Source organism: Alnus glutinosa, chromosome 5, assembly GCF_958979055.1.
Source record: "Alnus glutinosa chromosome 5, dhAlnGlut1.1, whole genome shotgun sequence".
NCBI classification, from domain to species: Eukaryota; Viridiplantae; Streptophyta; class Magnoliopsida; order Fagales; family Betulaceae; genus Alnus; species Alnus glutinosa.
The window spans coordinates 5,954,584-6,015,531 of NC_084890.1; the positions used below are offsets into that span (position 1 = coordinate 5,954,584).

General features: G+C 35.5%; 4 protein-coding genes and 1 pseudogene across 8 annotated transcripts; 3 read left to right on the forward strand and 2 right to left on the reverse strand.

The window, feature by feature from the left end:
- The window catches only part of LOC133869548 (equilibrative nucleotide transporter 3-like), a 4,485-nt pseudogene extending 2,841 nt beyond the window's left edge, over nucleotides 1-1,644 (forward strand).
- Nucleotides 1,645-7,756: 6,112 nt separating this feature from the next.
- On the forward strand, nucleotides 7,757-11,369 carry LOC133868727 (equilibrative nucleotide transporter 3-like). Of its 2 annotated transcripts, none has more exons than XM_062305707.1 (10): nucleotides 7,757-7,852; nucleotides 7,968-8,057; nucleotides 8,213-8,317; nucleotides 8,412-8,570; nucleotides 9,189-9,332; nucleotides 9,415-9,520; nucleotides 9,981-10,156; nucleotides 10,238-10,398; nucleotides 10,512-10,770; nucleotides 11,082-11,369. In XM_062305707.1, exons 1-10 carry the CDS (start codon nucleotides 7,772-7,774, stop codon nucleotides 11,193-11,195), a joined length of 1,395 nt encoding a protein of 464 aa, XP_062161691.1. In that variant the 5' UTR covers nucleotides 7,757-7,771; the 3' UTR covers nucleotides 11,196-11,369. The 2 variants fall into 2 exon arrangements, with proteins under 2 accessions (XP_062161691.1, XP_062161692.1); XM_062305708.1 differs by having other exon boundaries at nucleotides 8,415-8,570.
- Nucleotides 11,370-21,970: 10,601 nt separating this feature from the next.
- LOC133869560 (lysine-specific demethylase JMJ28) lies at nucleotides 21,971-28,756 on the forward strand. Of its 2 annotated transcripts, none has more exons than XM_062306591.1 (12): nucleotides 21,971-22,929; nucleotides 23,013-23,158; nucleotides 24,167-24,260; nucleotides 24,353-24,485; nucleotides 24,584-24,647; nucleotides 24,746-25,487; nucleotides 25,716-26,045; nucleotides 26,796-27,335; nucleotides 27,411-27,483; nucleotides 27,561-27,646; nucleotides 28,131-28,250; nucleotides 28,364-28,756. In XM_062306591.1, the coding sequence occupies exons 1-12, from the start codon at nucleotides 22,240-22,242 to the stop codon at nucleotides 28,433-28,435; spliced, it is 3,090 nt and encodes a 1,029-aa protein (XP_062162575.1). In that variant the 5' UTR covers nucleotides 21,971-22,239; the 3' UTR covers nucleotides 28,436-28,756. The 2 variants fall into 2 exon arrangements, with proteins under 2 accessions (XP_062162575.1, XP_062162574.1); XM_062306590.1 differs by having other exon boundaries at nucleotides 21,972-22,929; nucleotides 24,353-24,491.
- A 2,512-nt stretch (nucleotides 28,757-31,268) lies between these two features.
- On the reverse strand, nucleotides 31,269-51,087 carry LOC133869561 (uncharacterized). Of its 3 annotated transcripts, none has more exons than XM_062306593.1 (5): nucleotides 50,938-51,087; nucleotides 33,720-35,037; nucleotides 32,595-32,864; nucleotides 31,978-32,133; nucleotides 31,269-31,720 (listed from the first exon to the last, which is right to left on the reverse strand). In XM_062306593.1, exons 1-5 carry the CDS (start codon nucleotides 50,943-50,945, stop codon nucleotides 31,601-31,603), a joined length of 1,872 nt encoding a protein of 623 aa, XP_062162577.1. In that variant the 5' UTR covers nucleotides 50,946-51,087; the 3' UTR covers nucleotides 31,269-31,600. The 3 variants fall into 3 exon arrangements, with proteins under 3 accessions (XP_062162577.1, XP_062162579.1, XP_062162576.1); XM_062306595.1 differs by lacking the exon at nucleotides 50,938-51,087 and adding an exon at nucleotides 35,683-35,961; XM_062306592.1 differs by lacking the exon at nucleotides 50,938-51,087 and having other exon boundaries at nucleotides 33,720-35,238.
- A 3,940-nt stretch (nucleotides 51,088-55,027) lies between these two features.
- LOC133867768 (protein MOTHER of FT and TFL1-like) lies at nucleotides 55,028-55,831 on the reverse strand. The gene is made up of 4 exons (XM_062304528.1): nucleotides 55,628-55,831; nucleotides 55,481-55,542; nucleotides 55,341-55,381; nucleotides 55,028-55,251 (listed from the first exon to the last, which is right to left on the reverse strand). The coding sequence occupies exons 1-4, from the start codon at nucleotides 55,829-55,831 to the stop codon at nucleotides 55,028-55,030; spliced, it is 531 nt and encodes a 176-aa protein (XP_062160512.1).
- Between the last annotated feature and the right edge of the window lie 5,117 nt (nucleotides 55,832-60,948).

The following is a 60,948-nucleotide window of genomic DNA, read 5'->3' on the forward strand; positions in this document are numbered from 1 at the left end:
TTTAAAAAAAAAAAAAATGTGGCAATCATGTGTCGCAATTTTAATGGTGTCAAGTGTCGCTGACGTGGAAATCCGTCAATTTTAGACGGAAAAAAGAACGGAGGTACCATCTCCATCTTTTTCCATGGCACATGTACCACTTATGAAAAAAAGTAAAACTGATGGGGTAAAAAATAAATATTTTTTGATTTAAGGTATTTAACCCTTTAGCTTTTTATATAAACTGGAGCAGTAAACAAGAAAAATTTAACATTACAATTATGTACAATTGATCAGAGATTTGAATGTAATTTAAGCACTTCCATCAACCATAATTTGTTTTGCGACTGTCATTTGCAGTGTTATTCCTAGCAATCTCAACGTTCCTAGAGTTTGTGTGTGTCATTCTCTATGCCTTTTTCTTCCCTAAACTGCCAATAGTGAAGTACTACCGCTCAAAGGCAGCCTCAGAAGGATAAAAAATGGTATCAGCTGATCTTGCTGCTGCTGGAATCCAAGTAGAAGCAAACAAAGAAGTATTGCAACATTCCTTTGATCTGATAATTCATGATGTTCAATGACATTTTAAGATTCCAAATTAACAACCAGCTTTAAAATTTTCCCAGGGAGAAGAGGATGCTGAACACCAAGAACGATTGAGCAATAAACAATTACTCTTTCAGAACATTGATTATGCAGTTGACTTGTTCCTGATATATGTACTGACATTATCAATTTTCCCTGGCTTCTTATATGAAAATACAGGAAGTCACCAGTTGGGTTCATGGTAAGTGTTTATTAATCAACATGTTGGACGATCATTCTTGATTTCCAAAGCATTCAAGTGAGGCTGCAAAGGAAAAGCTAAATTTCTTCATTTCTATGCTCCCATAACATCACATTTGCTTGCTATTTGAAAAAATGGAAAATCAACTGGCATACTTACATCTTCATGCACCATGACATGATCTTGACCATGCATTGAAAATCTTGTAACAGAGTTTTACCCAATCTTTCTTATCCTTTTGGTGGTGGTCTTTTTAGGTACCCACTTGTTCTGATAGCAATGTATAATGTGTGGGATTTGGTAGCAAGATACATTCCCCTTGTTCCATGCCTGAAGATGGAATCCAGAAAGGGCCCTATGATTGTAATTCTTTCTCGTTTCTTACTCATCCCGGCATTCTACTTCACAGCAAAGTATGGTGACCAAGGATGGATGATCATGCTCACATCCTTCTTGGGAGTATCCAATGGATATCTCACTGTCTGTGTCCTCACAGCAGCACCCAAACAAGGTTAGTTGATATCACATTGTTCAAAATATGTAGCGACAATATTAATTAACATTTGCCACTGGATAATCCTGACAAACATTTCTTGGGTTTCTGGTTTTGCAGGGACCTGAGCAAAATGCCTTGGGTAATTTGCTTGTGTTGTGTCTTCTAGGCGGCATATTTGCAGGAGTTGCTCTTGATTGGTTGTGGCTAATCGGCCATGGCAACTTTTAAAAGCGAGAAGTTCATAATATATTAATATTGTTACTGAATAAAGCCAGTTGCCTCACAAGCGTAGTGGCTTGCTGAAATTATTGACTTAGCAACCAGTCTTAACAGATTGGCTTTCTGTTCTTAATCACACATTATACACATTCTTCCTTTTTTCTTCTTTTTTTATTTTTTTCGTGAGTGTCATGTAAGGTTGGCTTAGGCACAAACAATCTTAATCCGATTATAATATGCTTTATTCATATTCCCAAGCTAAGAAACCTTCACTTTTCTTATTCCACTGGTTATGGCCTGCAAGAAGCTTCTTGAGGATTAAAAATGTAATTTGCGTATTTCTACAATCTCAAGAAGCACTACGGTTTACTTTAAAAAAGAAAAAACAAGGAAAAAATACAAAGAACAGGAAAAAAAACAAAACAAAATAAAATAAAATAAAAAAGGCGGAAAGCACTCCTCTTGTCCAAGTCCGAGTGCCTTCAAGATGAAAATCCATAACCCAAAAAGAAATTGTGATTTCGGATTGATATCTCGTAATTCCTTTTGGGAGGGTCTACTATTAACATTGATCCTAACTAACTAGGGTAGTTTATATATATAACTATATATATATATATATAACTATATATATATAGGTATTTTTTAGAGTAGCTACGCTTGCTGGATAAATGTAAGTAGTAAATAGAAACTATAACAAAACCAAATAATTTTGCCCAAGAAGTCTCGCGCCACCCTTGCATGTCGTTTACTCAAGCAAGTTTGCGATTGACAATTTTTGGTGGTTTGATGAGAGATATTCTTAATTGAGTGATAATTTGAAAGGATATATGTAAGGATGTACAAATGGACGGTTATTAACTACCTAATAACCATTAATTTTTTTCCTGGGTTTGTTTCATAGCAAACACTTGGAGCCTTTTATTTATTTAAAAAATGATCAAACTCATTTAAAATAAGCCCTAAAAAAAAGCTCAAAGAAAGTCCGAAATACCAAAATAGGCATAAATGCTCATACCTAAAAAGTAGTTATGGGATGCGATTATAAATTTCAATAACAACTGACAAGTGGTTATTTTAAAATGATAACCGCCTAAGGCGAAGTGATTGCAATTACGATTAGAGATAATAATTATTAACCGTAATATACTCTTATGTATTTGAATCTAAAGTATGTGAACTTTCCTTAAAAATTTAAATTTTTTTTAAAAAAAAGAAAAAAAAAAAAAAAAAAGAAAAAAAGAAGGGTTAATTATATTTTAGCCCCCCAAACCAGGGGCGGAGCCAGGGGGGGTCGAGAGGGGGCAAGTGCCCCCCCTCACCTCCCAAATTTTATTTTCACACCTGTGAATTTTTTTTTGAATACCCTTGTTGCCCCCCCTCAATCACTCATTAAGGGACAAATTATTTTTTAGAAGTACTGAGATTTATGACTCAAGCCATTGAAACCAACGATTTATCATGTTTTGTTAAATTAGTTCGCTCAGAGGTGTCGTTCAGAATTTTCAGAAGAAAGAACCAAGGTTGAAGATGAACAGTGCATTTAATTGTAAAACGCAGTGTTTAATTAAGCGTGTGGAAGAGTTGCAAAACAAAAGTTTGATTCAAAACACAACGTTTCATTTATTTGTTGAAGTTTCATATCGTCAAACACACTGTTTGTTTTAATGACTTGTTGACTTGTTTTTTTACCTTGGATCTTTGAGACTTGTGAGAGGTGAGGTGACGACTGTTTTGACTCTCTATCTTTTTAAGTTTTTTTTTTTTTTTTTATTAAAATTCTTATTCTTAAAGTGATTTGAGTAAAGAGTCAGACTGTCAGAGTAAAAAAAAATTAAATTGAAGGGTGTGTCTCTTTTTTCTTTTTTTCTTATTTTTTTTGGAAGGGTGAGTCTCTTTGTTTGTGAGAGGCCAATTTTTTTTTTAAAAAAAAATTCTGAACATCAAGGCTTAGTCCACGCAAGTACACTGACTTTTTAAAAATTAATTATTTATAATATATATATAATTTTGTTACATATTTTGATTGAATAAAATACATAATTGTAGTTGCCTGCGATTATAAAAAACAACAATGATTCCTTTGAACTCCAATCATATTCTATTCGAGCTCGTGTCAAGGTAGATCTAGCAAATTTGTCAGCAAATTCTTGCTTAAGAAAAAAATTTATAATTACCATCCTAGTAATAAAGATCAAATCTGAAGAACAAATATACAAAAAAGGCATTGTGGTTGAATTTTGATCATGATTTTTCAAAAATATAATATGAAAAAACATGACGTCATTTTAATTCAGCATGGTTCACCAAATATGCCGATTGGTTGGAATACATGTTAGAAGATGCTATTGTCTATATTATTATATTTTCAGACCAGACACCGAAAATCAAGTAGAAGGAAATTCGTTTGTTAGTGAAGGGTTTAAAAATTAGAAAAAAAAAAAAAGATAAGTTATAGAATCATGCGGGAGCTCACAATATTGTGTTAGCTATATTTTTTTAATAATTTTAATTAATTTTTTATTAACTTTAGATTTTTTTTTTCATTTAAAAAAAAAAAAATCAATCTTGCCCCCCCTTAAGCAAAATCCTGGCTCCGCCACTGCCCCAAACTACCACCATTTTTCCAGATGGCCCTCCAAACTACCAATGCTTAGATTCTGGCCCCCCAAACCACCACTTTCTGATTTTTTGGCCCCATCCGTCTATTTATGTCGTCAATTCTAACAGAAATTGGTCAAAAACTCGAAAATACCCTTCCCTTAACCGTGGGAATTTCAAAGTGTAGAAAGAGTATTTTCGGGTTTCTGTTTAGAATTGACGGCATAAATGGACGAATGTGGCCAAAAAATCAGAAAGTGATAGTTTAGGAGGCCATTCGAAAAAATGGTTGTAGTTTGAGGGGTTAAAATGTATTTAACCCAAAAAAGGAAGAAGGTCAAATTGTTATGATATGCTTCAGCCTTGAGCCCCGGCTCTAAGTTTGTCTTATATGTCAAACGTCACTGTTATTTCTCACAAAGTACAACTTTCCATTTTCAGTGTTTTTAACCTTTTTTGTACTCATCAGGGGTGATTGGGCCTTATTTTGCCCCACATTATTGGCAACATAGTTCTTGTGGGCTTCTTTCTCGTGGGCCATTCCATGTTTGTATGAACAAAAATGTACCTTTGGCAGCTATCAATATCTCTAACTGAATAAGTAAATAATTTATAATAGTCAAAATTTTATTATTATGAGTCATTTTTTTTGTTTCTAGCATAATAGGTAAAATATAAATTTTCATTCTAGTGTGAATAGTTAAATAGGCAGAAAAGCCTACTCAGAGCATCTCTAGCAGGATAGTCAAAAAATTCATAATAGTCATATTTGATTATTATAAATTTATAAGCTATTTGTCGTCTCCAACAAAATAGGCAAAATAGAACTTTTTATTCTAATATGAATAGTAACTACTAAATAGGCAGAACAACAAATTCACTATTCACACTGCAAACAGTTTTTTATTATTTTTTTTCTTTTCATTTCCTTCTTACACACACTCTCTCTCTTTTTTTCACTCTTCCGCACAAAATAACACTTAAAGAAAATAAATAGTAGAATATACAATCTATTAAAAAGAGTATAGAAAAATAGTAGCTAAAGTAAAGAGTTGTACTTTTTCAATAACAACTTTGACTATTATTGCTGGAGATACTCTAATACAGCAACGACAACATCTAAAGATGGCGGATTGGCGATTATAACATTGTACACCTTCTTTGAGGTCTTGCACGAGCCCATAGGCTTTTCACGTATATCTTTATTGCCCGCTAAAAGAAAGAACAAAAAAGCTTAATTGACCGAACAAAGTTCTGTTACTTCTGTTACATTAAGAGTTGGACTCTCACATGAAACTTTTTAAATTTGAATTTGAGAGAGCATTTGCGATTTTTACCGTCTATATTTTATTTTTATTGTGTGGTTTTTAAAATATAGATATTACTATGGTCCCGTTTAAGTAGAGTAGCTACTCTAATACCTCCTCCTACCTTTTTGAATTAAAAAAAAAAAAAAAGAAATGGTGAGGATTTACTAAAACATTTATTTAAGCATTTGTATCAAACCATTTAACGAAAAAGACATCAAAATAGGAGGTCCTAGTACTCTTCTTTATTCATTGGGTTAAATATATTTTAACCCCCTAAACTACCACCCTTTCTCTGGATGGCCTCCCAAACTACCAATGCTTAGATTCTGGCCATCCAAACTACCACTTTCTGATTTTTTGGCCTCATCTGTCTATTTATTCCGTCAATTCTAACAGAAATTGGCCAAAAACCTGAAAATACCCATCTCTTAACCGTGGGAATTTCAAAGTGTAGGAGGGGTATTTTCAGATTTCTGTTTAAAATTGACGGCATAAATGGACGGATTGGGCCAAAAAATCAGAAAGTGGTAGTTTAGGGGGCCAGAATCTAAGCATTAGTAGTTTGGGGGGCCATCCGGAGAAAAGGTGGTAGTTTGGAGGGCTAAAATATATTTATCCCTTATTCATTTACTTTGATGTCCGACTATATCGTGGGTTTCTTTATTTGCTTTTTCTCTTAAATTTTCAACTTTCTTTCTTTTTCTTTTTCCTTTTTCCTAATTCTCTTAATTTTTCTTGGTATATGATTTAAAGGTCTACAAGTGATTTGCCAAATTTGCAATCAAACTAGTGGCCTTTGTCCAATATGAAGATTTTTAAGATGGAATCTAATTGTATAAAGCAACTGGGGAGCTGTCAAAAAACAAAGCAACTCCTACTTTAACAGATTCCTTTGTTTTCTTTCATTTGGCGTTCACAATTGGTTAAGTAAATTTATTTTCTATTTTAGTTAAAAAAAAATAATAATAAATAAATAACCGTTCTCAATTAACTACCAACTTTTTTAAAGTACCTACATGCAGGCTCTCTATTTTAGTTATACACTTTAAATAATGTTATACATCACCTCCCCCACAACCCTCATTCTCCCAAAACTTATGTGGAGTATTACTCATTAGCATTTGATGCACGAAGATTGATTTTTTGATCGGAGTAAACATTTTTAGCATACAAAACATTTATTATACTAAAATATGCAGCAGAAAGGATTCAGAATTAGTTTCAGTCATGTTTACTGAAACCAATCAAAGAACCTCAACAACATAAACTTGAAAACAACATAAAACAAATTTAGGAGAAAGATTGATCTTCTGACATATGCTTACTACACCCAATTGTTGGACACTTGAGAATGTTGAATAGCAGTTCACTTAATTTATAGGTAGGACAGGCACCTTCAATCAGTATTTTGTCTCATTTATTCATCCCATCAAGGAATAAGAATTTTTTTTTTTAAAAAAAAAAAAAAAAAAAAATTAATTAATTAATTAATTAATTTTGGTTTCGATTCCACAAGTAATTCCTTATTTTGGAATAAATTACCAAACACCCGTAATTGCGATTAATTTAAATCATACTAAATATCATGTGGCCTTTATTGGAAAATTTCTTACAAACATTTGGAAAGCTATGTAGTAACTCAATAAATATTTCAACATTTTGCTAAGCCATATATAATTTATTTTGATCCATTTTAACATCTGGCTATCTAATTTGACATTTAGCCGGATGAAAATCCTCAAACACTTGGACTTACCAACATCCATACAGAAAATAGAAAATTGGCTGCTGCCAAGTGCTAAGGCAATCCTTACAGCATTCAAGGCTCAAACTTCAAGGACACTTAAAAGGCAAAAGGTTGCCTTGGATCAAGTAAATGTTATTCCAGTAATATCACCTCCTTCATCCACAAATATATATGTAACTCTAGCAATATTCACCATTATTCTTTTGCTATCCTCTGCTTTGATCCATCAGTCATTCATCAATCACAACCACTTTTCCATTTTTTCTCTTTAATGAATAAAGAATCTCCACTTTTTTTCTCTTTTAAATTCCTTGGCCCACATCCATTTTTCTTTTAAAACTTTGCAGTCCCCCCATCCTTGTATACAACTATTAAACAATAGCTCTCTCTTTGCTTCTGTACTTGATAAGGTTTCTTTGGAGCCCACCCCCATTCCTATCACTTTTTGAATCTTCATTGAAGTTGTTGTTCTTGGAACCAGCTATATGTTGCTTTCACACTTTGCAGTCCACCCCTATCTTGTATATTTTTCTTATCTTCTACAATATAACATAATATTTCATTTTGCAATGTTTTCTTAATGCCTCAATGCTTTGATATTTTCATCCACTAAAGAGTGGGGACATTTATTCATGATTGCTCCTCCTTTTGCATTCTTAAAACCTTCCAATCACATTTTGAATCTTCTTTGGAGTTGTCGTTCTTTGAAGCAGGTAGGCAGAACCTAGAATATAATTAAGTACTAGCATTCACGTTTGTTTCATGATTTCATATTCTGCATAATCATGCTATGATAATTCCTTTTTCTATGCTATATTTACTTCCTAGAGTATAAACTGTTGCAGAGTCCTAGAGTCTTGCCTTGGGGGAATAGCCATGGCTACTGCTGATGAAATCGGGGCTCCAATGAGGCTGGAGGTTTGTACTCAAAACATTTTTCCCTTGCTACAATCTTAAAGATAAGGGGATGGTGGAATTTCTTCAAAAAAAAAAAAAAAAAAGAGACTGAATCGAGTTCATTACAATTAAAAAAAATTCACAGCTAATGTCTCATAGATATCTGTAATAAGCAGGGAAAGTTTAGAGCAATGGGGGTTTGTTTTGTTCTTGGGCTCGGGTCCCTTGTTGCATGGAATAGTATGCTGACAATTGGAGATTACTACTATCAGTTGTTCCCGGTAAGCAAACATGACTGCTCTCTTTGGATACTGTTTGCTTTATCATAAGATGTGTTTCAGGATTAATTAGACTCATGTAGTTTTCCCTCTTCAGAAGAAATACCATCCTTCACGGGTTCTTACCCTCGTTTACCAACCATTCGCGCTTGGAACAATGGCAATACTAGCATACAACGAGTCCAAGATTAGTACCAGGCAGAGGAACTTATTTGGATACACTCTTTTCTTTGCAAGTACTTTGCTTGTCTTAATTGTAAGTACAGCTTTTACCAGAAATATTCTTGAGTTTTACCATCTTTTCCTTGTAATTCTTATTGCATATCTGCTACGAACCTAGGTGTGAAAATGGGATAAAGAGGTTTTAGAGGACCTTTTAATTACCTCCTACACAAGGCAAATGATATAAATTGTTTAGGTAAAACTCACCCTAAAAACCGACTTGAAAAGAGAGGTCATCTAAGAGCTTATATACACATAGTTAACATATTACTACGCTCTGCACTTGACATCTACGGCAGTTTACTCAATTGACACTAATCCTATAATAGCCATTTCTCTTTTGGCGGCTTTACTCATCTATTAGTATTAAATGTCTTAATAATATGCACATACATATTATCAAGACATTTTAATCCAGCCTATAGATCACCCCTTCCGTAACTTGACCACAAAGCTGTAACCCATTCGATATCATACTCGACGTGGTGACAGCTTTGATACCAAATTATACAAACCTTAAATTGAACTCATCATTGAAAACTAACTTGCAAGGGGAGAATGTCCAATAGCTTATATACACATGATTAAAATTGTACTTAACCGATTTAAAACACTTAGATGGTTCCAATATCAGCTGTAATTTTGGTGACAGTTGGATGTAGCCACATCAGGGAAAGGTGGGCTTGGACCTTTTATTGGTTTGTGTGTGCTTTCTGCTTGTTTCGGAGTTGCAGATGCTCATGTTCAAGGTGGGATGGTTGGAGACCTGTCTTTCATGTGCCCCGAATTCCTTCAGGTTAGTATTCTCAAGAACTTTCTCTGTTTTCATCTATATAATCAACCTAAGTTAATACCGTGTCCATTGTTTTGCTCTGCAGTCCTTCCTTGCTGGTCTGGCTGCATCAGGGGCCCTGGCCTCTGCTTTGAGGCTTGTCACAAAAGCAGCCTTTGAGAAATCTCATAATGGGCTTCGCAAGGGGGCTAGTATGTTGCTCCTCTTTCACTGATTGACAACTTATCTGTTTTTCACAATTTCAGCGCTCATCAAATGACGAACTTAATCATTTAATTAATATTTTAATACTCTCATTCACCCGTGGACTCAAACTCGTCTCTTAATAAGTAAGACCCAATAAGTAAAATATTTAATTAAAGTTTTGAACTCAAAACTTCTGCTTCAAAACTATGTTGCATCACCGCATATTTTAAAAGTTTAAACTTTTGAGATAAGTGGTGATGATGTTACATGCTTTATGGTTTTATTGTTGTTTTATTAGAAAATGTTGTTCCTTACTAGTTAGTCCTGCTCTATCATCGAATATGATTAATCTTTTTCATGCACTTACTGTTGTTATTAGAGTTGAGAAGGCAAACAATATGGAGTTGGATTTAGTGTAAGTTTTGCTGAATATCGTTTGATGATTAAAAAAAACTTCCTTTTCAGTGCTATTCCTCGCGATGTCCACGTTCTTTGAGTTTCTATGTATCCTTCTCTATGCATTTGTCTTCCCTAAATTGCCAATAGTGAAGTACTATCGCGCGAAGGCAGCCTCTGAAGGATCAAAAACTGTATCAGCTGACCTTGCTGCTGCTGGCATTCAGACAACCGCAAACAATGGAGTACTGCAACTTCTCTTAAACCTCATAATATAGCCAAGTTTTGAGATTATGATATCTTAAATGCTTTAGGAATTTTCACAGGATGAAGATGACGTGAAACCCCAGGAGCGCTTGAGCAATAAACAATTGTTCCTTCAGAATATAGATTATGCACTTGACGTGTTTCTGATATATGTCCTAACATTGTCAATTATCCCCGGATTCTTGTATGAAAATACTGGAACACATGGGCTCGGATCATGGTAAATGCTCTAATACCATGTTAAATTACTGTTTATTCCTAAAACTCGATCAAGTTGAGAAGAGACGGTGAATTTAACTATTTAATTAATATTCTAACATAACGAGCACTCAGGTATGCCCCTGTTCTGATCGCAATGTACAATGTGTGGGATCTGATATCAAGATACATTCCGCTCGTTGAAAGCCTGAAGATGGAGTCCAGGAAAAGCCTTATGATTGCAATTCTTTCTCGTTTCTTAGTCATTCCAGCATTCTACTTCTCGGCAAAATATGGTGACAAGGGCTGGATGATCCTGCTTACATCCTTGCTTGGAATATCCAACGGCTACCTCACTGTCTGTGTCCTTACGGTGGCACCTAAAGGTTACAAGGTTAGTTGACGTACTTGTTAGTATAAATTACGAGATTTAATTTTATATTATAGGATTTGATTTCAGTATTAATTATAATTGATTGGAATAAATCAAATCAGATTTGATATATTTATTTAAGTGAATAAGAGCAAAATATAGCAATGGGACTTTAATGTGTGAATAAATTTTTTTTGGGTTTTATTTTCTTTTATTATGCTTTTCATAGCATTAAATTTTCTTTCAATACTCGTACATAATGTGCAGAAGATATATATATGGGTTTTTCCAGTGGTTTCTCATGAATATCTGTTGGGTTCATTGCTTTGTAGGGACCTGAGCAAAATGCTTTGGGAAATTTGCTTGTGCTTTGTCTTCTGTGCGGTATATTTGCAGGGGTTGCTCTTGATTGGTTGTGGTTAATTGGTAAAAAAGATGGGTTTTAAAGATCCAAGTCTTTTGTTGTATGTAATTAGTGAATTAAGCAAAGTCAGAAGCTCTTGCTTTGAGGCTTTACTGTTTGTAATAGTGATGGATATCAAGTAAGTGGCCATCTATCACATTACAGAATGAAAGTCATTAGATGAACAGCCAAATGCCAATCTTCATTCATATGCCTAGGCCTTATATTGGTAATATGTATCCATTGCCTTCTCAAATTTGTTTGAATTATGAAAAAAAACACCTCAAAGGCTTGACCGAGGTATGATTAAAGAAACTTCATAATTATAGTTAGAGTAAATACAGATCAAAGATCATTTTCAAAGCTAATTAATGATATTTGTACACACGTATATGGTGTGTACACACATAGTATATATACTTACATTGGGTGTGGGACTCCTTTTAGAGAAATGATCCCTACACTCATTTCTCACAACAACTTCACTACAAGCTGACGTGGCTGGTAATATTTTATTATTTTTTTTGTTTTCTTTTTGTAAAAAAATAATAAAATATTACCAGTCACGTCAGCTTGTTGTGGGGCTGTTGTGAGAAATGAGTATAGGGATTATTTTTCTTCATTTTACATGCATGGGTCCCACACTCAATGTGAGTATGTGTACAATGTGTGTACAAATAGAGATATGATACATTGTCAGTCCTCCAAGACACAATTCTCGATCACTTTTGCCCACGCGCGTGACAACTTTTATTTTTTATTTTTTTAAGGAAAAAAAAAAACTTTAAAGCTAACTAGGAAATCACTTTGCCACATGATTACGATGGTTAAGAGTTGTGTCTTAAGGTGGCAAAAGATCATATCTCGTACAAATAATACAATTTATAAAATAATGAAATGATAAATTATGATAATGATAAAATCTCCACCATTTAATTTAATATTAATGGTGGAGATTTAAAGAAATTTAGTTGTTAGAATACTCTAAAAAATTTAAGGAATCCTAATCTAAATAAGAGTAATGATTCACTACCACCTAAATATACAATTTTCCACCACATTGTCTATGTGGCAAGATGGTTCCCCACTTTAATTTATTTTTAAAAAATAAAAAATTAAAATTAAAAAGTAGTGGGGAGGACCACCTTGCCACATAAACAAGATAGTGTTGTATATTTAAGTGGCATTGAATCATTATTCTCTAAATAAATCCCTTGGAGTGACTGCACAACCTTCCTTATTTGGCTGCATTCATGCTGCCACCCCAACTTGTTAGCTTGTCACCTCGTTAACTAGGGCTTAAATTTCTTTAAATTTCTTAAAAATTCACTTTCTTAAACTGTTAACCACTAACGATTATCCGGTAGTTATTGGCTAAAACCGCTAACCGCCTAGGCAGTTATTACATTTTATTAACCGCAATCGCTAATCGCCTAGGCGAAGGCAGTTATTTTATAACCGCCGGTTAGCGGTTATTGTATTTATAACCAGCAGTTTTAAAATTGCTTTTCAATTTGAGTTTTGAATTGGATTTTAATTTTTTCAAAAAAAACTTAAATAATTTTTGGATCTTTTGCCTTTTGGTACAAAATTAACAAATCTAAATGCAAATCCAAAATATTTATTAAAAAAAAATACAAATCCAAAACACAAACAAATCCAAAATCAAAACATTACAAATCCAAATAAGTTGAATAACCAAATCCAAATTAAAAACCAAAAAATTACAAATCCAAATATATATATAGGTGGTTAGCGATTATAAACTATTTAAAAGTGGTTATAATCACTTCGTTTTATACACATCTAATTTCACATGCTAAAAGTGTATTTTTTTAAAAAAAAATAAAAATTGCAAAAATTGTCTCCTAAAACATAGTGATTTAAAAATGTGAGAAACCTTTCAAAATTACAGATAATGAGATGCACTTTTAAAAACTACAAATTTTTAAAGTTCAAATCAAAAGTTTAACTGAATTTTCAAATTACAAGTATTAAAATTATTATTTTTGAAATCATACACGTTAACGTGCCCATATGGGTCTATTACGTATCTAATAATTAATTTTTAAAAAAAAAAATAATGAGAGATACTGACGTGCCAAAAAGGTATAACAGTGATTTCTTTCATACGCGTAACTCAAATGTCTATCGTAAGACAGACAACCTAAAGACATGGTTAGCACGCAAACATTAAACCCACACGACTGTAACAGCATGGTATTCTTAACCTCCGGCATTGCCACGTCGCATCAATTTGCGAAAAACCGGAAGGAAAAATGATTACAAATAGGATCAACTGATTACCCCAGGGTCAACATTCTTTTTTCTATTCTCCCACTGTACATGTATAAATATGGGATAATTGCACCGGAGGTCCCTGTGGTATACCATAATTATTTTTCACTCCCTATGGTTTAAAAAGTTCACTGGAGGTCCTCGTGATATGCAATAATTACAAATCGATCCCTGGCGTCAAATTCTGTTAAAATTTTTAACAGATTCCGTCAAATGCCACGTCAGCGCCACGTGTCGTCATCTTATTGGTGACACGTGGCGCTGACATGTCTAATTTTAATAAAATAATATAAATTTATTAAAAAATAAATAAAAAATACTTATTTTTTAAAACAAAAAAACAAAAATGGGAAAGGGTGGCCTGGCCACCCCCAAAAGGGGTGGCCAGGCCACCAACAGCCCATGGGGGTGGCCGCGCGCCACCCCCAGAGGCCGCCGGCGGTGGCGCGCGGCCACCCCCAGTGGCCGGGGGTGGCGCGCGGCCACCCCCAGGCCATTGGGGGTGGCCTTCGGGCCACCCCTAGATCTTCTAAGGGTGGCCCGATGGCCACCCCCGGCCACTGGGGGTGGCCGCGCACCACCCCCAGAGGCCACCTGGGGTGGCGCGCGGCCACCCCCAGTGGCCGGGGGTGGCCATCGGGCCACCCTTAGTAGATCTAGGGGTGGCCCGAAGGCCACCCCCTGGGCCTTGGGGGTGGCCGCGCGCCACCCCCGGCCACTGGGGGTGGCCGCGCGCCACCCCCTGCAGCCACTGGGGGTGGCGCGCGGCCACCCCCAGTGGCTGGGGGCGGCCAGGCCACCCCCAAAGGGGTGGCTGGGCCACCCCTTCAGCTTTTTTTTTTTTTTGTTTTTTTTTTTGAATTTTTTTTATAAAAAAATAAGTATTTTTATTTATTTTTTAATAAATTTATATTTTTTATTACGATAGACACGTGTCGCCATCTTATTGGCGACACGTGGCGCTGACGTGGCATTTGACGGAATCTGTTAAAAATTTTAACAGAATTTGACGCCAGGGATCGATTTGTAATTATTGCATATCACGAGGACCTCCAGTGAACTTTTTAAACCATAGGGAGTGAAAAATAATTATGGTATACCACAGGGACCTCCGGTGCAATTATTCCTATAAATATTTTGGTCCATAATTAGATGTAACATATCTTGTACACATGATTTATGCAAAATATATATATATATATATATATTCTCTCTCTTTAAAAAAATCTTAAGAGATTTTAGATAACTTTAAATGTAGTATTTTAAAATTTTAACCATTAACTTGTTGTATTTCATTTAATGATAAATGTTGAGATGATAAAATATACATTATTTAATTTAAAATGAACATTATAATGTCAATTAATATGGTGATCAATTATCCTAATTGTAATGCTCCCAAAATTAAATAATTAAATTTACTTAATTTGGATTGTTACTCGTATTCTTCCATAGTAATTAACTAGTAATCTAACTAGAACCACGATACAACACTAATCTATCAAAATATAATATAGCAAAAAGCAAAGATAAATAATATGAGACAGACTAACTTATAACCTTACATAGTGTCATGTATCATCAATATAGATACAGAGCTTCCCAACAAACTTTCTAATAACATTAACAACTAACTTCTAACTAAGCAAATCTGACAATGCGAGCCATTCACTCAATGTCTTCATCCCAGCAAATTTCTCATTCGACAACTTAGCAATTTGCTAAACTGTAAAACATCGAGGTGTTCCACATGTGAAAAAAAAAAAAAAAATAATTGCGTAAGTCCACCGCTTAGTAAGCAAATTATTATATATGGAACTTGTTTATGTAAAGAGCCTTAAAATAACATTCCTCGTTCTTGAAATTGGTAACTTAGAAACATCATTGTATTTTACAAAATATTACGTGTTTGCCTATGTTATTACGCCAGTATAAAGAAATTGGTCTAATTTTGAAATAGGATAGGTATAATCGCAGCGACAATTCACTCATTTTAAAGCAGAGAAACTTATACGATAAAAAGATATAAATACTCATAACTTTCCTCCTCATGGTTTGTCAAAGCCTTCAACCTTTTCTTGGTAGGATTGTCATTATTTCGAAGGACTTGTGGTACAATACCAGTGCCCCGGATATTACCGCATATTTTAAAAAATCATCGTGGTGACCCCATTCGTACATGTTGCACTAGTCACAAAGAACTATTGGGTTCAAGGCCAAATATAAAAGTAAATTTTTTTGACCATAGGGTTAAGCCCATATAATGATAAGATCATGACCGTTATATCGCACATACTGATGTACCATATTATATGAAGCAATTTATCCAATTGACATATTTATAAACATTTGATACTTAGGCTCATGTATTCTCAGTTCATAACATATCGCATGTTGAGAAAATACATTTCCGTAAGTATTTACTTACCTCATATGATTATTCTCACTTTTGGACATCTTAATCGCCAAGTCATTACAAATCACACTTTAAAAAAAATATTAGACACCACATGCTAAAAATACTAATCTACATGTAAAATCCTAACAATCTATTTCTGGCATCATCGATCATTCGTTCCTCTAGGTCAAAAACTAAAACCCTATGAATGAACCTTAAATCATATTTTCATGCAATAATCTTAACTCCTACACATCACAGTAGTTCTAAAACACACATCATACATGCATATATCAATTGGGTTCATACTCATGTATCGCTTAAAACATTTAAGGGTAATTACAAAAATAAAGAGTTTTAAAACACTGAATCATGGTTATATTATCTAGCTATTATATTATCACAAAACGAAATCTATTTTAAATCTCATGCCTTTATAAACAAAAACCAACTATTTCAAGGTAGATTATAAAACTTAGTTCTTGATATTTTAAAAAATACTTAAGTATAAACAAATACAATTTTAAACAGTAAAATCATGCTTGAAAATGAAAGGTTAAAGGTCTAGGTACGTTAAGCTCTTTACCTCAAGGTAGAAAGTCTCCAAGCTTTGAGGAATGAAGGTCTCCCTCCCTCTCTCCTCTTTTATTTCTCTCATTAGGTCTAGGGTTTATGAGTAGCACAAAATGGGTTTGAGACCACATCTTTACCCCTTAATTAAATAAGACAACCCACGCAGCTAAGGCTTTTAAAAATGTGTCATCAATTTTTTTATTTTTTATTTTTAAAAAAGATTATATGGACAACTTCAAACGTTCATTGTCAAGACGGCTAGAGGTTGAATAATGAATTTGGATCCTCTCCAGTTCAGTTGAACTGGAGAGGATCCCGTTAGTTATAGGGCAGGGGTATATTTGTCTCAAAAAAAGTGAAATGACAAAAATACCCCTGCCCTATAACTAACTGGCCGGATACTCTCCAGTTCAACTGAACTGGAGAGGATCCTGTTCCTTGAATAATAGGTTATCCATCATTGTCCCATTTTATTTCTATTAAAATATTGGTATTAATTATGAGCGACCAGGGATGGAGCTAGCCCCAAGGTTTTCTCCAAAAATAATAAATAAAATAAAATTTTACCCCTAATTTTATTTTATTTTTTTGTTTTGCCCCCCAATTTTTTCTTTTCAATTTTGTCCCCCCAAATCCCAAATGTTAGCTCCACCCCTATCCAGGACATTACACTAACAGTAGTAAAATACTTCCCTCTCTCTCTCTCTCTCGGTAAGATTTAAACTTCATCAATGAAGGGGGGTGGTTGTGGGATACTATCAATTTCATTTGATTCATCAACTTTAAATTATAATTAGGAAAAAGTACACATATCCCTCTTAAACTACCACTTAATTATCAATGTACCCCCCAAACTACAAATTGTATCAATGTCCCTCCTAATACCAATAAAAAGACAAAAATGACCCTAAATTTTTTTGAATAAGACAAAAATGTCCTTATAAATTCGAAAAAAAAAAAACTAAAAACAAATAACAAAAAAAATTTAAAACTAAAAAATTAAATAAAAAAAGAAAAAAAATTAAAAATACAAACCAAAAAATAACTGAAAATTATAAAAACAATTTTTTGAAAAAAAAAAAACTAGTTTTTTATTAAATTAAAATAAAAAAGATTAGTTTTTTTTTTTAAAAAAAAAAAAAACAAAAAAACAAAAACTATAAAAACAATTTTTTTACCAGTTTTTAATTTTAATTGTTATTATTATTTTTGTTTAAATTTTGTTAATTTATATTTTTTTAATAATTTTTTTACTTTTATTTTATTTTAATAATTTTATGAAAGGTATTTTTGTCATTAGGGGGATATTGACAATGTGATGGTACTTTGAGAGGGTTACGTATACTGTTCCCTTATAATTATATATGAAATTGATAATATTCATTTTATTTGAAATAAAAATGATCTAAATGCTACGTATACTTTCTAAGTATTTTCTTCTTAATATACCAATAAAAATCACCATTAATGTGAAATATAAATACTAACTTATCAAAATCTTATCAAAACGTAAGAATAAGCACGTGAAAGCCCATACCATTTCTCAAAGAACGTGCACTTATTGTTACGTACAGTTTTTTGTTTTTGTTACGTACAGTTACAGTTCAACTGTGAACATGGATTGAAACTAGCATGCCTTCTTCTCTTCTCATGCAATCCTTCTTTCTATGATAGGTACTTCTCATGCACGTAATCCTTTCTTAAAAACTCCGTTTACAGAATATGCTTGAGAGTTTTTGAAGAAATCTCTCTGGACTCTGGCCATCTTCATTATCCGTGCAGTATCAAATTACCATGCCATTTGTATGAAAAAAATTCGGAATCTCCCTTGCTTTTCCCCCACTCAAACTTAATTAAATAACAGGAGCTTAATTACGTGAAGCAATAGCTCCTTGAGATCATTAGAAGTATGGACATGATCTTTTGTTTCAGATCGAAGTATAAAATCATCTTTTCCTGCAACATATTGCTGGATTCTGAATGCCTTATTCTGGTTTTTGACTTCCCATCATCTTTAGAGAAATGATGTTATCCTTCACCAATGTCTTGAGGTGCCAAAGGCTAATGCAAAGCCCAGTTCACCTGTTTATTAGCAATTGGCATAAGGAAGCGATTCCAGTGTCATGGGAAAAACCTGGAATTGGGTGGACTAAATTGAACTTTGATGGATCTTCAAAAGGTAAAGAAGGAAAGGCTAGCATTGGAGGGGTGTTTAGAAATCACAAGGCTGAATTCTTACTGGGTTATGCTGAATCTATAGGAAGAGCCAATAGCACCATTGCCGAAGTGGCTGCTCTCCATAGAGGCCTCGAGTTGGTACGGGAAAATCGTTGGAACGATGTATGGCTTGAAGGAGATGCCAAGACATTGATTGATATTATTGTGCAAAGGAGACAGGTTAAATGTCCAGAAGTGCGAAGGCATGTTAGTGATATAAACTTGATTATGATGGAGCTTGACAATTGCATTGTATCTCATGTATATAGGGAAGGCAATAGAACTGCTGATAAATTCGCTCAGATGGGGCATCATTTGGAGAAGCCTACAGTCTGGCGGCACATTCCTCCTGATGAAGTTTTAGGCATTGTGCATGAAGATGCAGAGGGGAAGATAGTTCTTCGTAGAAGATAAGCAGATTTATAGGCATTTTTTTTTTTTTTTTAATTTGTTAGTGTACATATCTATTGCTTGGGCGATAATAAATATTCTTTACTTCTTACGTGTAAGATGCTGAACACTTCCAAGCATCTTTCAACATAATTGTCTTATATATATATATATATATATATATATATATATGCAGTAATTAAGTTCATTGGATACATACTGAAAATATATTAAGTTGAATAAGTTTTTGAAATTAATAAAGTTGTACGTAATCTATAAAAAATTTAAATTAAATAAATAAAGTTGTACGTACATATATAGTACATTGTGATAGTGCACTTCGAAGTCTTTTTTATAAATTGATATATAATATAATTAAGCAAAAAACTCAGTCAATCATATATTTTTAATTATTTTATCAATTATGGACTCTCACATCATTTTATAAGAATTTTATAGTAAAAGTTATAATATCCTAAATATTTTCTTTCATTTAATTAATATATAGCTTATCCCATAATTTATGGAGGCTGCATTTGTGCATCAATTATTGATGTTAAACAAAACACAAAAGAATAATTCTTTTTTTTTTTCTTCTTCTTCGATCTTTTTGAGACATCTTAAATTAACGAACTCTTATGTATACTAGTCTGGAAGAAATTTCTTCCTGACTAGACCGGATCAACTGAGGGTGACAAGTGAGATTACTTAATACGGTATAATTGAAAATTATGCCTTTGATTGCAGGGATCCACCAACCAATATTCAAAGGGTCCCCTTCCCAGTACTGTTACATGAAAATGTCAATGCCAAAATCAATGTGGAAGGTAAAGAATTGACCATGGAGAAGCCTAGCTAGGCAAATTGACAAAATATATATATATATATATATAATATATTTTGGTATACCAGAAAAGAAAGAGATGGTTGGGGGGTTTGGGAGGAAATGTAGTACAAGATATATATATATTCCACTTTCCAGTACAATTAACAAGTACAAATATCATATGAATAAAGCACTTTTAATATTTGGTCCAGCAGCCCACAAGCTCTGAATCGGGCAAAGTAAAACTAATGGTAGTACAAATCAATACAACTCCGTGTACTATACACATTCGATCTATCGGCTTCCATTTACGTATATAATGCGCCAAGATGCTTGGATCGATCTAATGCAGTTGGAGTTAATTGGCATGGCCGGGAGACTCCCGGTTTGAGAAACATCATTGAGTGCAGCGTTGATGAAAAGTCCTGTCAATCAATCCTATTGTCGTTTTATATATATATGAGGCAGTTTCGTTAGCGCTGCACTCAATCATGTTTCTATATCGGATGGACATTGCTGCCGGAGAACGCGCGGAACACGACAGGTTCTTTCTAGATCTGTTTCTTTCACTTGTTCAACTTTTGAGGCTCCATTAGTTGAACAAAATCTTGAAAAAGTTGTTCAGAACGATCAAAATTGGCTTCCTTGTAAAATTTTCAATATTCCTTTTTGCAGGATATACATATACCGATCGACAATTAAGTCATATTGTTTTTGTCTCTTCATTTTTCAGAAGAAGATGATGGATTGGTCATTTGGAGATCATATATATATATATATATATATATATATATATATATACCGTTAGATGTAACAAAATAATATCTTACCATATCTATATCGATCGTATTTCCCAAAATTGAGGAATGTGGTGTTTGAACGTATTGAATTCATATATATAGCAGTATTGGGGCAGAAATAAATGAGACTTACAAGTTACAATGCTATGAGTTTATTGAGCTTCTCGAGAAACAGATTTGCTTAAACACAGTACAATTCTTTTTATTTATTGCACTGCATACTGCCACTTTTTCTGTGTCAAAGCAGTAATTTCATATATATTATCAAAATATAGTGCAATTAAAGATTTTTTTAAAAAAAATAAAAAAAATAAACTGAATCTAACATCATAAAAGAAAGTACTTCAATTTACAATAAAGTTCACCTTTAAATTATTTCAATGGCAATAGACAAGGATAAAGCAGCGGTATTCAATTGAGATTGACATGCACACAACTTTGAACCCAATGCAGCACGTACATCACAGCTGAGATCTATGCAACCTTCAAAGGCAACCATATTATCCACTTTTTAGGCTCTGAAACGACAGCGGCATGCAACTCATGGGCTTTTTTTTCTTGATAACTTACATGCTAAGAAGAAAAATGCTCAAACTAAAGGACCAACATAAATTTGTACACCTTAACATGTCAGTTTACATGTAATGTCTGCTGGACATACAAGAAAAGGAATTGTTAAAAGCTAACTGCTCAGGATCTCACAGAACAACTACTATTCATGGACTGCCGGATTGCAGCCAAGCCCTTTACTATGTTCAGCAGGCCTGCCAAGGGGGAATCTACTAAATTTGCAAATTTTACAACAATACAGCCCATCATGACATGCAATTACTTCGGCCACCCTCGGACCGGCAGCAACCTTTAATCCTTAAGATCGTAACGATCCGATGCAACAAATCTCCCATAGCACGCACCCATATCAAGATTTCAGAATGCTGAAGTTGGACACTTCAAATGGCTTTGGCAAGAAATATGCAGCAAAATCTTCCTTCTTCTTCTTGGAAATTCTGCACAAATAACATTAATACAATAATGCAGATAACCAGTGAACCATGTGAACAAGAATTGTCAAAAAAATTTGTGTATATGCCATTTGCTTTCATTCCCTATATGAAAATGAAACCAAAGGGGACCATTAAATATAAACAATACTTAAAGAAAAATTTGCCCTATAATTGCTGTGATTACAATTAACCAATGAAATTTGATAGAATTGTCTGCACACTACGGTGTGCTGCAAGAGACCAATCCAATTGCTGTCAGAAATTAAAATCTGCTACAAAATCGAACAGTCACTGATTCTTTGCAAGTATTCGGATCCCACTTGTGACCAAATCGAAGAGTTCGAGACCTAATTGGACTCTCCCTTTCCATTTAATTACGAAATATGCCATCTACTTACTCCCAATAAATACTCTCTGAGAAGAAACAGAGAAAAAGGGGGAAAAAAAAAAGAAAAAAAGAAAAAGAAAAACCCTTGTTCTTTCTCTAAACATCACAGCCACGTCTCGGGTCTCACTCTCGGCAAATTTTCTCGGGAAAATTCAATTTTCCGGGAAAAATTAAGGAAAGGGAAATTTTCGCAATGGAGGAAGAGGAGGCTCTGCCGGACCATCTACGGTGCAGCCGTACGGACGGTCGGCAATGGCGGTGCAAGCGGAGAGTCATGGACGACATGAAGCTCTGCGAGATTCACTATCTCCAGGGCCGTCACCGGCAGTTCAAGGAGAAGGTCCCGGAATCGCTGAAACTCCAGAGGAAGCCGAGCAAGAAATCGCTGAACAAAAGGCCGGAGCTCGAAATTAGGGCACAGAAAGTAGCGAAGAAGAATCTGTTGTCGAAACCGATGAAGCGGAAGAAATCGGCGAGGGTTTCGACGGAAGCGCTGGACGATGCATTGCGGAAGATGAAGCTGAAGAAAGGGAATTTACAGTTGGAGCTGATCAGAATGGTGCTCAAGAGAGACTTGGAGAAGAAGAAGAAGGAGACAAAGAAGAAGAGGAGCGATTCGGCTTTCGCAGCGAAGAAAAAGAAAAAGAAGACGAAGAACGATGAGATGGATATGGAGGAGGAGGAGAATAGTGAAGAAGAGGAGTTGACGAGAGAGTTGCCTAACGGAGTGATGGCGATATCACCGGCACAGTCACCTTCACCGCGGAATTTCGGCAATGTAGGTGCTAATTGCCTTGTGAAAGTAGGGGTAGACACAGGCGTGGTTAGGCGGCGGTGTTTTCGGTCGAAGAACATCGAGCCGCTACCAATTGGCACAATGCAGGTGCTAACTGTGGTTCTGTGTGTTTTGATGCTTTGTTGAACGATTGATTGGTTTCTGTTTAATTTATTGCTTGTATGATATAGTTTGTGCCGTGCGGACGGAATGTGGCTAAATTGAGGAGGGGAAGGAGGAGGAGATGCCATTGGTGTCAAAGAAGTGGTTCTTTGAGTCTTATCAAGTGTTCGAGTTGTCAGAAAGAGTTCTTCTGCTCAGATTGCGTCAGAGAACGGTTTGTTCGATTCACTCTTTTTGAATGTTGAATCTCTTGCTACATTGCTGTCTCCTTCCGTCAATATGATTGTGTGTTGAATAATGTGCATGTTTATTGATTCCCTTTTCAGAAGCAAGTCAATTTTGCTAGTATATGTTGAAAACGAAAGTTTAATACATAGTGCAGTGTTGAGACTCAGAATTGAGAAGCATGTTCTAATGACAAGGCATAAAGAGTTTATGTTTTGACACTAGAGTAATGCATCGTCCTATCACTCACCAAAAAAACAGTCTCCTATTTCCTTATCCACTGGTATATAACACAGTTCTAACAACCATGGTTTTTGAGATAATTTTGCATCCTACAGATGAAACTTCTCTTTTATTTCTTTTCCCTATCAAGCTTAAAACGATTTTCTCATAACATTGTTTCGCAAGGAAAGTCATATGGTGATGCATTTTAGCTTGTGAATGCATGAGACATCAGCCTATACCAACTCATAAGCCGAGAGGAAGAAGAACCTTTTAGAATGGTCCCCTATTCAAAGCTAAGAGTGAATATCTAAAAATCTCTTGTAAAGAACGTAAAAACCTAGACTAATAACAAAATGGAGTAGCAATTTCATTTGTAAATTTGTGCACAACAAACCCGTGTGCACGGCTGCGTATCTCGCACCTCTAGGGATTAGTTATAACGATTTCCTTGTATTGCTTTCTTCTTCTTCTTAATTGTCTCTCTTGTATACCCCCTGTATACTTGATTGCGCTTTGCGTTTTTTAATAAAATTCTCTTACTTATCAAAAAAAAAAAAGAGGGGAGGAGCATAACCATCCATGCATCACAGTACTTCATTCAGAACTGTTATTTATAGAACTTTGTGCCTCCCACTTCCTCTTGTGCTTCCTTTCGAACTACTTTAGTACTTCGTAGATACAAGAGTGAAACAGCTTTCTGCTCCTTAGTTCCATTATCTAAACTTATTTTTAGAGCATTGAACCTTTTGATCCCACTTGGGTATTTTTATAGGCAAGAAGAAGTTAGGATGGCCTGTCCAGTCTGTCGTGGAACTTGCACCTGTAAGGACTGTTCGGCTAATCAATCTAAAGACAGTGAAAGTAAGGTCTGACATCAAAGTTGGATGATATTTCAATTACGCATGCTTGTCACAATATTGAATCTGATGCTTCAATTTATGCATGTGCCTTGTTTCAGGATTCTTTGGGGGAGAACAATAAAGTTGAAAAAATATTACGTTTCCATTATTTGATCTGTATGCTTCTTCCTGTATTAAAGAGAATAAACCAAGACCAAAGTGTGGAGCTTGAAACAGAGGCAATAACAAATGGTAGTGGTAATGATTCTCCTCTTTTTGTTGGTTTGTGCATCACCTTGTGGTTTAGAATGGGCGAGAGGTTTTTTTTCTGATGTCTCTCTGTGTAACAGGGAAAAAACCATCTGGAGTTCACATCAAGCAGGCTGAATTTGGCTGCAGTGAGAAACATTGCTGGTATGTTATGTTCTGCTTGTAACTTTTGGGGCCATTAATAATATTTAACTAATTGTCTTTTGTTGCCTGTCTTTTGCATGGCGTGACTTTTGGCACAGCAATAAGTGCAAAACTTCAATTGTGGATCTCCATAGAAGCTGTCCACATTGTTCATATGTTCTCTGCCTAAGTTGTTGTCGGGATTTTTGTCCAGGGAACTTCCCTGGAAGTACTGACACATCTATCTCAAAGTACTCAAATAGAAGGAAAGCTTGTAAATCTGGTGACAAGCAACATTTACAAAATAAGCTGGCTAAGAAAAATTCTGGCACATACCTTGCCTCACCTGCATCACTATCTGAATGGAAAGCTTGTAATGATATTGGCAGGATATATTGTCCACCCTCAGAATTTGGCGGGTGTGGTAATAGTCTCCTTGATTTGAGACGTGTTTTTCCCTTGAGTTGGATTGAAGAGCTGGAAGTAAGTGCAGAAGAAATAGTTTGCAGCTATGAGTTCCCAGAAGTTTTTGATACATCTTCATGCTGCTCACTATGCCTTGACATGGATCATAAAGCTGATGGAATTGAGCATTTGCAAGAAGCGGCCATAAGAGAAGATTCAAATGATAACTATTTGTACTACCCCAAACTTTGGGACGTTCATGGTGATAAGCTTGAACACTTTCAGAAGCATTGGGGTAAAGGCCATCCTGTAATAGTTCGAAATGTGCTTCAGACTACACCAGATTTGAGTTGGGATCCAGTAGTCATGTTCTGCACTTATCTTGAGAGGAGCGTTGCAAGATATGAGAATAATAAAGATTTACTTGAAGCTACCAATTGCTTGGATTGGTGTGAGGTTGGTCTATTTCCACTAAATTATATGCCATGTTACAATGTTGATATGCTTTCTTGCACTTTTTTAATATTATAGGATCATGTCACAGTCTTTTTCTGTTCACTCTTGTTCAAAGTGTTTCTTTTGCATTACTTTAATATTATAGGATCATATCACAGTCCTTTTTTCTTCACTCTTATTCACAGTTTTTGTAATTGTATACTGTGTATCCTGATTCTACTATGGCAGGTAGAAATTGGTATCAGGCAGTATTTTATGGGTTCTCTGAATGGGCGCACAGAAACAAATACGTGTAGTGAGATGTTTAAATTGAAGGGTTGGCTGTCTTCCCATTTGTTCCAAGATCAGTTTCCAGCTCATTATGCTGAACTAATCCACTATCTACCACTTCAAGAATACATGAATCCCAGGTCTGGTCTTCTAAATTTAGCCGCAAAGTTGCCAGAGGAAATCCCAAAGCCTGACCTAGGTCCATGTGTCTATATATCATACGGCTGTAAGGATGAACTTGTATGGGCTGATTCTGTGACAAAACTATGTTATGATTCATATGACGTGGTATGCCTAGTTCTTTCTCCCACTTCAATTTGTATATCTCTTAAAAGTTTGTATTCATGCACTTTTTTTTGTCAAAAACATCCTATTACTTATTCATTCAATTTGTTGTTATAGCTAAATCAACACTAAAGAACCCCCCCCCCCCCCCCCCCCCCCCCCCTCCCAAAAAAAGAAAGAAAGAAAAATAACAGAAAAATCTATCATTTTTTGATGATCACATTTCCATGATATCGGGTAGAATGATGCACTTGAGCAAAAATATGCATGTGTGGTATGTATATGCTGATCAAAGTATTTTAGTTCAAAATTCTCATCCTTTTGAGAAACAGGCATCATCTGAAACATGTATGCTCCTTCGTATGAACCCCCTATTCCTTCTGCATGCTCCCAGCCATATGTATATGCGACCATGCCCAATGCGTTATGTAATCAAGCCATGATGTGTTCAGTGATGGCATTATCATTATTCTAACGGACTCGTAATTTTAAAAAGCGTTATAAGTTCTTAGAAGGATACTCGTTAAAACCCACTTAACCAATCCTTCATAAGATCATCCAAATTTCTGTTAATGTGTTCTTTTGACACAGGTATAAAACTCTTTAGCAATCGGCCGGTGTTATTCTAGAAAGGAAGCATTTTCATCTCTAGTCTCTTCGTAACTTTATTCAATTTTTATCTCTAGTCTCTTTCATCTATTATAGTATATAAGTGATTGATCTGTGGCATTTGCTTGTTTTTTGTGATCCCAGGTGAATATTTTGGCACATACAACAGATGCCCCTATATCTACAGAACAGCTTGCAAAAATAAGAAAGTTACTGAAAAAGCACAAGGCTCAATGTCAAAGTGAGTCTTCCAAGATTACTACTGACCAAACAGCAGCAAATAAAGTAAATGGAAAATCATCATTAAATGGTGAAAACAAGGAAGATGCAGGATTGCGGAATGTGACAGGGGAAGATATGCACATACGCAAGAGAGTTGCTAGAGTATCTTGCTATTCTGCTGCTAGGAGTCCCAAAAATAGTAACATGTCCCATGATGGGAGATATGATTCTGATTCTGAGGCTTCTTTACCTTGCCATGGACCTGTACCGAGCTCCGATGCATCAGATCATAGAAATTCTGTGGATCATATTCAAAGCTCCAATTCTTATGCAAAGAGAGTACTTTCTGAGTCCTCTGGTGCCCAATGGGACGTCTTTCGTAGACAAGATGTTCCAAAGCTTATAGAGTATCTCCAGAGGCATTCTATTGAGTTGAGCCATATGTATGGCTTTCATAAGCATGTAAGTCTAGTTAAAAAAAGAAATATTCTATTAGCAGATCAGAGTTAATGCTCATTCACTTGTGCTCTTTTGCAGGTGGTTCATCCAATTCTTGACCAGTGTGTCTTTCTCGATACAACCCACAAAATGAGACTTAAGGAGGAGTTTGGTAAGTATTATTTCCTTTAGTTTCATCGTTTCTTTCAATGGAGAATAACTGAATAAACCACCTCTCACTGCTATCAGAAATTGAACCATGGACTTTTGAGCAACACGTTGGGGAAGCTGTCATCATTCCTGCCGGATGTCCGTACCAGATAAGGAATCCTAAGGTCAGATATTCAACAATTTTGAAATCTATTATTTACAATAATCTTTTGAATTGTGATATTTCTTTACTGTTTGAATAACTAGAAACCTTCTTGTTAAAAGCATAAATCACCATTTTTATGCATATAATTGACAAACATGTGTTTGATATTACATCATTTTTGCATATTGATGAAAACTTCAAGATGATTTTAGCACTCCTTTTCATTTTTCTTTATTTTTTGGGCAGCAAAAATATGAAATCTTCTTTGGTATGCTTCTTTTGTTCTTTCATTTTTAAAAGGAACCTGCTAAAATGAAGAAATATTATTTATGGTCTCACATTTGAGTAAATATATGATTGATAAATGATTTTTGTTTATTCCGATTTTGATTCTTGATTTTTTAGGCCTTTGGCATATTGTGATAACTGATAATTTGATCTGAAACTTGAATACTTTTCAGCTTTCTGATAATCTTGTAAATTACATTTATTTTCATCTGCAGTCTTGCGTCCATGTGGTACTGGACTTTGTCTCACCTGAAAATGTTACGGAGTGCATCCAGTTGACTGATGAAGTCCGGCTGCTTCCGGATGACCATAAAGCGAAAGTAGACAAGCTAGAGGTAGACTCCCTTAGAATCTTAATTACTAATATATTTTTCCCTTTTTCTCGATTCAAATCCATGTAGAGTTGATCAATGATAGAAAAATGGCCTTAACTTTGTTCTGAAAACAGGTGAAGAAAATGGCCCTTCATAGTATTAGTGCTGCTATCAAAGAAATCCGTGAGCTTACATGCACTATGTAAGTGCCTCTACTGATTGTCTCTTCTGCTTTTATGTTCATCTCCCCGGCATCCATTTGTATCAATTGGTTGATTTTGCCTCAAGCACATCAAAATTAGCAAGATATTTGTCAAAATAATAATAAAAGAAAAATGTGGAGTATCCACTTCATGTTTGTAAATGTGGTATTCTTTGAATTTTAGGTGCCTTTTCTTCGAAATTTGTAATTACCATTTCCTGGTTTGCGTTACTCTCTCCGTGCTTACAATTGTGATGTGTTGTTTATCGTCAATAATATGGAAAACATAACATACTACCATGCTTCATATTTGCATGAGGTTGAAGCTGCCGGAGGTCTAACATATCCATCACTTCCCTTGTAGTAAAAATCCTTAATAAAATCGATGGGATGGGTTCAAATCTGGAAGGGGGTTAAATAAACATAGGGCCTGAAAAATCTCAGGCTTGTATACAAAACTTGAAGCCTAGACGACCCCTTTTGTCTGCCAATTCTTCGAAGATAAACTTAGATGTGGTTCTGCGCAAGTCATCTGCCGAGATTCGAATGGAAAGGGGAAAGGTTCTCCATGCGTGGACAGAGAAAACCCCTCCAGACAACCCTGCTGATGGAGAAGCAAAGGCTGCCCTCCTGATGATCAAACAAGCTTTAGCGCTTAACATAAAGAGGATATTTGTGGAAGGCAAAGCTCTTGATTGTTATTTAGAAAAAATGCAAAATCAGTCCACATAGTTTAACCTATTTGCAATTAGTTCCTTGGGGTACAAAAGCAAGTACCTATTTGTGTTTTTTGCTTACCACGGGGAGTTTCCAGTTATTTTTTTACACCATGGAGTTGATTGCAAATGGATGAAAATACAGGGACTGATTTTACATTTTTGTTTTCTTTGGTATTTACTCCATCCTAGACTCCACGTGCTTAAGTTGGCAAATTGATCCCATCCATCATCAAGAATGTCCCCCTTTTTTTTCTTAGTAGAATTTCCTGTTGGTCCGTCTGCAAAATTCATCCAAAAGTGCCAATTGTTATTCGCAGAGCTTAGATTGGTCGCCTCTGTCCTCGTATGTCCAAAAAAAAAAAAAAAAAAAAAACGAAAGAGTACGCATGAATTGCAAAAAAACCTTCAATCTCCTTCCAATGTATACACATACGGGTAACTCTAGGTAACTCTAGGAGCAGGAGTTGATACAACTAAAAAGTCATCAGTTCCATTGGAAGGCAAGAAACCCAGTATTTTGGCAGCATATGCTTTGAAGCCTGGGTAGCAACTCAATGGGAAACTTTGTTGGTCGAGCAATCTACTGTTGCATCTTTGGATGGAGCAGGGGATGGGCCAGATGGTAGAAACTCTATTATTTGAACGCATATTGTGCTCACTCTTCATGAATAGGCCAATATATTATCACGTTCTTTATAAATTCCTCGCTATTCATTTACTTTATTTTATGGAATAATTATTCAACATACCAAACGTAACCTTAATTGTTCATTCAAAGAACTACACCTTCGATATTTAGACGTTGAATAAGAAAAGCTTCTTGCATGCCTAGAATATTGATCTTTAAAGTAACTCCAATCTAGTCTATAAAAAAAAAAAAAAAATCTTGTGTTCCTCAAGCATGTAAAAATTATACGTATTTTGACACGCACCTTTCACATGCTAAAAGGCATGTGACAACTTTTTAGTTTGAAAGAAAACCCTACCCAATTTTAAATTCTGAACCTGCAACAAATTTACCCTCACATTGAAACATTGAATTGGAGAAACTTACATTTTCGACAGGGCGGCCTTAAACTTAGTATGTTGGACCTGATTGTTACCCGATAGAGCCCATCCTAATCTGTTATATTTCAAACCCAATGGGCCGTTTCTGGCAAAATACCCGTTCTGATCCTTATAAGGCCCGGCTTGGGCCCACATGCTACTATTAGGCACGTACACTTTAACTGAGGTGTGAGCAGGAACAGTATGCTTCCCAAATGCTATAGCCTATAGGGGAACCGCATCAATTCTGTTACAGGCAGAAGACGTTTAATCGTTTGATTAAAAGAAGAAACAAAATTGATTAGCTAGGTACACATGCTAGTTCCAATCCCACATTCTACGAACTTCAGGACTAAAGAACAGTCATTGCATAGTTACATTACGTTATTGTTCAGTCATCACAGACACGAATGGCAACCACTGTCCACTGATCAGCAAAATATGTATTCAATCAAACTCTAGAAAGAGGAATAAGGATCTCCATTGATTGCCCATATTGCACGTGGCCCCACAAAGAACAGGTGCAGGATTGCGTACAATCCGGCCACCCGATCCCTAGAAAGAGACCCAATGCTTGACGGCTATGATTCCTTTTCTTTTCTTTTTCCTTTTGGTAGGTAACAGCTATAATTCCTATATTTAATCGACTGCAAATTTAAATGAACACGTGAAATAGCAAGAAGAATATAAAGAGATAAAGGTAATTGGGTAAGCAGCAGCTTTGTCTGAATGATAAGTTGGCCACATTTCGGCCACATATCAAACATTGAAAATAGTGTCAGTCGCGTTAGAATGGCAAGGTTTAAGATTTCAGATAAATAATCAATTAGCTTAAATAAGCAATACTAGTATTCTCTATTTGGTGCTTCATCGTGTCAGCATTCATAATCGTTGTAGTAATATAGAACCACTAAACCACCCAGAGATTTCTTAAAAATAAGGCTTGTAAATTACAGGATCATGAATATTCTGCATGAGTTATATATTTATAAACCAGAAGTTCAAAATCAACAGAGATAATTGTTCTTCTAACATAAGAAGATGCAAACTGTACAAAAATAAGCCTATAAATGAAAGAATTGCACAACAATTTTATTTTCTCTATATTACTCCTTTTTGCTGTTTTTGCCAGTCAATTGTGAGGCTTGAGTCAACAGTAGTGATTGGTGGAAATAACAAGGTAGATACAGAAGGATAACACCTTCACAAAACGAATCGGTGAAAGCAAAATTTTTTCAAAAATAGGGGAAGAGAAAAAAAAAAAAAAAAAAAAAAAAAAAAAAAAAAAAAACAGACCTAAGACACTCGTAATTTCTTAGGAATGGTATAATTTTTGGTTTCCGCATATTCAAAATTGTTTCACAGGAGCATCAAGATACAAGAACCAGAACCTTGTAACCTTGTTATGGAGCCATCAGCCCTTCAATTGTGTAGGAAAGAGACTTTGCCCAGTCAGCTTTGAGAAGAAGCGTTTGCAGTGTCTGCATCACATCGTATGAAGGATCAAGCTTCTGCTGCCAACCCTACAAAATAAAACCAAGCACCAAAATTAGCAAAATGCATTACATCAACTTTTACTCATCACAGCGATAATTATATGGGATCATGCTCTGCGCAACAAGTACAGAGCACTTCAGCCAGCCAACCTAATATATATCATTTATCACTTACTGAGGGCAACTCATATGACCATACATACGAGGCATTCACAGTACTTCCTCTTGTAACGGGCATGCCACACTTGAGCTATCATGGCAAAAAGAAGAAGAAAAAAAATTACCTCGAGAACCAATGTTGTGACCAACACAGTACAGACATTGCCATCGACGTTGACTCTATGACGTCTAACTTTCTCAAGCAATTGCTGCATGCACTCAGCAGGATGGACCAGATCACCTTCTGGAGTACCCCAGAAAGTGAATGCCTCTTCCACTTCCTGTAAAAACAAGATATTCAAGTTGCAAGCAGAAAATGGTTCAAAAATCATATATACTAAAAATTAAAACAAGGTATTTAAGAAACTTTTATGCAGAAAATGCTTCGAAAACCACATAACAAAGGTATAACATCATGAAGTTAGTGAATAAAGGACGAAAACACTCATTTTAAGCAAAAAAGTGCAAAGTTGAAACTTTTTTATTCATTTACTGAGCAACTATCAGTAAAACAAAGAAACCGTGATTTGCGCTCATTACTATTTAGAAAAATAAGAATGCACATTAACAATAAACACCAGTTAATTGCCAGGAAAAAATCATCATTATTATTTTTTTTTTTTTTAAAAAAAATCAAGAGAGATGATTTTCCTACCCATATTCTAGTGCCCTACCTAAAAAGTCAAATGAGACACATTTTGACCAATCATTCCTAAGCAGAAAGCTGTCCCTAACATATTACCTCAATAAAAGCCTTTGGGTTTGGGCAGTTTTGTTGCTTTGATAATCTAAGTGTGCACTCGGCTGCAGTGCGACCATCTCGACGGGCAACAGCCTTAAAAAAATCCACCAAATTTACTCTATCACTTCCAGAAAGTTCAGCAGTCATGCCTACATCAAGGAAAATGACATGAGGCTTTGATTTGAAGAGCCGTTTTCGAGGAGACTTGCTTTGAGACACCCGGACAAGGATATTTCCAGGATGCATATCTGCATGAATAAAGTTGTCCACCTGAAAGAAGAAATTCGGATATCTTGGAGGCCAAAACTATATTATGTTTAAATTACAAACAACTACTAGCTCAGAACATCAACTCATAATTAACAACTGGAACAGATTCTAATGACAAATAAAACAAGCAAGCAAAATAGGATCGTACTGTTATATCAGTGTTGTATTACATGCAAGAAAAGAAAAAATCTTTGACTATGTAACCTTTCAGGCAAAGAAAAACATTCCAAGATAAATGCTTAAAGCAAATCTTAAATCCAATATGTGATAGATGAAAAAGAGTTTTCCTTTTTTTCTTCCATCTTCTTTCATTTTCCTTAATATATGCTTCTATTTTATTTGTAAAAGAAAATAAAAAGTTAATGATTACAAATAGACATTTCAACTCAGTAAGATCAACCTCTAAAGACATTTCAATTTGAAGTTGCAGTTTCTCATGAATATATAAATGATATTGAGCAATATTTTCTACATTTTGTGTATTGTAATAAGGGGCATATAATACCTTAAGGGGAGAGAGGGAGGGAGGGAGGGAGAGAGAGAGCTAATGTTTGTGGTCAAGGAGCTGGAATTTCCTAAGGGATCATAGCCTTGGAAAAGCCTTTACAATGGCATGATGCTGAACCGTTGGCTAGTTCATGCAGTGCAAATGGTTAATTGTCTAGGTTTTTCAGGATATTTCCTGTGTATAGCATCAATTAATAAAAACATTAAGCTTTAATAGTCAGAGATAGCCTTAACTGTGTCATACAACCAACTTTCAAATGAAAATTAGATTATAAAATCAATGAAATCACCAAATGCCAAAGGATAAAATCATTGAAAGCTGTGTCAATGTAAAATATAAAATGTTACCAGAAGCATCTTTAAAAGTGCATGAGTCCCGATATGAGCAAGCGCAGATTTAAGCCTTTCATGTCCTTGAAGCTCATCGACATAGTGTGAGACACTTTCCCCTTGCTCATAAGTTTCAACTAAGACAGCAGGATGCACAAGTGGATACACTGGCTTAGGGAATGAAACATTCTTCCATTGACGGAAATTATAAATAAAGCGGCTCAAATGAGCAGCTTCCCTTGCAAGGTCAACTTGAGACATCATAAAAACTGCAAACTGCTGTACACTTTCATCCAATCTCAACCACTTCAGAGTAGGAATGAAATTTGAAATTTTTGCTACTGAATTGATTATCACAAAATCCCTCCTGATTGATTCACCAACACCAGGATGTCTAACCTTTACAGCAACTACTATGGGTTTCACCTGTTGACCAGGGTATCGAAATCTCAAAGAAGCCCGATGCACTTGAGCAATACTTCCAGATGCTACAGGTGCCTCTTCAAAATTATCAAATATTTCAGAGAGCTTGCGGCCAAATGCTCTTTCTATAGTTTTCTTTGAGTATGCAAAGCTGTGCTCAGGAGCTTTGGTGTGAAGCTCTGAAAGCTTGGTACATAAATCTCTAGGGAAAAGATCTGGTCGTGTAGCTGCCCATTGACCCCATTTTATGAATGCAGGACCTGCTTTTTCAAGCGTCCGATGAACAACCTGAAGCCACATTTTCCTAAACTGAACTCCAAAGCAATCTGCAAATGGTGCCATCATGATGCTGGGTGAAAACAAAATCGCTAGATAGAGAGCTCTCAGTAACAAGACTACAGCTTCTACTACTGAGAACAGCAATGAGGTCATATAAGCATGCCCATCTTGTGCACGCATATACAAAGCATTTTGTGAAAGGGGGTGATCCAAGTCTGGAAACGTTCTTTGTGCCCATGCAAGCTGTCCACATGTGAAAGCAAAAATACCAGGAACCATCACATGAGAGCGTGCCAGCGCCAAGCTCACCGCTTGAGCAATCCTATTAATGGGGGGAAATGAATGACCACTGGAAGAATATTTTTGGTAAAGCTTTTTCCAAGCAACTTGGGCATTATTCGTCACTATACTGGCAGAGAAATTCCTAGAAAAACAACTGTGGACAAAACTCTTCTTGGTGTTGTACAACGATAATGAAGCATTCCCCCTACTTGAAAAGCTATAATACGAGCATCGGGGCAGATGTAGCCCAACCATAACAACACCCCCATACTTGCGTACCTCTGGATGGCCGCTCCTCTGGTTTCTAAGGATAGAATGTGCGACTCTACTTATATTTCGAAACATCAAAAGTCTGCAGATTTCAGAATGATGTAGATTAGCACCACAAACATTTTGCAGAAATTTTACAGAACAGCTACTGTTTTCATGAAATTTTTTTAACAAATTATAGTCATTAAAATTAGGGCTGAGCATGGGGCGGGGATGGGGATTTTTTGACCCCGCCCCGCAGAGGTGCGGGTTCCCCAAAGTGAACCCGCACCCTGCAGAAAACCCCTTCCACCCGCACGGGGCGGGTGTAGATGGGGCGGGGCTGCGGGGCGGGGATCCCCGCGGGTATGCGGGGATCCCCGCGGGTTGTGACCCATTAACCCTTGTGTTCAATTTTTTTTTTTTTTACAGGGGAACAGAGCTCTGGGTTGCAAAATACAAAGAACAGAACAAGAAACCCAAATCCAAAACATCACATAGTCGGCTGAACCACACAACCAGCTAGAAACCCAAATCCAAAACATAACTCAAACCAAAAATCAACATACGGTTTCCCCAACATACACGGCCGAATCTTCACAGGGCCAACAGGAAATCCATACCCAAAATCATTTACAGATTCAAATCAAACTCATGAAAAACAAAAAGGAAAACCCTCACTAATCAACAACGAAAATCAATGGAAGCATCAGATTTAAAATAAGGGAAAATAAGGGAAAATTGTAACGTATCAAGCTGCTGTGGCCTGCTGGGCGCTGGCTGCTGCTGCTCTGTGCCGGACCGTGCGTGCCGTGCGGGGAGGTGACTAGGTGAGCCGATGCTGGGATGGGAGACTGGGGGCGGCGCAACTCAACAGAGAATCAACAGATTCCCGATCTCCTCACTCCTCAGTCTCTCGATCTCTCTCTCTTCAACAGATTCCCGATCTCCTCAGTCTCCTCAGTCTCTCGATCTCGCTCTGTGTATCTCGACTCGGCGAGAAGAAGTTGAAGAACAAAAGAAGAGGAAAGAAGAATAAGAAAAGGAAGAGGCAGAAGCAGGGGCGGACTAGCTTTAGGGCCAGCAGGGCAGGGGCCGTGGCCCCTGCTGGCCCCTGAAAAAAAAAAATAAATAAATAAATAAATAAATAAATAAATAAATTTACTATACGTCTATACTAGTCTAGAATTCCCAAGTTGGCCCCACCAAGGCCACCATCACTATCCAGTAGCCATTTTTTTTTTTTTTTTTTAGGGGCCCACAGCATTGAATACCAAAATCAGTTCATTGCTTCTTAGTTCTTCGGTTCTTCCGTCTATTATCCTCTACTCTAGCCTTCTATTAACACTTAGCAGTCTATCAGAAGTGAGGAGTCCATTGTCCAAGACACTCCATCAGTCGATTCAGACTTTCAGTTTCAGTCCATCTCACCTGCTGCAGCACCTCAAGCACGCACGGCTCAAGATATGAAATGATAGAAGAAGAAAAAAAAAAAGGAAAAAAACCTGTAAAAGCTATTAGACAAAGAACTAAAAGAACGAACGAAAAACACAAAAAAAAAAAAGAACGAACGAACGAACAAACGAAAAAAAAAGAAGCATGCACAGCTGCACTGCGCCACTGCCAGTCTGCCTGTGACTGCCGACTGGTGTTGGTAGGGAAAATAACTGAGGATTTGCCTCTCGGTTTTTATCGTTTTTCTTTACAATGTAAGAGCACTAACTTTCTTGGTCTTTGTTATTTAGGGTTTTTATGCTAATTCTTGGATATAATCCTGATATGATGGGGGTTTCTTTGCGGATTTTTGTTGTTGAAATTTTCTGCCTTTTAAGGTTTTACCCAAAAATTTCTTGCAATTTCAGGATTTGTGTGATCATTTTTGGAACTTTCTAGGGTTTTGGATTTGCGTTTGGTGATTTGAAAATCATTTTCCTGTGGTAATTTCACCGAATTTTAGGGCTTATGGAAGTTGAAAAATGAAAATGCATTGCCGCTGTTTGGTTACTGTAGGTTTCAACGTATATCTTATGAGTTATGGAAATTTGTTAGGCTCTGTTTGGCTGTTGGGAAAATTGAGGAAAAGAAACGAAAATTGAATGTCTATTTTTTAGAATAAAATGGGTTCAATCAGAGAGAGAGAGAGAGAGAGATCTGATTTGGTAGTTCTTTTGGTTATATTGGTTGTGATCAACATACTGTTTGGTCGGTGAAAAAATGTAAGAAAAACAAAATCTTGACTGTTTCTCTGAGCAAACTCTTGTTGGATTATGGATTTTCTTTTGAGTTGGATAGGATTTTGGATTTTGCTTGCTCCAAACTTTTGTTGGATTATGGATTTTCTTTCAGCTCTCGAGGCCTGTGGTGTAAAAGTCCTAATCATAGAGTTCAAGATATACCTTGGTTATACTTATTTAAGTTTAATGCTTGTTAGTCCATTATCTTTCGCATATCACCTTTATTATGTTTTTTTTTTTTTTCGGAAATGTGCAAACCCCACATTCATCGGCTGTTTAACTTTTTCATGCAGAAATCAGAGTCATCAGATTCAGAAGCTACTGATAACTTTTTTCATTACCGTGAGTGGTGTTTGTGGCTGTGGACCTGTGGTGGAAAAAGAAGCTGAAGTGAAAGTGTGAAACTCAGAAATTGTGAAGTGTGGAAGTTGGGCATTGCTTCTCCACTATACTTGTTCTGATCTTGTGACTCTTGTCTACAAGGTAATTTCTCTATTCAAATTTTCATAATATTTTTTGGTTTTGGGTTATATATGAAATTATGAATGATGTTAGTTTTGAAGTTTTTAGTTTTTCATATTATTATTTTTAGTTTAGTATTATATAGACTCTTGTTTTTTTTGGCTTTTTTTTTTTAGATTGTATGATTGTTACTTGTTAGACTCTGATAATTTTTTTTTTTTTTTGGTTGATAGTTTGATTGTATCTTATGGGGTTGTAATTTAATTTGAAAAATTTAGGTACGGTTCATCAAGCATGTCAAAGTTTAAAACTATCGAGTCATTCTTCAAAAGAAAAGAAGTTGATGTTCTAGAAAGTAATCCACCATTGAATTTTAATGCTGAAACTTCAAATCTCAAAGACCGTCCTCTTAAATCTCAAAGGATTGAAGTTGAAGAACATCCTTATGAATCTCTAATTGTGGAAGCTCAAGAGATTCCTTTTAAATCCTCCACGCTTAATGTTAACGAAGTTGATGGTTTTTCTATAGAACGGGATCCGGGAAAACGTCCTCCGATGTGGGACTATCCAGTCAATCGACGTGATGAAATAAGAATGGCTTATTTGAAAGCACGTCCATATCAAATTTTGCGTAAAGACTATCCATTTTCTGGACCAAAAAATCATCCCCGTCGTTTTCAAGCTTCATGGTTCACACAATTTTCATCTTGGCTTGAGTATTCTCCTACTACGGATGCCGCATATTGTCTACCATGTTATCTTTTTACAATGAAACCAGTTGGACGTCATGGATGGGATGTATTTATCACCAAGGGATTTAGAAATTGGAAAAAGGTTCACGATGGAAAGAAATGTGCCTTTTTGACTCATATTGGAGAGGATCCTTGTTCACCCCATAATAATGCTGTGAAATATTGTGAGGATTTAAAACAACAATCACAGCATATCGATAAATTATTGAATGCACAAAGTACTGAACAAATTCAAAATAATCGACTACGTGTAAAAACTTCTATTGATGTTGTTCGGTGGCTTGCATTTCAAGGATGTGCTTTTAGAGGTCATGATGAGACTCCTGATTCAAAAAATCGAGGTAATTTTCTTGAGATGATTAAAATTTTGGCATCATATAATGAAAAAGTTGCAACAGTTGTTTTGGAAAATGCTCCTAAATCTGCAAAGTATACTTCACATAGAATTCAAAAGGAGATTTTGCAAGTCATGGCAAGTAAAGTGCGAGATAAAATTCGTGAAGATATTGGAGACTCTAAATTTTGTATTATTGTTGATGAAGCACGAGATGAGTCTAAAAGAGAACAAATGGCTATTGTTCTGAGATTTGTTGACAAATATGGTTTTATACAAGAACGCTTCTTTGATCTTGTTCATGTTAAAGATACATCGGCATTGACTCTCAAGAATAAAATATCTGATGTTCTTTCTCATCATGGACTTGACATTCAAAATATTCGTGGACAAGGATATGATGGTGCTAGCAATATGCGTGGTGAATGGAAAGGATTGCAGGCATTATTTCTTAATGATTGTCCTTATGCATACTATGTTCATTGTTTTGCTCACCGATTGCAATTAGCATTAGTTGCTGCATCTAGAGAAGTGGTTTCTGTTCATGAGTTCTTCACAAATTTGAATTTCATTATCAATATGGTTGGTGCTTCATGTAAACGTCACGATCAACTACAAGCTGCTCAAGCAGAAAAAATTGCACATATGCGAGCTATTGGTGATCTTGAAACTGGAAAAGGAGCTAACCAAATTGGCACTTTGAAACGAGCTGGTGATACTCGTTGGGGTTCTCATTATAATTCTATTTGCAGCCTAATAAGTATGTTTGATGCTACTTGTTCAGTGCTTGAAATAATTAGAAGAGAAGGAGCTAATTACTCTCAACGGGGAGATGCTAATGCTGCTTATAAAATGGTTACATCCTTCGAATTCATTTTTATTTTACATTTGATGAAGGAAATCATGGGTATCACTGATGTTCTTTGTCAAGCTTTGCAGCAAAAATCTCAAGACATTTTGAATGCTATTAATTCAGTTTCTACTGCAAAAAAACTTATCCAAAAGCTGAGAGATGATGATTGGGAGAAATTGCTTGAGAGTGTTGTCTCTTTCTCCAAGAAATTTGAAATTGACATCCCAGACTTGAGTGCTCGTTATGTTGAAGGTCGAGGTCGTAATCAACAGAATCACATTACAGTGGAGCATCATTATCATTTTGACATATTCAATGCTGCTATAGACTTTCAACTGCAAGAGCTTAATTGTAGGTTTGGTGAAAGGGCAGTCAAACTTTTGACACTTAGCTCAGCTTTGGATCCAAAGGATGGTTATAAATCATTTAAAATTGATGATATATGTAGTCTTGCAGAGGTGTATTATCCTCTTGATTTTTCTGAGCAGGAGAAAATTAATTTGAGATTCCAGTTGAAGTATTTTGAACTTGATGTGCATAATGATTTGAAGTTGCAAAATTTGTCTTCCGTTGCAGAATTATGTCAAGGATTGGTAGAGACAGGAAAATCAAAGACATTCTATCTTATTGATAGATTGATTCGTCTTGTTTTGACTCTTCCAGTGTCTACAGCGACTACCGAACGAGCCTTCTCAGCTATGAAAATTGTTAAAACAAGACTTCGCAACAAAATGGAAGATGAATTTCTTGCAAATAGTTTGGTTGTGTATATTGAAAGGGAAATTGCTGAGAGCTTCAATTTAGATTCGATACTTGATGATTTTGTTTCTCTAAAAGGACGTAAACTAGGTTTTTGAACACTTTATATTTCTGTCTTTTTGTACTAGTACCAACATGTTTTTGTTGCTAATATATTAATTTTGGCACATATTTATAATGAATTTTTATGATGTACTTTTGTGATACACATTGTGTGACAAGTTATTCAATTTTTATTTTTAATTATATTTATCGGCCCCTGCAATGTCAATTACCTGGGTCCGCCACTGAGCAGGGGCCGTGGCCCCTGCTGGCCCCTGAAAAAAAATAAATAAATAAATAAATAAATAAATTTATTATACGTCTATACTAGTCTAGAATTCCCAAGTTGGCCCCACCAAGGCCACCATCACTATCCAGTAGCCATTTTTTTTTTTTTTTTTTTAGGGGCCCACAGCATTGAATACCAAAATCAGTTCATTGCTTCTTAGTTCTTCGGTTCTTCCGTCTATTATCCTCTACTCTAGCCTTCTATTAGCACTTAGCAGTCTATCAAAAGTGAGGAGTCCATTGTCCAAGACACTCCATCAGTCGATTCAGACTTTCAGTTTCAGTCCATCTCACCTGCTGCAGCACCTCAAGCACGCACGGCTCAAGATATGAAATGATAGAAGAAGAAAAAAAAAAAAAAGGAAAAAAACCTGTAAAAGCTATTAGACAAAGAACTAAAAGAACGAACGAAAAACACAAAAAAAAAAAAAAAAGAACGAACGAACGAACAAACGAAAAAAAAAGAAGCATGCACAGCTGCACTGCGCCACTGCCAGTCTGCCTGTGACTGCCGACTGGTGTTGGTAGGGAAAATAACTGAGGATTTGCCTCTCGGTTTTTATCGTTTTTCTTTACAATGTAAGAGCACTAACTTTCTTGGTCTTTGTTATTTAGGGTTTTTATGCTAATTCTTGGATATAATCCTGATATGATGGGGGTTTCTTTGCGGATTTTTGTTGTTGAAATTTTCTGCCTTTTAAGGTTTTACCCAAAAATTTCTTGCAATTTCAGGATTTGTGTGATCATTTTTGGAACTTTCTAGGGTTTTGGATTTGCGTTTGGTGATTTGAAAATCATTTTCCTGTGGTAATTTCACCGAATTTTAGGGCTTATGGAAGTTGAAAAATGAAAATGCATTGCCGCTGTTTGGTTACTGTAGGTTTCAACGTATATCTTATGAGTTATGGAAATTTGTTAGGCTCTGTTTGGCTGTTGGGAAAATTGAGGAAAAGAAACGAAAATTGAATGTCTATTTTTTAGAATAAAATGGGTTCAATCAGAGAGAGAGAGAGAGAGATCTGATTTGGTAGTTCTTTTGGTTATATTGGTTGTGATCAACATACTGTTTGGTCGGTGAAAAAATGTAAGAAAAACAAAATCTTGACTGTTTCTCTGAGCAAACTCTTGTTGGATTATGGATTTTCTTTTGAGTTGGATAGGATTTTGGATTTTGCTTGCTCCAAACTTTTGTTGGATTATGGATTTTCTTTCAGCTCTCGAGGCCTGTGGTGTAAAAGTCCTAATCATAGAGTTCAAGATATACCTTGGTTATACTTATTTAAGTTTAATGCTTGTTAGTCCATTATCTTTCGCATATCACCTTTATTATGTTTTTTTTTTTTTTCGGAAATGTGCAAACCCCACATTCATCGGCTGTTTAACTTTTTCATGCAGAAATCAGAGTCATCAGATTCAGAAGCTACTGATAACTTTTTTCATTACCGTGAGTGGTGTTTGTGGCTGTGGACCTGTGGTGGAAAAAGAAGCTGAAGTGAAAGTGTGAAACTCAGAAATTGTGAAGTGTGGAAGTTGGGCATTGCTTCTCCACTATACTTGTTCTGATCTTGTGACTCTTGTCTACAAGGTAATTTCTCTATTCAAATTTTCATAATATTTTTTGGTTTTGGGTTATATATGAAATTATGAATGATGTTAGTTTTGAAGTTTTTAGTTTTTCATATTATTATTTTTAGTTTAGTATTATATAGACTCTTGTTTTTTTTGGCTTTTTTTTTTTAGATTGTATGATTGTTACTTGTTAGACTCTGATAATTTTTTTTTTTTTTTGGTTGATAGTTTGATTGTATCTTATGGGGTTGTAATTTAATTTGAAAAATTTAGGTACGGTTCATCAAGCATGTCAAAGTTTAAAACTATCGAGTCATTCTTCAAAAGAAAAGAAGTTGATGTTCTAGAAAGTAATCCACCATTGAATTTTAATGCTGAAACTTCAAATCTCAAAGACCGTCCTCTTAAATCTCAAAGGATTGAAGTTGAAGAACATCCTTATGAATCTCTAATTGTGGAAGCTCAAGAGATTCCTTTTAAATCCTCCACGCTTAATGTTAACGAAGTTGATGGTTTTTCTATAGAACGGGATCCGGGAAAACGTCCTCCGATGTGGGACTATCCAGTCAATCGACGTGATGAAATAAGAATGGCTTATTTGAAAGCACGTCCATATCAAATTTTGCGTAAAGACTATCCATTTTCTGGACCAAAAAATCATCCCCGTCGTTTTCAAGCTTCATGGTTCACACAATTTTCATCTTGGCTTGAGTATTCTCCTACTACGGATGCCGCATATTGTCTACCATGTTATCTTTTTACAATGAAACCAGTTGGACGTCATGGATGGGATGTATTTATCACCAAGGGATTTAGAAATTGGAAAAAGGTTCACGATGGAAAGAAATGTGCCTTTTTGACTCATATTGGAGAGGATCCTTGTTCACCCCATAATAATGCTGTGAAATATTGTGAGGATTTAAAACAACAATCACAGCATATCGATAAATTATTGAATGCACAAAGTACTGAACAAATTCAAAATAATCGACTACGTGTAAAAACTTCTATTGATGTTGTTCGGTGGCTTGCATTTCAAGGATGTGCTTTTAGAGGTCATGATGAGACTCCTGATTCAAAAAATCGAGGTAATTTTCTTGAGATGATTAAAATTTTGGCATCATATAATGAAAAAGTTGCAACAGTTGTTTTGGAAAATGCTCCTAAATCTGCAAAGTATACTTCACATAGAATTCAAAAGGAGATTTTGCAAGTCATGGCAAGTAAAGTGCGAGATAAAATTCGTGAAGATATTGGAGACTCTAAATTTTGTATTATTGTTGATGAAGCACGAGATGAGTCTAAAAGAGAACAAATGGCTATTGTTCTGAGATTTGTTGACAAATATGGTTTTATACAAGAACGCTTCTTTGATCTTGTTCATGTTAAAGATACATCGGCATTGACTCTCAAGAATAAAATATCTGATGTTCTTTCTCATCATGGACTTGACATTCAAAATATTCGTGGACAAGGATATGATGGTGCTAGCAATATGCGTGGTGAATGGAAAGGATTGCAGGCATTATTTCTTAATGATTGTCCTTATGCATACTATGTTCATTGTTTTGCTCACCGATTGCAATTAGCATTAGTTGCTGCATCTAGAGAAGTGGTTTCTGTTCATGAGTTCTTCACAAATTTGAATTTCATTATCAATATGGTTGGTGCTTCATGTAAACGTCACGATCAACTACAAGCTGCTCAAGCAGAAAAAATTGCACATATGCGAGCTATTGGTGATCTTGAAACTGGAAAAGGAGCTAACCAAATTGGCACTTTGAAACGAGCTGGTGATACTCGTTGGGGTTCTCATTATAATTCTATTTGCAGCCTAATAAGTATGTTTGATGCTACTTGTTCAGTGCTTGAAATAATTAGAAGAGAAGGAGCTAATTACTCTCAACGGGGAGATGCTAATGCTGCTTATAAAATGGTTACATCCTTCGAATTCATTTTTATTTTACATTTGATGAAGGAAATCATGGGTATCACTGATGTTCTTTGTCAAGCTTTGCAGCAAAAATCTCAAGACATTTTGAATGCTATTAATTCAGTTTCTACTGCAAAAAAACTTATCCAAAAGCTGAGAGATGATGATTGGGAGAAATTGCTTGAGAGTGTTGTCTCTTTCTCCAAGAAATTTGAAATTGACATCCCAGACTTGAGTGCTCGTTATGTTGAAGGTCGAGGTCGTAATCAACAGAATCACATTACAGTGGAGCATCATTATCATTTTGACATATTCAATGCTGCTATAGACTTTCAACTGCAAGAGCTTAATTGTAGGTTTGGTGAAAGGGCAGTCAAACTTTTGACACTTAGCTCAGCTTTGGATCCAAAGGATGGTTATAAATCATTTAAAATTGATGATATATGTAGTCTTGCAGAGGTGTATTATCCTCTTGATTTTTCTGAGCAGGAGAAAATTAATTTGAGATTCCAGTTGAAGTATTTTGAACTTGATGTGCATAATGATTTGAAGTTGCAAAATTTGTCTTCCGTTGCAGAATTATGTCAAGGATTGGTAGAGACAGGAAAATCAAAGACATTCTATCTTATTGATAGATTGATTCGTCTTGTTTTGACTCTTCCAGTGTCTACAGCGACTACCGAACGAGCCTTCTCAGCTATGAAAATTGTTAAAACAAGACTTCGCAACAAAATGGAAGATGAATTTCTTGCAAATAGTTTGGTTGTGTATATTGAAAGGGAAATTGCTGAGAGCTTCAATTTAGATTCGATACTTGATGATTTTGTTTCTCTAAAAGGACGTAAACTAGGTTTTTGAACACTTTATATTTCTGTCTTTTTGTACTAGTACCAACATGTTTTTGTTGCTAATATATTAATTTTGGCACATATTTATAATGAATTTTTATGATGTACTTTTGTGATACACATTGTGTGACAAGTTATTCAATTTTTATTTTTAATTATATTTATCGGCCCCTGCAATGTCAATTACCTGGGTCCGCCACTGAGCAGGGGCCGTGGCCCCTGCTGGCCCCTGAAAAAAAATAAATAAATAAATAAATAAATAAATTTATTATACGTCTATACTAGTCTAGAATTCCCAAGTTGGCCCCACCAAGGCCACCATCACTATCCAGTAGCCATTTTTTTTTTTTTTTTTTTAGGGGCCCACAGCATTGAATACCAAAATCAGTTCATTGCTTCTTAGTTCTTCGGTTCTTCCGTCTATTATCCTCTACTCTAGCCTTCTATTAGCACTTAGCAGTCTATCAAAAGTGAGGAGTCCATTGTCCAAGACACTCCATCAGTCGATTCAGACTTTCAGTTTCAGTCCATCTCACCTGCTGCAGCACCTCAAGCACGCACGGCTCAAGATATGAAATGATAGAAGAAGAAAAAAAAAAAAAAGGAAAAAAACCTGTAAAAGCTATTAGACAAAGAACTAAAAGAACGAACGAAAAACACAAAAAAAAAAAAAAAGAACGAACGAACGAACAAACGAAAAAAAAAGAAGCATGCACAGCTGCACTGCGCCACTGCCAGTCTGCCTGTGACTGCCGACTGGTGTTGGTAGGGAAAATAACTGAGGATTTGCCTCTCGGTTTTTATCGTTTTTCTTTACAATGTAAGAGCACTAACTTTCTTGGTCTTTGTTATTTAGGGTTTTTATGCTAATTCTTGGATATAATCCTGATATGATGGGGGTTTCTTTGCGGATTTTTGTTGTTGAAATTTTCTGCCTTTTAAGGTTTTACCCAAAAATTTCTTGCAATTTCAGGATTTGTGTGATCATTTTTGGAACTTTCTAGGGTTTTGGATTTGCGTTTGGTGATTTGAAAATCATTTTCCTGTGGTAATTTCACCGAATTTTAGGGCTTATGGAAGTTGAAAAATGAAAATGCATTGCCGCTGTTTGGTTACTGTAGGTTTCAACGTATATCTTATGAGTTATGGAAATTTGTTAGGCTCTGTTTGGCTGTTGGGAAAATTGAGGAAAAGAAACGAAAATTGAATGTCTATTTTTTAGAATAAAATGGGTTCAATCAGAGAGAGAGAGAGAGAGAGATCTGATTTGGTAGTTCTTTTGGTTATATTGGTTGTGATCAACATACTGTTTGGTCGGTGAAAAAATGTAAGAAAAACAAAATCTTGACTGTTTCTCTGAGCAAACTCTTGTTGGATTATGGATTTTCTTTTGAGTTGGATAGGATTTTGGATTTTGCTTGCTCCAAACTTTTGTTGGATTATGGATTTTCTTTCAGCTCTCGAGGCCTGTGGTGTAAAAGTCCTAATCATAGAGTTCAAGATATACCTTGGTTATACTTATTTAAGTTTAATGCTTGTTAGTCCATTATCTTTCGCATATCACCTTTATTATGTTTTTTTTTTTTTCGGAAATGTGCAAACCCCACATTCATCGGCTGTTTAACTTTTTCATGCAGAAATCAGAGTCATCAGATTCAGAAGCTACTGATAACTTTTTTCATTACCGTGAGTGGTGTTTGTGGCTGTGGACCTGTGGTGGAAAAAGAAGCTGAAGTGAAAGTGTGAAACTCAGAAATTGTGAAGTGTGGAAGTTGGGCATTGCTTCTCCACTATACTTGTTCTGATCTTGTGACTCTTGTCTACAAGGTAATTTCTCTATTCAAATTTTCATAATATTTTTTGGTTTTGGGTTATATATGAAATTATGAATGATGTTAGTTTTGAAGTTTTTAGTTTTTCATATTATTATTTTTAGTTTAGTATTATATAGACTCTTGTTTTTTTTGGCTTTTTTTTTTTAGATTGTATGATTGTTACTTGTTAGACTCTGATAATTTTTTTTTTTTTTTGGTTGATAGTTTGATTGTATCTTATGGGGTTGTAATTTAATTTGAAAAATTTAGGTACGGTTCATCAAGCATGTCAAAGTTTAAAACTATCGAGTCATTCTTCAAAAGAAAAGAAGTTGATGTTCTAGAAAGTAATCCACCATTGAATTTTAATGCTGAAACTTCAAATCTCAAAGACCGTCCTCTTAAATCTCAAAGGATTGAAGTTGAAGAACATCCTTATGAATCTCTAATTGTGGAAGCTCAAGAGATTCCTTTTAAATCCTCCACGCTTAATGTTAACGAAGTTGATGGTTTTTCTATAGAACGGGATCCGGGAAAACGTCCTCCGATGTGGGACTATCCAGTCAATCGACGTGATGAAATAAGAATGGCTTATTTGAAAGCACGTCCATATCAAATTTTGCGTAAAGACTATCCATTTTCTGGACCAAAAAATCATCCCCGTCGTTTTCAAGCTTCATGGTTCACACAATTTTCATCTTGGCTTGAGTATTCTCCTACTACGGATGCCGCATATTGTCTACCATGTTATCTTTTTACAATGAAACCAGTTGGACGTCATGGATGGGATGTATTTATCACCAAGGGATTTAGAAATTGGAAAAAGGTTCACGATGGAAAGAAATGTGCCTTTTTGACTCATATTGGAGAGGATCCTTGTTCACCCCATAATAATGCTGTGAAATATTGTGAGGATTTAAAACAACAATCACAGCATATCGATAAATTATTGAATGCACAAAGTACTGAACAAATTCAAAATAATCGACTACGTGTAAAAACTTCTATTGATGTTGTTCGGTGGCTTGCATTTCAAGGATGTGCTTTTAGAGGTCATGATGAGACTCCTGATTCAAAAAATCGAGGTAATTTTCTTGAGATGATTAAAATTTTGGCATCATATAATGAAAAAGTTGCAACAGTTGTTTTGGAAAATGCTCCTAAATCTGCAAAGTATACTTCACATAGAATTCAAAAGGAGATTTTGCAAGTCATGGCAAGTAAAGTGCGAGATAAAATTCGTGAAGATATTGGAGACTCTAAATTTTGTATTATTGTTGATGAAGCACGAGATGAGTCTAAAAGAGAACAAATGGCTATTGTTCTGAGATTTGTTGACAAATATGGTTTTATACAAGAACGCTTCTTTGATCTTGTTCATGTTAAAGATACATCGGCATTGACTCTCAAGAATAAAATATCTGATGTTCTTTCTCATCATGGACTTGACATTCAAAATATTCGTGGACAAGGATATGATGGTGCTAGCAATATGCGTGGTGAATGGAAAGGATTGCAGGCATTATTTCTTAATGATTGTCCTTATGCATACTATGTTCATTGTTTTGCTCACCGATTGCAATTAGCATTAGTTGCTGCATCTAGAGAAGTGGTTTCTGTTCATGAGTTCTTCACAAATTTGAATTTCATTATCAATATGGTTGGTGCTTCATGTAAACGTCACGATCAACTACAAGCTGCTCAAGCAGAAAAAATTGCACATATGCGAGCTATTGGTGATCTTGAAACTGGAAAAGGAGCTAACCAAATTGGCACTTTGAAACGAGCTGGTGATACTCGTTGGGGTTCTCATTATAATTCTATTTGCAGCCTAATAAGTATGTTTGATGCTACTTGTTCAGTGCTTGAAATAATTAGAAGAGAAGGAGCTAATTACTCTCAACGGGGAGATGCTAATGCTGCTTATAAAATGGTTACATCCTTCGAATTCATTTTTATTTTACATTTGATGAAGGAAATCATGGGTATCACTGATGTTCTTTGTCAAGCTTTGCAGCAAAAATCTCAAGACATTTTGAATGCTATTAATTCAGTTTCTACTGCAAAAAAACTTATCCAAAAGCTGAGAGATGATGATTGGGAGAAATTGCTTGAGAGTGTTGTCTCTTTCTCCAAGAAATTTGAAATTGACATCCCAGACTTGAGTGCTCGTTATGTTGAAGGTCGAGGTCGTAATCAACAGAATCACATTACAGTGGAGCATCATTATCATTTTGACATATTCAATGCTGCTATAGACTTTCAACTGCAAGAGCTTAATTGTAGGTTTGGTGAAAGGGCAGTCAAACTTTTGACACTTAGCTCAGCTTTGGATCCAAAGGATGGTTATAAATCATTTAAAATTGATGATATATGTAGTCTTGCAGAGGTGTATTATCCTCTTGATTTTTCTGAGCAGGAGAAAATTAATTTGAGATTCCAGTTGAAGTATTTTGAACTTGATGTGCATAATGATTTGAAGTTGCAAAATTTGTCTTCCGTTGCAGAATTATGTCAAGGATTGGTAGAGACAGGAAAATCAAAGACATTCTATCTTATTGATAGATTGATTCGTCTTGTTTTGACTCTTCCAGTGTCTACAGCGACTACCGAACGAGCCTTCTCAGCTATGAAAATTGTTAAAACAAGACTTCGCAACAAAATGGAAGATGAATTTCTTGCAAATAGTTTGGTTGTGTATATTGAAAGGGAAATTGCTGAGAGCTTCAATTTAGATTCGATACTTGATGATTTTGTTTCTCTAAAAGGACGTAAACTAGGTTTTTGAACACTTTATATTTCTGTCTTTTTGTACTAGTACCAACATGTTTTTGTTGCTAATATATTAATTTTGGCACATATTTATAATGAATTTTTATGATGTACTTTTGTGATACACATTGTGTGACAAGTTATTCAATTTTTATTTTTAATTATATTTATCGGCCCCTGCAATGTCAATTACCTGGGTCCGCCACTGGGCAGAAGCCGCAGACAGAATAGGGTTAGGTTTTCTCCGTGCCGCTTGGCGCTTTCTTCCTTCTTTTCTTTTCTTTTCTTTTCTTTTCTTTTTTTTTTTTTTTTTTTTTTTTAAATATGCGGGGCGGGGCGGGGACCCGAGAAAATTCAAGGGTCCCCCCCGCAACCCGCCCCGCACCGCGCGGGGGGGGCCAAAAAAAGCCCCAAAACCCGCACCATGGGTGCGGGTTTTGGGCTCTGCGGGGAGGGTTGGGGCGGTTTCTGCGGGGCGGGGCGGGTTTCTGCGGGTTTTGCTCAGTCCTAATTAAAATTAGTAAGTATATCTTCATTTGTCAGCTAAAATTACACCTCATTGTTTCTTACAATTCAAATTTATCCAACAGAAAAGGCATTCCAAACTAAGAATGCATATTTCAGAATATTAAACATCTCTTTCTCAACGATTTCAACCCTCGGGTGATTGCAAGCTTTCTTTTATTTCCAAAATACACAACAACTGTCACAGAAAATAATAGTAAGCTCTGAAATTTGAAATGTCTAGTAACTCCATGAAGCTGGGAAGGTTTTCTTAGATTCAAGTGTTAATTAATTAGTTTCAAGGGAGCACCTTACTCACAAGGCCATGGTTCAACGTCGTTAAAACAATACGAAACAAACATACATCTAAGATATCACATACCATAGCTTCTTAATTTGACTCCCATGCCAACATTAAACCTCTCCCATCATAATCAAAACGTAAACACTATTTCAAGCAACATACGTCTCCAATTAATATAAAAGCACCAGCTCATTTCCAATATGTTACGCCTCCAAAACCCAATTTTCGCGTTAAAATAGCAAAAATTAGCCATCAAACAATAAATCAAACACTCGAAGAACGTAAAATTCATATTCCTAAACAAACTCTTCACCCGAGACCCAGTACTCCTATCAATTCTAGCCAATCCCTCATCATTGCACAATATATATACATATATTCACCGCGTTTCGCTAAAGCCCCAAGTCAGCAAGTCACCAAGAACAGCACGGCGAACTCGGTAGAATACGAAATTTGACATAAAGAGAGAGAACCAGTGATAAATCCTAAATCTTGAGAGAGAGAGAGAGAGAGAGAGGAGCTAGAGAGCACCGACCTAGACATAGAGAGCGAATCTGAAAAGGAATAGTTGGGGCTAACGCGCGCAGGTGGTGAATGGTTGTTGTTGCAAGCATTTTGCGTCGAGGACTAGCTCAGGTTTCGCGAGCGTCCTTCTTGCTCATCGCCTAGGGTTTTCACAGAGAACGACGAGCTACGCAAAGAGGACGAGGAAAGGAGAGGCCTGCGTGTGAATGGGCTGTCATGGTTGAAACGCTGCGTTTATGGGTCTTTTCGGGGTGGGGGGCAGATTCGCTGTTGGGCCCACGGTCGTTTAAGGCGGTGCTTTGGTTCTCGTGGGCCTAACGCAATGCGTTTCGACCCTAAATAAATAAGAAGTTGACGCCAAGCAAGATTGGAAAAGTCTGGTGGAAAGACAAAAGTCCTCGTTGCCTTTATGGAAGGACCTCCCCTTTGTAGTAGTAGTAGTTGTTGGCTTTATCAAACCTTTTTTCAAGATCTTTGTAGTTTTCCTTTTCTTTTCTTTTTTAATCTTTCATTTCTCAACCAGAAAAAGAAAAAAAATAAATAAAATAAATAAAAAATTCCCATGTTACCATAGAAGCGGTGATGAAAGGGAAAAATGTTTACAAAATATTAGGGGTAAAAAAAAAAAACCTGGGTTCGTCCACTAGTGCTCCAGTGCTGGGATATATTGCTCCAGATGTGCAGCTTGGGTTCACGAGAAATGAAGGACCTATTGCTCCAGATCTGCAACTTGGGTTCGTCCACTTCCAGCGCTTCCAAGACGTCAAGGAAAACTTAGAAACTTGAAGAAACAAGAAAAGAAAAGAAGAAACTGAACTGAAGAAACTGCAAGCAACATGAAGGCATATCCTTAAAAGTTGTTCCCATGAAGTTATGGGATTGAGGGAAACAGGTCTCTAATGCTTTGACAGAACCTGAAGAAACTGAAGCAGTGAAGCTTGATTTGTTGATGTGGGCTGAGGCAGTGAGGCGTGAGGGTGAGGGTGAGGCAGAAAGTACAGAAAAAAAAGTGTAAAAAACCTAAACCTAATTTTATTATTTTAATTTTTATAAATTTAAACCTAAACCTTATATATATATATATATATATATATATATATATATATACCCGGTTACCGGTTCCGATCCGGTAAACTGACTACTAGTTATTTTTAACCGGATACCAAACTAATTTTTCGTTACCGACAAGTTATAACTGGCCAGATTTAGACCCCTAACAAATATAATAGCTTGTTATTTTATATATATTACGGAACTATCAATTAGTTCAAAATAAGAATAATATTATTTTTCACACATATTTTATATCATCGGGTGACATAACGTATTATAAATTTTTTTTTTTTTAAAAAAAATATTTAACATGAGAATCTACTTAAAATACATCGCATCAAACAATATAAATAAATGTGATAAATAAATACAAAGAATATTTCAACAAAACATCGATATGTTAATATGCATTTGAAATACAAAATACTTTTAGACGTGAATTCTATTTAAAAAAATATATATATCTATTACCTCTATATTACAAAAATAAATAAATAAATAAATAAAAAATAAAAATAAATACTTTTCAAAAACATTATCAAACATTTCTTAATTTATGGTACAACATGGAATTGAAAATCACAAACCAGCTCTCACGCATGACGCGTGCTATTAAAGAGTATAATTTAGTAAATCGCGCAAAAGTTTATTATATTGCCTCCACAAGAGTTATGACGGGCCGGACGGCTACGTGGATATGTCATATTCCTTTTGTTTCTTTTTTCTCTTTTTCAACCATTAAATTAGAATAATTCTATATCTACATACATCAAAATGTATATCAAGTGTTCATCAAAAAATAAAGTGACTTTTAAAATTATTATTTGATCAATCACATGTTTAATGATAATTTCTACATGTACATTTACTGTACATATAAAATTACTCGGTTTTATAATAACGACACTAGGCAATACAGATTTTCAAATCACCAATGAATTAAGCAGCGGGCAATTACATGAATTAACTTTATTTAACATGTTAATTTACATGTGTGCCTTCATAAGTGTTAAGTTATATTCATGCTAAAACAGACATTATGGGTTCTATTGCAATAGATTCAAAGTGTTAAGTATCTTCCTTTTTTAAGGCATTTTTTGAGAGTAAGTCAGGCCCATGGACTTTTATATAGTATCAGAGCCACAAGTTTTTTATGATAATGGGTCTTTCCCTCCCGTTGTTGTCCACGTGTTTGGCCACTAGTTGCCACATGTGAGAGGGCGTGTTAAAGTGTCACACATTGCTAAGATTTTCTTCACCTGGACCGTTTTATAAGCCATGGTGTCCCCTCCTCTCTCAATACGTCTAAAAGATATGATTGAGCCTTCCCTTCCGTTGCTGCTCTGATGCAATACACGTGTTTGGACAATAGTGCTACACGTGAGAGGGCGTGTTAAATGTCATCTCTTCCTAAGACGTCTTAGAGAGAGGAGTGTGCCTTCACTTTCGTTACCGCTTTGATGCAATACACGTGTTTGGACAATAGTACCACATATGAAGGGGCATGTTAAGTATCTTCATTTCCTAAGACGTATTTTGAGAGTGAGTCATACCCATAAACTTTTACAGAAACATCAAACAAAAGAAATCTTATACCACTTTTTCAAATTTGAAACATATTCACAAAGATTTAAGACAGTTGGGAATTGGGGCTAGAAGGCCACATATAGCATACTTATGGAGGCCTAAAACTGGTCAGTAGGTAAAAAGCGGGTTCAAAGACTTAGTTCCATCATGTTACGTGCAACAAAGAATCTGTTCTAATAGCAATAAAGTGCTTACCAATTCAAACCTACTATGCTAAATACACACTTAATTTAGGCTATTGTGGAGAAAAATTCCATGATCAGGCTAAAGCACGGTATGAAAAGCAGTTTAATTCAAAATATTATAAAATGAATATGCTCACGTAAGATAAAAGCCAAAAGAGACTTTTTGGCCCTCATCTTAAAACTCAAACCTGGTGTACGTATTTATATTTTCTTTGTAAACACGAATTGACTTAAATATCGAAGCTATTTTTCGTTGACAACTATCGACTAGCTCAATTGCTTACATTATTATTATTATTATTTTATTTTTTTTGTCAAGTATGATCTGGCATTTGGCACTAGCACTAGAAAACTGTTCTAATTAGACTGGACTGTACTGGACTATATAATGGTACATAATGGGTTCCTTAAACTCCCCAAATTTGAGGCTAGATTTGATTCGGAATTTCAGATATTATACCAAAATACCATATATATATATATATATATACATATATATATATATATAGAGAGAGAGAGAGAGAGAGAGAGAGAGAGAGAGAGAGAATATAGGGTTGCCAATCACCTGTTTCTTTTTTCAATGAATCCATTACCTTTTCTTTCTTTCTTTCTTTCTTTTTTCTTTTTCTTTTCTTCTTCTTCTTCTTCTTTTCTTTTTTTTTGTTTTTTTTTTTTGTTTATTGTTTTAGCAAATATGGTTTCAAGCACGTTAAATGTGAGTTGTTAGTTACGAAAGAAACCGTGCTTCTAGTTCTACCCGAATCCAGGGTTGTGGACTTCATGGGCTCAGTCCAAAATTTGCACCCAATCCAATGTCAGGTTTGGCCCAGTTTAGCCCACGACCAAAGCTAGACACCAACTCCATTTGATGATCTTTGGGCTAAGGAAAGCCCAACTACATATGTCACTACTCAACTTCATGTGTTGCTAATTTGCTATTATGTAATTAATTAAAGAGTGGTTCAAGAAATTATATTTTTATTTTATTATGTTGACTTGGCAATTTTAACCGACCTTTATTTAAGTTTTTGTTATAAAATTAAAAAAAAAAAAAAAAAAAAAAAAGTATATTGTCTGAGTTAATTAGATCGGATATATAATTTAATTACCACCACCTTAGTATATATATATATATTAAATATAAGAATATCCTATTTTTTTGAGTATTTTCTGGCAATCCAACCAAAAATTTAAAACTCAAGACGAATAAGAAACGTACACAAACCAAACCGGAATGATCAAACAACAACACCAAACGCCGAACAGAATGATCGATCAACGTTTTTTAGCAGTGGGTTCCTTCTGTGAATTAAAATACACCGCCGCAACCGGAGGGCCAAGTTCGAACTGAGCAGCAAACTGTCGGGTGCTAAAATTGCCACGGGCGTCTGGAGCTCCACACCCCACCATCATTGCATGCTTCTGCTTAAACAGCACAAAAATGTACCGATGAATTCCTGTAGGTGGCCGAGGTCCCATGTACGGCACCAACTCTTTCCCTACAATATAATCCAAAACATAACATCATATATATTATATACATATAGAATATTCCAAAACCTAGCTAGTGGGGTGTCGGCGAGCAAACCTTTGGTGGCATCTGACCCTTCTGGGATATCTACAACGATCCTGAATGAAGCACCGTATTTAATGAATAATAATTCACAATATTCCTTCCCATTAGCTCTATTAAAAAAGGGTTCAAAAAAGAAGAAGAAAAAGAATCACCAATGGAGCCACTCTCTCGATGTTGGTTCACTTGGGCTAGGAGCATCAGGATCGACCATAACCTATTAAATTCATATGTATAACATGCAGAAAAAAGGTTAAAAAGAGAAGAAATTAAGTAGAAGAAAAAAAAGGTTACGTACGTACAAGAGTATAGAAACAGGTGGAGACGCGAGGGCGAAGAATTTGGACGCTGGGCCTATCGACGGCGGCAGAGGGCTTGATTTCGCAACCATTAGCGACCTGTTTGGACGCGTAATGGACTGTAAAATTGGCAGCCGGAGTGAACATGTCGAGCACATCTCCAATCACTTTCTCGACCACCAGTGGCTCTATGGACGACCGAGCCATAGACCAGGCTGTACACGGTAGGGCGGGAGCGAGGTGTGTCTTTGCTGATGATCGGGATGGTTCGACTTTACATATATAGGGAAGTCAATTTCTCCACGCGTTTCGAAACTGAACGTGCCAGCGTGACACGTAGCAAGAGTTCCGGATGAATGGGCACCAATCTTTGTCTACAATCATAGTGCCAACGAGACACGTGCTTGTCTTACGGACGTACGTCGGTTGTTGATGTCGCTGTGGCGCGCCGGTGGACTTTTTGACGTTGACGTGCAATATAGTCGCCGGAATAGTAAATGGACCGAAATGCTCTTTGTCAGATTTTGTTCAAATTACTGGTACGTGTTGGAAAATGCTTGGTATACAATTTTTATTAAATTTTTATATATATTATAAGTAATTTTAGGAGTATATTAAGTTTTCATAAAAAAATGAGGTGACTTTTAAAATTACTATTGAGTGTGTGATTGATCAAATAATAATTTTTGATCAAATAGTAATTTTAAAAATCACCTCATTTTTTAATGAACACTTAATGTACTCTTCTTTTTTTTTTTTTTTTTTTTTTTTTTGAAGGGAATGTACTCTTAGAATTACTCATAAATTACAATTCATGATTGATGAAAGAATTAAAAGTGTATAGGTTAACAAGTAAGACATTAATTAATTAAGTTAATGTTATTTTTTGTTTAATTATTTCATTAATTATATACTGTCACATTAAATTTTAAAAAAAGTTCATAGTAAAAATTATAGTACTCATATATGAAAGAAAACATTATCCTCTTATTGCCTGATTAATTTACAATACAAATTATCTCTACTTTTAGGGAGATAATACAAAATAGTACTCATATATGAAAGAAAACATAAAGCGGAATAATAAGAAATAGAGACAAGAATTTTACGTGGTTCGGTCGATAACCTATATCCACAAGATAAAGCCCTAACGCTACATTATGCTCTTATTGCTTTATTAATTTACAATACAAACTATCCCTATTTATAGGGATATAGAGAGAATACAAAATAGTTTATAGAGAGAATGTAATCAAATCAGAATTGAATGTATTCAAATCTAATTTGATTATAATCAATTACAATTAATGAGGATTAAATCAAATCCTTTAATATATGGAGAGTACCGTAATATACAGTATCAATGTATTCTCTATTCTCTAACATTCCCCTGTAAACTCAATGTGGAAGATTCTGAAATCTTGAGTTTATTTATTTATTTATTTTTCTTTTAAATGTTGGGTCGGATATAACCTAGTTTGGAGAACAGCTTTCTTCTTCTTCTTCGTCTTCTTATTTTTCTTCTTCGAGCCAACTGTGGGCTAAATGAGCTTGGGTAGCGAGGTTTCGGGTAGTACCTCAAAGGCTAAACACATAATGGGTCATCTATGGGCCAAAGAAAATGAGCCAATTATGGGCTGAAATTGGCATGGTTTTTAAAAAATACCTCAAATGCCAAAAGAAAATAAATGTGGAGCCATTTATGGGCCAAAGAAAAATGAGCTAACTATGGGTTAAAATAGGCATGGGTTTTAAAGAATACCACAAATGTCAAAATAATATGGGTCAACTATAGGCCAAAATAAGAAGCCAACAATGAGTTGAAATGGGCCTGGGTTTGAAACAATACCACATAAGCCAAATTCAAGTAATGGGCTAACAAATGGCCTCTTTTATGGGCTTTTTTTTTTTTTTTTTTCCCAATTGAAACTTAAAAGACTTGTACCTGCGCCGCACAAACTTCTCCCTTCCTTTTTTTTTTTTTTTTTTTTCACACCTTTTCTCTGAATAACAACCATAGGGGCAACAATCGTCTTTACCAACAACAGCTACAAGAAGGTGATAGGAATAAGAGTAAATGCGATCGCAACCTTGAAGAGGACGATGGTCCTGATGGATGGCTAGATAAGGAGCGATAAGGTGGTGACTGTGACGGTGAGGAGAAGCTCTACTTGTGATGGGTCATGGATGGCCGGAGGAGTGAGCGCCGACCCTGGGCCTGCACAACCAAAGGAGGAGGCGTCGGATTTGAGACGTGGATGGTGGCAAAGAGACCGAGCCCCGCTGTGAAGGGTGGAACTCGGTTGGGCCTTGTGGAGAGTAACAGTAACGGAGGAAGATCTGAAGGTTGCTGTGTATGAGAGTGATTTTTTCTTTTTAATATATAAAATCAAAATAAAATCAAGAACAAAGCGAGGGGATTTTGGTTTGTTTTGTCTCTAAATGAGACACAGGTGGCGTGGGTTGGAGTAAAACTTATCTCCAACTCACGCACACCACTTGTTTGACAAAATACAAACCAAAGGGAAATGAAGAAAAACAAAAAAGAGAAGCAAAAACAGGTTAAGGAGAAGGCAATAAAACAGAATAATAATAAAAAGAAAAAAAAAAAAAAAAAGAATTTACAGGACCTTGGATCGAACACTAGCGTTAGCCTTTAACTCTGATATCATGAAAGAAAACATAAAACTAAAAGAAAATAAAGCGGAATAATAAGAAATAGAGACAAGAATTTTACGTGGATCGGTCGATGTCCTACATCCACAAGATAAAGCTCTAAGACTACATTATGTTCTTATTGCTTGATTAATTTACGATACAAATGATCCATATTTATAGGGATATAGAGATAATACAAAATAGTTTGTAGAGAGAATATAATCAAATCAGAATTGAATGTATTTAAATCTAATTTGATTATAATCAATTACAATTAATGAGGATTAAATCAAATCCTCCAATATATGGAGAGTACCATAATATACGGTATCAATATATTATCTAACAATATATGTTAATTAATGTGTTTTGTATAGTGCTTTTTATTTTTATTTTTTGAAAAAATTCTAATATGATATAAAAATAAAAATTATATTAAATATTTTATGTTTTAGATCGTTTGTTAATATTTTTAAAATAATTTTTTAACAATAGTAAGATAAAAGCAATTTCAAAATTAATTTATATATTTCTATTGCTATCGATTTCATCACGATTTCGAAAGCTTTCAAGGAGAAGAAAAAAAAAAAAAAAAAAAACAAACAAACAGAAAATAAAATAAGGGCAAGCAGTCATTTTCAACCACTTGCAAACTCCATCGAGAAAATTAATTGGGCTAATACAAACAAAGAAAACAATATATTCTAACGTTCTCTTTCATTTCTTCTAACGTGCTCCCACTGAAGTTAAGTGGCTTCATTTTAAGGTTCTATGATAAGCCAATCCCGTCACTCCCTCTCTCTCTAATCAACTTTTTTTTTTTTTTTTTTTTTTTTTTTTTTTTTTTTTTTTTTAAATCTTATTTGATTTAAAATTCTTTCAGGTGGCAAGATTAGAAAATGATATGTTAGGTTTTTAGTGATGGCAAATTCAATGTTAAATATATGTTTGGTCGTAAGCTTTTAAGTCTTAGTTAAGTCGGTGTAAAAATTGTTAAATCACCACTTATTTCTAAAGCTTAAACTAATAGAAAAAGATAAATTTAATCACTTAATCAATACTTTAATACTTTCTCTTGCGTGTGGGTTTAGACTCCATTTTAATAGGTAAGGCCCAAGACGTTGAATATTTATACTCCGTTTGTTTCGGCGTAAAATGATTTCTGATAAATAATTTCGGTATTTTTCGGTGTTTGGTAGGGGCGAAAATAATTGTCAACCGAAAAATGATTTCTGTTTGACCGAAACTGCTTAGTAAATTTCGGAAAATGATTTACGCTTTTTAAAAGCGTAAATCATTTTCCGAAGATGTCAGACGCATTCGATCCCTATTAAACGACACAGTCGACATTCACTTCAAGCAGTCGACCATCACCAAAATCTTGCCGGTACCAAAATTCGACAGCATCTGGTCAATGTCGCCGGAATCTGGCAATGGAATCCGGCCATCTTCGCCGGAATCCGGCAGCTGTATTCCGGCCATCTGGCCGAAATCTGCCAGAACGGCCGGATTCTGGCAGGATCTGGTCTGAACAGTCAGATTCCAGCGGTTCTGGCAAATCTTGGCCAGTATGCCAGAGTCGGCCATTTTGTGCTGGAATTCGGCCAACCCAGATTTCGATGAAATTATTCAGATTCCGGCCTTTATCTTGGATTCTGGCTACACTAGCCGAAAATGGCGGAATCTGGTAAAATTGGCCGGAATCCTGTCGGTGACGGAATCTCGTCTTCGATAATTTTTATATTATTTTACATTAATATTTATATGTTTTGAACAAAAATTGATTTTTATAGGTTAATATGATTGAATAAAAATATTTGTGATTTTCCGTACGCGCCAAACACCGAAAAATGCTTTCGGCAAAAAGTATTTTCTAGAAAAATGACTTTCCTGAAATCATTTTACGATGAAAACCATTTTACGTCGAAACAAACGAAGCATTAATTGAAATTAAAGATAAATAACGAAGTCAATGTTTGAACTTAAGATCCTTAACTTTTGATACCATATTAAATAAAAAATGACATGAGAATTCAAGTTTGTGTTCGCCGTCCAACATTGATCTAGCTTCTCGGATATTTAAGGGTGATGTGCAATGTGTTTTATAGAGGAATGGTATAGAAAGTAGGGAGCGCATCTTTTTCAAGTGCGGGTACAGTGCATGAATTTGGAGGGACGGGATTGTTAGAGTATATTCATTATATACCGAACAACTTAAAAATCTTTGTGTTTATATTATTATTCCGCACTTTGTCTTTTATTTCTTTTAGGATTATGTTTTCTTTTAAGGGATGAGACGATGTAAGTAATTTGTATGATCCTCCATTAGATTGGGATGTTGTTGTGAGTCAAGGGAGGCAAAAATGAAAGGGAAAATCTATACAGGCTGATATTTGTAGATTGGTCTTCAGTCCTTGGATCTATAATATTATGGAGGAATCGAAATGAGACTAGATATGGGAGCGCCATCAAAAAACAGAGGAACAGATTCTGGAGAGAATATGTTGGGAAATTCGAACAACAATTTTGGGGAAAGGGAAGTTTAAGAGGACTTGAAAATGAAGCGCTTTGGGCCCAAATAGCATTTTTGTTAATGGACTTTCAACAATAAACTTGAAATCGGCCAGTATTAAGAGCTCGGATGTTAATTTGGGCCAAGTACTAAG

What these genes read in the sequence shown, in the direction of transcription:
- LOC133869561 (XM_062306592.1), bottom strand. Translation starts at nt 35,159, where the DNA reads ATGCTCAGCCCTAATTTTAATGACTATAATTTGTTAAAAAAATTTCAT. An exon ending in ACCCAAAGGCTTTTATTGAG is followed by an intron (nt 32,134 to 32,594) that starts GTAATATGTTAG and finishes TTGTTTTTACAG; the next exon opens with GAAGTGGAAGAGGCATTCAC. An exon ending in TCACAACATTGGTTCTCGAG is followed by an intron (nt 31,721 to 31,977) that starts GTAATTTTTTTT and finishes TTTATTTTGTAG; the next exon opens with GGTTGGCAGCAGAAGCTTGA.
- LOC133868727 (XM_062305707.1), top strand. Translation starts at nt 7,772, where the DNA reads ATGATTGCTCCTCCTTTTGCATTCTTAAAACCTTCCAATCACATTTTG. An exon ending in ACTACTATCAGTTGTTCCCG is followed by an intron (nt 8,318 to 8,411) that starts GTAAGCAAACAT and finishes TTCCCTCTTCAG; the next exon opens with AAGAAATACCATCCTTCACG. An exon ending in AGACAACCGCAAACAATGGA is followed by an intron (nt 10,157 to 10,237) that starts GTACTGCAACTT and finishes GAATTTTCACAG; the next exon opens with GATGAAGATGACGTGAAACC.
- LOC133869560 (XM_062306590.1), top strand. Translation starts at nt 22,240, where the DNA reads ATGGAGGAAGAGGAGGCTCTGCCGGACCATCTACGGTGCAGCCGTACG. An exon ending in ACCAGATAAGGAATCCTAAG is followed by an intron (nt 27,647 to 28,130) that starts GTCAGATATTCA and finishes TTTCATCTGCAG; the next exon opens with TCTTGCGTCCATGTGGTACT. An exon ending in CGAAAGTAGACAAGCTAGAG is followed by an intron (nt 28,251 to 28,363) that starts GTAGACTCCCTT and finishes TTCTGAAAACAG; the next exon opens with GTGAAGAAAATGGCCCTTCA.
- LOC133867768 (XM_062304528.1), bottom strand. Translation starts at nt 55,831, where the DNA reads ATGGCTCGGTCGTCCATAGAGCCACTGGTGGTCGAGAAAGTGATTGGA. An exon ending in TCGAGAGAGTGGCTCCATTG is followed by an intron (nt 55,382 to 55,480) that starts GTGATTCTTTTT and finishes TGCTTCATTCAG; the next exon opens with GATCGTTGTAGATATCCCAG. An exon ending in AGGGTCAGATGCCACCAAAG is followed by an intron (nt 55,252 to 55,340) that starts GTTTGCTCGCCG and finishes ATTATATTGTAG; the next exon opens with GGAAAGAGTTGGTGCCGTAC.